This window comes from Chiloscyllium plagiosum, unplaced genomic scaffold (assembly GCF_037043375.1).
Source record: "Chiloscyllium plagiosum isolate Xiang-an unplaced genomic scaffold, Cpla_swu_hap1 HiC_scaffold_44, whole genome shotgun sequence".
In the NCBI taxonomy this organism is placed as follows: domain Eukaryota; kingdom Metazoa; phylum Chordata; class Chondrichthyes; order Orectolobiformes; family Hemiscylliidae; genus Chiloscyllium; species Chiloscyllium plagiosum.
Genome location: NW_028270182.1, coordinates 9751009 through 9823097, shown reverse-complemented (window position 1 = coordinate 9823097; position 72089 = coordinate 9751009). Strand labels below are relative to the sequence as shown.

General features: G+C 48.9%; 2 protein-coding genes and 1 long non-coding RNA gene across 8 annotated transcripts in view; 1 reads left to right on the top strand and 2 right to left on the bottom strand.

Annotated features, from left to right (window-relative positions):
* Window positions 1-26851: 26851 nt before the first annotated feature.
* LOC122546315 (uncharacterized) lies at window positions 26852-57161 on the top strand. Of its 3 annotated transcripts, XM_087982799.1 has the most exons (13): window positions 26852-26971; window positions 28330-28344; window positions 32206-32226; window positions 34642-34662; window positions 36742-36762; window positions 38883-38903; window positions 41152-41172; window positions 44204-44224; window positions 46451-46471; window positions 48682-48702; window positions 51294-51314; window positions 52830-52934; window positions 56550-57161. In XM_087982799.1, exons 1-12 carry the CDS (start codon window positions 26917-26919, stop codon window positions 52916-52918), a joined length of 348 nt encoding a protein of 115 aa, XP_087838925.1. In that variant the 5' UTR covers window positions 26852-26916; the 3' UTR covers window positions 52919-52934; window positions 56550-57161. The 3 variants fall into 3 exon arrangements, with proteins under 3 accessions (XP_087838925.1, XP_087838927.1, XP_087838928.1); XM_087982801.1 differs by lacking the exon at window positions 38883-38903; XM_087982802.1 differs by lacking the exon at window positions 46451-46471.
* Window positions 57162-65278: 8117 nt separating this feature from the next.
* On the bottom strand, window positions 65279-67388 carry LOC148136900 (uncharacterized). The gene is made up of 2 exons (XR_015754375.1): window positions 66480-67388; window positions 65279-66420 (listed from the first exon to the last, which is right to left on the bottom strand). It is a non-coding gene; the product is annotated as an uncharacterized LOC148136900 (long non-coding RNA).
* A 1615-nt stretch (window positions 67389-69003) lies between these two features.
* The window catches only part of LOC122544389 (arrestin red cell), a 131046-nt gene continuing 127960 nt past the window's right edge, over window positions 69004-72089 (bottom strand). For all 4 annotated transcript variants that reach the window (XM_087983025.1, XM_087983024.1, XM_087983023.1 and 1 more), the window contains 3 exons: window positions 71485-71561; window positions 70890-70944; window positions 69004-69145 (listed from right to left, as the gene is read on the bottom strand). In XM_087983025.1, coding sequence (XP_087839151.1) covers window positions 69049-69145; window positions 70890-70944; window positions 71485-71561 — 229 coding nt within the window. In that variant the 3' untranslated portion in view covers window positions 69004-69048. The remainder of the gene's footprint in view (window positions 69146-70889; window positions 70945-71484; window positions 71562-72089) is intronic.

Here is a 72089-nt window from a genome sequence, read left to right as displayed (position 1 = left end):
AGATATCTCCCTGAGAGAGAGGGACTGAGAGACACCAATCAGTGCACAGATATCTCCCTGAGGCAGAGGGGACTGAGAGACACCAGTCAGTGTACAGATATCTCCCTGAGAGAGAGGGACTGAGAAACACCAGTCAGTGTACAGATATCACCCTGAGAGAGAGAGGACTGAGAGACACCAGTCAGTGTACAGATATCTCCCTGAGAGAGAGAGACTGAGAGACACCAGTCAGTGTACAGATGTCACCCTGAGAGAGAGAGACTGAGAGACACCAGTCAGTGTACAGATGTCACCCTGAGAGAGAGAGACTGAGAGACACCAGTCAGTGTACAGATATCACCCTGAGAGAGAGGGACTGAGAGACACCAGTCAGTGTACAGATATCACCCTGAGAGAGAGGGACTGAGAGACACCAATCAGTGCACAGATATCTCCCTGAGAGAGAGGGACTGAGAGACACCAGTCAGTGTACAGATATCACCCTGAGAGAGAGGGACTGAGAGACACCAGTCAGTGTACAGATATCACCCTGAGAGAGAGGGACTGAGAGACACCAGTCAGAGTACAGATATCACCCTGAGAGAGGTGGACTGAGAGACACCAGTCAGTACACAGATATCTCCCTGAGAGAGAGGGGACTGAGAGACACCAGTCAGTGTACAGACATCACCCTGAGAGAGAGGGACTGAGAGACACCAGTCAGTGTACAGATATCACCCTGAGAGAGAGGGACTGAGAGACACCAGTCAGTGTACAGATATCACCCTGAGAGAGGGACTGAGAGACAGCAGTCAGTACACAGATATCTAGCTGAGAGAGAGGGACTGAGAGACACCAGTCAGTACACAGATATCTCCCTGAGAGAGAGGGACTGAGGGACACCAGTCAGTGTACAGATATCTCCCTGAGAGAGAGGGGACTGAGAGACACCAGTCAGTGTACAGATATCTCCCTGAGAGAGAGGGACTGAGAAACACGAGTCAGTGTACAGATATTATGCTGAGAGAGAGGGACTGAGAGACACCAGTCAGTGTACAGATATCACCCTGAGAGAGAGGGACTGAGAGACACCAGTCAGTGTACAGATATCTCCCTTAGAGAGAGGGACTGAGAGACACCAGTCAGTGTACAGATATCACCCTGAGAGAGGGACTGAGAGACACCAGTCAGTGCACAGATATTACGCTGAGAGAGAGGGGGTACAGAGAGACACCAGTCAGTGTACAGATATCACCCTGAAAGAGGGACTGAGAGACACCAATCAGTGCACAGATATCACCCTGATAGAGAGGGGACTGAGAGACACCAGTCAGTGTACAGATATCTCCCTGAGAGAGAGGGACTGAGAAACACTAGTCAGTGTACAGATATCACCCTGAGAGAGAGGGACTCAGAGACACCAGTCAGTGTACAGATATCACCCTGAGAGAGAGGGACTGAGAGACACCAGTCAGTGTACAGATGTCACCCTGAGAGAGAGGGACTGAGAGACACCAGTCAGTGTACAGATATCACCCTGAGAGAGAGGGACTGAGAGACACCAGTCAGTTTACAGATATCACCCTGAGAGAGAGGGGACTGAGAGACACCAGTCAGTGTACAGATATCTCCCTGAGAGAGAGGGACTGAGAGACACCAATCAGTGCACAGCTATCTCCCTGAGAGAGAGGGGACTGAGAGACACCAGTCAGTGTACAGATATCTCCCTGAGAGAGAGGGACTGAGAAACACCAGTCAGTGTACAGATATCTCCCTGAGAGAGAGGGACTGAGAGACACCAGTCAGTGTACAGATATCTCCCTGAGAGAGAGGGACTGAGAAACACTAGTCAGTGTACAGATATCACCCTGAGAGAGAGGGACTCAGAGACACCAGTCAGTGTACAGATATCACCCTGAGAGAGAGGGACTGAGAGACACCAGTCAGTGTACAGATGTCACCCTGAGAGAGAGGGACTGAGAGACACCAGTCAGTGTACAGATATCACCCTGAGAGAGAGGGACTGAGAGACACCAGTCAGTTTACAGATATCACCCTGAGAGAGAGGGGACTGAGAGACACCAGTCAGTGTACAGATATCTCCCTGAGAGACAGGGACTGAGAGACACCAATCAGTGCACAGCTATCTCCCTGAGAGAGAGGGGACTGAGAGACACCAGTCAGTGTACAGATATCTCCCTGAGAGAGAGGGACTGAGAAACACCAGTCAGTGTACAGATATCAGCCTGAGAGAGAGGGACTGAGAGACACCAGTCAGTGTACAGATATCACCTTGAGAGAGGGGGACTGAGAGACACCAGTCAGTACACAGATATCTCCCTGAGAGAGAGTGGATTGAGTGACACCAGTCAGTGTACAGATATCACCCTGAGAGAGAGGGAATGAGAGACACCAGTCAGTGCACAGATATCACCCTGAGAGAGAGGGAATGAGAGACACCAGTCAGTGTACAGATATCTCCCTGAGAGAGAGGGACTGAGAGACACCAGTCAGGACACAGATATCTCCCTGAGAGAGAGGGACTGAGAGACACCAGTCAGTGTACAGATATCACCCTGAGAGAGAGGGACTGAGAGACACCAGTCAGTACACAGATATCTACCTGAGAGAGAGGGACTGAGAGACACCAGTCAGTACACAGATATCACCCTGAGAGAGAGGGACTGAGAGACACCAGTCAGTACACAGATATCTCCCTGAGAGAGAGGGACTGAGAGACACCAGTCAGTGTACAGATATCACCCTGAGAGAGAGGGGACTGAGAGACACCAGTCAGTACACAGATATCTCCCTGAGAGAGAGGGACTGAGAGACACCAGTCAGTGTACAGATATCACCCTGAGAGAGAGGGACTGAGAGACACCAGTCAGTGTACAGATATCTCCCTGAGAGAGAGGGACTGAGAGACACCAGTCAGTGTACAGATATCACCCTGAGAGAGATGAACTGAGACACACCAGTCAGTGTACAGATATTATGCTGAGAGAGAGGGACTGAGAGACACCAGTCAGTGTACAGATATCACCCTGAGAGAGGGACTGAGTGACAGCAGTCAGTACACAGATATCTAGCTGAGAGAGAGGGACTGAGAGACACCAGTCAGTGTACAGATATCTCCCTGAGAGAGGGACTGAGAGAAAGCAGTCAGTACACAGATATCTAGCTGAGAGAGAGGGACTGAGAGACACCAGTCAGTGTACAGATATCTCCCTGAGAGAGAGGGACTGAGAGACACCAGTCAGTGTACAGATATCTCCCTGAGAGAGAGGGACTGAGAGACACCAGTCAGTGTACAGATATCACCCTGAGAGAGATGAACTGAGACACACCAGTCAGTGTACAGATATTATGCTGAGAGAGAGGGACTGAGAGACACCAGTCAGTGTACAGATATCACCCTGAGAGAGAGGGACTGAGAGACACCAGTCTGTGTACAGATATCACCCCAAGAGAGGGACTGAGAGACAGCAGTCAGTGTACAGATATCACCCTGAGAGTGATGAACTGACAGACACCTGTCAGTACACAGATATCTCCCTGAGAGAGAGGGACTGAGAGCCACCAGTCAGTGTACAGATATCTCCCTGAGAGAGAGGGACTGAGAGACACCAATCAGTGCACAGATATCTCCCTGAGGCAGAGGGGACTGAGAGACACCAGTCAGTGTACAGATATCTTCCTGAGAGAGAGGGACTGAGAAACACCAGTCAGTGTACAGATATCACCCTGAGAGAGAGAGGACTGAGAGACACCAGTCAGTGTACAGATATCTCCCTGAGAGAGAGAGACTGAGAGACACCAGTCAGTGTACAGATGTCACCCTGAGAGAGAGAGACTGAGAGACACCAGTCAGTGTACAGATGTCACCCTGAGAGAGAGAGACTGAGAGACACCAGTCAGTGTACAGATATCACCCTGAGAGAGAGGGACTGAGAGACACCAGTCAGTGTACAGATATCACCCTGAGAGAGAGGGACTGAGAGACACCAATCAGTGCACAGATATCTCCCTGAGAGAGAGGGACTGAGAGACACCAGTCAGTGTACAGATATCACCCTGAGAGAGAGGGACTGAGAGACACCAGTCAGTGTACAGATATCACCCTGAGAGAGAGGGACTGAGAGACACCAGTCAGAGTACAGATATCACCCTGAGAGAGGTGGACTGAGAGACACCAGTCAGTACACAGATATCTCCCTGAGAGAGAGGGGACTGAGAGACACCAGTCAGTGTACAGACATCACCCTGAGAGAGAGGGACTGAGAGACACCAGTCAGTGTACAGATATCACCCTGAGAGAGAGGGACTGAGAGACACCAGTCAGTGTACAGATATCACCCTGAGAGAGGGACTGAGAGACAGCAGTCAGTACACAGATATCTAGCTGAGAGAGAGGGACTGAGAGACACCAGTCAGTACACAGATATCTCCCTGAGAGAGAGGGACTGAGGGACACCAGTCAGTGTACAGATATCTCCCTGAGAGAGAGGGGACTGAGAGACACCAGTCAGTGTACAGATATCTCCCTGAGAGAGAGGGACTGAGAAACACGAGTCAGTGTACAGATATTATGCTGAGAGAGAGGGACTGAGAGACACCAGTCAGTGTACAGATATCACCCTGAGAGAGAGGGACTGAGAGACACCAGTCAGTGTACAGATATCTCCCTTAGAGAGAGGGACTGAGAGACACCAGTCAGTGTACAGATATCACCCTGAGAGAGGGACTGAGAGACACCAGTCAGTGCACAGATATTACGCTGAGAGAGAGGGGGTACAGAGAGACACCAGTCAGTGTACAGATATCACCCTGAAAGAGGGACTGAGAGACACCAATCAGTGCACAGATATCACCCTGATAGAGAGGGGACTGAGAGACACCAGTCAGTGTACAGATATCTCCCTGAGAGAGAGGGACTGAGAAACACTAGTCAGTGTACAGATATCACCCTGAGAGAGAGGGACTCAGAGACACCAGTCAGTGTACAGATATCACCCTGAGAGAGAGGGACTGAGAGACACCAGTCAGTGTACAGATGTCACCCTGAGAGAGAGGGACTGAGAGACACCAGTCAGTGTACAGATATCACCCTGAGAGAGAGGGACTGAGAGACACCAGTCAGTTTACAGATATCACCCTGAGAGAGAGGGGACTGAGAGACACCAGTCAGTGTACAGATATCTCCCTGAGAGAGAGGGACTGAGAGACACCAATCAGTGCACAGCTATCTCCCTGAGAGAGAGGGGACTGAGAGACACCAGTCAGTGTACAGATATCTCCCTGAGAGAGAGGGACTGAGAAACACCAGTCAGTGTACAGATATCAGCCTGAGAGAGAGGGACTGAGAGACACCAGTCAGTGTACAGATATCACCTTGAGAGAGGGGGACTGAGAGACACCAGTCAGTACACAGATATCTCCCTGAGAGAGAGTGGATTGAGTGACACCAGTCAGTGTACAGATATCACCCTGAGAGAGAGGGAATGAGAGACACCAGTCAGTGCACAGATATCACCCTGAGAGAGAGGGAATGAGAGACACCAGTCAGTGTACAGATATCTCCCTGAGAGAGAGGGACTGAGAGACACCAGTCAGTACACAGATATCTCCCTGAGAGAGAGGGACTGAGAGACACCAGTCAGTGTACAGATATCACCCTGAGAGAGAGGGACTGAGAGACACCAGTCAGCACACAGATATCTACCTGAGAGAGAGGGACTGAGAGACACCAGTCAGTACACAGATATCACCCTGAGAGAGAGGGACTGAGAGACACCAGTCAGTGTACAGATATCACCCTGAGAGAGAGGGGACTGAGAGACACCAGTCAGTACACAGATATCTCCCTGAGAGAGAGGGACTGAGAGACAGCAGTCAGTACACAGATATCTAGCTGAGAGAGAGTGACTGAGAGACACCAGTCAGTACACAGATATCTCCCTGAGAGAGAGGGACTGAGGGACACCAGTCAGTGTACAGATATCTCCCTGAGAGAGAGGGGACTGAGAGACACCAGTCAGTGTACAGATATCTCCCTGAGAGAGAGGGACTGAGAAACACGAGTCAGTGTACAGATATTATGCTGAGAGAGAGGGACTGAGAGACACCAGTCAGTGTACAGATATCACCCTGAGAGAGAGGGACTGAGAGACACCAGTCAGTGTACAGATATCTCCCTTAGAGAGAGGGACTGAGAGACACCAGTCAGTGCACAGATATTACGCTGAGAGAGAGGGGGTACAGAGAGACACCAGTCAGTGTACAGATATCACCCTGAAAGAGGGACTGAGAGACACCAATCAGTGCACAGATATCACCCTGATAGAGAGGGGACTGAGAGACACCAGTCAGTGTACAGATATCTCCCTGAGAGAGAGGGACTGAGAAACACTAGTCAGTGTACAGATATCACCCTGAGAGAGAGGGACTCAGAGACACCAGTCAGTGTACAGATATCACCCTGAGAGAGAGGGACTGAGAGACACCAGTCAGTGTACAGATGTCACCCTGAGAGAGAGGGACTGAGAGACACCAGTCAGTGTACAGATATCACCCTGAGAGAGAGGGACTGAGAGACACCAGTCAGTTTACAGATATCACCCTGAGAGAGAGGGGACTGAGAGACACCAGTCAGTGTACAGATATCTCCCTGAGAGACAGGGACTGAGAGACACCAATCAGTGCACAGCTATCTCCCTGAGAGAGAGGGGACTGAGAGACACCAGTCAGTGTACAGATATCTCCCTGAGAGAGAGGGACTGAGAAACACCAGTCAGTGTACAGATATCAGCCTGAGAGAGAGGGACTGAGAGACACCAGTCAGTGTACAGATATCACCTTGAGAGAGGGGGACTGAGAGACACCAGTCAGTACACAGATATCTCCCTGAGAGAGAGTGGATTGAGTGACACCAGTCAGTGTACAGATATCACCCTGAGAGAGAGGGAATGAGAGACACCAGTCAGTGCACAGATATCACCCTGAGAGAGAGGGAATGAGAGACACCAGTCAGTGTACAGATATCTCCCTGAGAGAGAGGGACTGAGAGACACCAGTCAGGACACAGATATCGCCCTGAGAGAGAGGGACTGAGAGACACCAGTCAGTGTACAGATATCACCCTGAGAGAGAGGGACTGAGAGACACCAGTCAGTACACAGATATCTACCTGAGAGAGAGGGACTGAGAGACACCAGTCAGTACACAGATATCACCCTGAGAGAGAGGGACTGAGAGACACCAGTCAGTACACAGATATCTCCCTGAGAGAGAGGGACTGAGAGACACCAGTCAGTGTACAGATATCACCCTGAGAGAGAGGGGACTGAGAGACACCAGTCAGTACACAGATATCTCCCTGAGAGAGAGGGACTGAGAGACACCAGTCAGTGTACAGATATCACCCTGAGAGAGAGGGACTGAGAGACACCAGTCAGTGTACAGATATCTCCCTGAGAGAGAGGGACTGAGAGACACCAGTCAGTGTACAGATATCACCCTGAGAGAGATGAACTGAGACACACCAGTCAGTGTACAGATATTATGCTGAGAGAGAGGGACTGAGAGACACCAGTCAGTGTACAGATATCACCCTGAGAGAGGGACTGAGTGACAGCAGTCAGTACACAGATATCTAGCTGAGAGAGAGGGACTGAGAGACACCAGTCAGTGTACAGATATCTCCCTGAGAGAGGGACTGAGAGAAAGCAGTCAGTACACAGATATCTAGCTGAGAGAGAGGGACTGAGAGACACCAGTCAGTGTACAGATATCTCCCTGAGAGAGAGGGACTGAGAGACACCAGTCAGTGTACAGATATCTCCCTGAGAGAGAGGGACTGAGAGACACCAGTCAGTGTACAGATATCTCCCTGAGAGAGAGGGACTGAGAGACACCAGTCAGTGTACAGATATCACCCTGAGAGAGATGAACTGAGACACACCAGTCAGTGTACAGATATTATGCTGAGAGAGAGGGACTGAGAGACACCAGTCAGTGTACAGATATCACCCTGAGAGAGAGGGACTGAGAGACACCAGTCTGTGTACAGATATCACCCCAAGAGAGGGACTGAGAGACAGCAGTCAGTGTACAGATATCACCCTGAGAGTGATGAACTGACAGACACCAGTCAGTACACAGATATCTCCCTGAGAGAGAGGGACTGAGAGCCACCAGTCAGTGTACAGATATCTCCCTGAGAGAGAGGGACTGAGAGACACCAATCAGTGCACAGATATCTCCCTGAGGCAGAGGGGACTGAGAGACACCAGTCAGTGTACAGATATCTCCCTGAGAGAGAGGGACTGAGAAACACCAGTCAGTGTACAGATATCACCCTGAGAGAGAGAGGACTGAGAGACACCAGTCAGTGTACAGATATCTCCCTGAGAGAGAGAGAGACTGAGAGACACCAGTCAGTGTACAGATGTCACCCTGAGAGAGAGAGACTGAGAGACACCAGTCAGTGTACAGATGTCACCCTGAGAGAGAGAGACTGAGAGACACCAGTCAGTGTACAGATATCACCCTGAGAGAGAGGGACTGAGAGACACCAGTCAGTGTACAGATATCACCCTGAGAGAGAGGGACTGAGAGACACCAATCAGTGCACAGATATCTCCCTGAGAGAGAGGGACTGAGAGACACCAGTCAGTGTACAGATATCACCCTGAGAGAGAGGGACTGAGAGACACCAGTCAGTGTACAGATATCACCCTGAGAGATAGGGACTGAGAGACACCAGTCAGAGTACAGATATCACCCTGAGAGAGGTGGACTGAGAGACACCAGTCAGTACACAGATATCTCCCTGAGAGAGAGGGGACTGAGAGACACCAGTCAGTGTACAGACATCACCCTGAGAGAGAGGGACTGAGAGACACCAGTCAGTGTACAGATATCACCCTGAGAGAGAGGGACTGAGAGACACCAGTCAGTGTACAGATATCACCCTGAGAGAGGGACTGAGAGACAGCAGTCAGTACACAGATATCTAGCTGAGAGAGAGGGACTGAGAGACACCAGTCAGTACACAGATATCTCCCTGAGAGAGAGGGACTGAGGGACACCAGTCAGTGTACAGATATCTCCCTGAGAGAGAGGGGACTGAGAGACACCAGTCAGTGTACAGATATCTCCCTGAGAGAGAGGGACTGAGAAACACGAGTCAGTGTACAGATATTATGCTGAGAGAGAGGGACTGAGAGACACCAGTCAGTGTACAGATATCACCCTGAGAGAGAGGGACTGAGAGACACCAGTCAGTGTACAGATATCTCCCTTAGAGAGAGGGACTGAGAGACACCAGTCAGTGTACAGATATCACCCTGAGAGAGGGACTGAGAGACACCAGTCAGTGCACAGATATTACGCTGAGAGAGAGGGGGTACAGAGAGACACCAGTCAGTGTACAGATATCACCCTGAAAGAGGGACTGAGAGACACCAATCAGTGCACAGATATCACCCTGATAGAGAGGGGACTGAGAGACACCAGTCAGTGTACAGATATCTCCCTGAGAGAGAGGGACTGAGAAACACTAGTCAGTGTACAGATATCACCCTGAGAGAGAGGGACTGAGAGACACCAGTCAGAGTACAGATATCACCCTGAGAGAGGTGGACTGAGAGACACCAGTCAGTACACAGATATCTCCCTGAGAGAGAGGGGACTGAGAGACACCAGTCAGTGTACAGACATCACCCTGAGAGAGAGGGACTGAGAGACACCAGTCAGTGTACAGATATCACCCTGAGAGAGAGGGACTGAGAGACACCAGTCAGTGTACAGATATCACCCTGAGAGAGGGACTGAGAGACAGCAGTCAGTACACAGATATCTAGCTGAGAGAGAGGGACTGAGAGACACCAGTCAGTACACAGATATCTCCCTGAGAGAGAGGGACTGAGGGACACCAGTCAGTGTACAGATATCTCCCTGAGAGAGAGGGGACTGAGAGACACCAGTCAGTGTACAGATATCTCCCTGAGAGAGAGGGACTGAGAAACACGAGTCAGTGTACAGATATTATGCTGAGAGAGAGGGACTGAGAGACACCAGTCAGTGTACAGATATCACCCTGAGAGAGAGGGACTGAGAGACACCAGTCAGTGTACAGATATCTCCCTTAGAGAGAGGGACTGAGAGACACCAGTCAGTGTACAGATATCACCCTGAGAGAGGGACTGAGAGACACCAGTCAGTGCACAGATATTACGCTGAGAGAGAGGGGGTACAGAGAGACACCAGTCAGTGTACAGATATCACCCTGAAAGAGGGACTGAGAGACACCAATCAGTGCACAGATATCACCCTGATAGAGAGGGGACTGAGAGACACCAGTCAGTGTACAGATATCTCCCTGAGAGAGAGGGACTGAGAAACACTAGTCAGTGTACAGATATCACCCTGAGAGAGAGGGACTCAGAGACACCAGTCAGTGTACAGATATCACCCTGAGAGAGAGGGACTGAGAGACACCAGTCAGTGTACAGATGTCACCCTGAGAGAGAGGGACTGAGAGACACCAGTCAGTGTACAGATATCACACTGAGAGAGAGGGACTGAGAGACACCAGTCAGTTTACAGATATCACCCTGAGAGAGAGGGGACTGAGAGACACCAGTCAGTGTACAGATATCTCCCTGAGAGACAGGGACTGAGAGACACCAATCAGTGCACAGCTATCTCCCTGAGAGAGAGGGGACTGAGAGACACCAGTCAGTGTACAGATATCTCCCTGAGAGAGAGGGACTGAGAAACACCAGTCAGTGTACAGATATCAGCCTGAGAGAGAGGGACTGAGAGACACCAGTCAGTGTACAGATATCACCTTGAGAGAGGGGGACTGAGAGACACCAGTCAGTACACAGATATCTCCCTGAGAGAGAGTGGATTGAGTGACACCAGTCAGTGTACAGATATCACCCTGAGAGAGAGGGAATGAGAGACACCAGTCAGTGCACAGATATCACCCTGAGAGAGAGGGAATGAGAGACACCAGTCAGTGTACAGATATCTCCCTGAGAGAGAGGGACTGAGAGACACCAGTCAGTACACAGATATCTCCCTGAGAGAGAGGGACTGAGAGACACCAGTCAGTGTACAGATATCACCCTGAGAGAGAGGGACTGAGAGACACCAGTCAGCACACAGATATCTACCTGAGAGAGAGGGACTGAGAGACACCAGTCAGTACACAGATATCACCCTGAGAGAGAGGGACTGAGAGACACCAGTCAGTACACAGATATCTCCCTGAGAGAGAGGGACTGAGAGACACCAGTCAGTGTACAGATATCACCCTGAGAGAGAGGGGACTGAGAGACACCAGTCAGTACACAGATATCTCCCTGAGAGAGAGGGACTGAGAGACACCAGTCAGTGTACAGATATCACCCTGAGAGAGAGGGACTGAGAGACACCAGTCAGTGTACAGATATCTCCCTGAGAGAGAGGGACTGAGAGACACCAGTCAGTGTACAGATATCACCCTGAGAGAGATGAACTGAGACACACCAGTCAGTGTACAGATATTATGCTGAGAGAGAAGGACTGAGAGACACCAGTCAGTGTACAGATATCACCCTGAGAGAGGGACTGAGTGACAGCAGTCAGTACACAGATATCTAGCTGAGAGAGAGGGACTGAGAGACACCAGTCAGTGTACAGATATCTCCCTGAGAGAGGGACTGAGAGAAAGCAGTCAGTACACAGATATCTAGCTGAGAGAGAGGGACTGAGAGACACCAGTCAGTGTACAGATATCTCCCTGAGAGAGAGGGACTGAGAGACACCAGTCAGTGTACAGATATCTCCCTGAGAGAGAGGGACTGAGAGACACCAGTCAGTGTACAGATATCTCCCTGAGAGAGAGGGACTGAGAGACACCAGTCAGTGTACAGATATCACCCTGAAAGAGATGAACTGAGACACACCAGTCAGTGTACAGATATTATGCTGAGAGAGAGGGACTGAGAGACACCAGTCAGTGTACAGATATCACCCTGAGAGAGAGGGACTGAGAGACACCAGTCTGTGTACAGATATCACCCCAAGAGAGGGACTGAGAGACAGCAGTCAGTGTACAGATATCACCCTGAGAGTGATGAACTGACAGACACCAGTCAGTACACAGATATCTCCCTGAGAGAGAGGGAGTGAGAGACACCAGTCAGTGTACAGATATCACCCTGAGAGAGAGGGACTGAGAGACACCAGTCTGTGTACAGATATCACCCTGAGACAGGGACTGAGAGACAGCAGTCAGTACACAGATATCTCCCTGAGAGAGAGGGGACTGAGAGACACCAGTCAGTGTACAGATATCTCCCTGAGAGAGAGGGACTGAGAGACACCAGTCAGTGTACAGATATCACCCTGAGAGAGGGGGACTGAGAGACACCAGTCAGTACACAGATATCTCCCTGAGAGAGAGGGGACTGAGAGACACCAGTCAGTGTACAGTTATCACCCTGAGAGAGAGGGACTGAGAGACACCAGTCAGTGTACAGATATCACCCTGAGAGAGAGGGGACTGGAGACACCAGTCAGTGTACAGATATCACCCTGAGAGAGAGGGACTGAGAGACACCAATCAGTGCACAGATATCTCCCTGACAGAGAGGGACTGAGAGACACCAGTCAGTGTACAGATATCTCCCTGAGAGAGAGGGACTGAGTGACACCAGTCAGTGTACAGATATCACCCTGAGCGAGATGAACTGAGAGACACCAGTCAGTACACAGATATCTCCCTGAGAGAGAGGGACTGAGAGACACCAGTCAGTGTACAGATATCACCCTGAGAGAGAGAGACTGAGAGACACCAGTCAGTGCACAGACAATACGCTGAGAGAGAGGGGGTACAGAGAGACACCAGTCAGTGTACAGATATCACCCTGAAAGAGTGATTGAGAGACACCAGTCAGTGCACAGATATCTCCCTTAGAGAGAGGGACTGAGAGACACCAGTCAGTGTACAGATATCACCCTGAGAGAGAGGGACTGAGAGACACCAGTCAGTGTACAGATATCTCCCTGAGAGAGAGGGGACTGAGAGACACCAGTCAGTGTACAGATATCACCCTGAGAGAGATGAACTGAGAGATACCAGTCAGTACGCCGATATCTCCCTGAGAGAGAGGGACTGAGAGACACCAGTCAGTGTACAGATATCACCCTGAGAGAGAGGGACTGGGAGACACCAGTCAGTGCACAGATATTACGCTGAGAGAGAGGGGGTACAGAGAGACACCAGTCAGTGTACAGATATCACCCTGAAAGAGGGACTGAGAGACACCAGTCAGTGCACAGATATCTCCCTTAGATAGAGGGACTGAGAGACACCAGTCAGTGTACAGATATAACCCTGAGAGAGAGGGACTGAGAGACACCAGTCAGTGTACAGATATCTCCCTGAGAGAGAGGGACTGAGAGACACCAGTCAGTGTACAGATATCACCCTGAGAGAGATGAACTGAGACACACCAGTCAGTGTACAGATATTATGCTGAGAGAGAGGGACTGAGAGACACCAGTCAGTGTACAGATATCACCCTGAGAGAGGGACTGAGTGACAGCAGTCAGTACACAGATATCTAGCTGAGAGAGAGGGACTGAGAGACACCAGTCAGTGTACAGATATCTCCCTGAGAGAGGGACTGAGAGAAAGCAGTCAGTACACAGATATCTAACTGAGAGAGAGGGACTGAGAGACACCAGTCAGTGTACAGATATCTCCCTGAGAGAGAGGGACTGAGAGACACCAGTCAGTGTACAGATATCTCCCTGAGAGAGAGGGACTGAGAGACACCAGTCAGTGTACAGATATCTCCCTGAGAGAGAGGGACTGAGAGACACCAGTCAGTGTACAGATATCACCCTGAGAGAGATGAAATGAGACACACCAGTCAGTGTACAGATATTATGCTGAGAGAGAGGGACTGAGAGACACCAGTCAGTGTACAGATATCACCCTGAGAGAGAGGGACTGAGAGACACCAGTCAGTGTACAGATATCACCCCAAGAGAGGGACTGAGAGACAGCAGTCAGTGTACAGATATCACCCTGAGAGTGATGAACTGACAGACACCAGTCAGTACACAGATATCTCCCTGAGAAAGAGGGAGTGAGAGACACCAGTCAGTGTACAGATATAACCCTGAGAGAGAGGGACTGAGAGACACCAGTCAGTGTACAGATATCTCCCTGAGAGAGAGGGACTGAGAGACACCAGTCAGTGTACAGATATCTCCCTGAGAGAGAGGGACTCAGAGACACCAGTCAGTGTACAGATATCACCCTGAGAGAGAGGGACTGAGAGACACCAGTCAGTGTACAGATGTCACCCTGAGAGAGAGGGACTGAGAGACACCAGTCAGTGTACAGATATCACCCTGAGAGAGAGGGACTGAGAGACACCAGTCAGTTTACAGATATCACCCTGAGAGAGAGGGGACTGAGAGACACCAGTCAGTGTACAGATATCTCCCTGAGAGACAGGGACTGAGAGACACCAATCAGTGCACAGCTATCTCCCTGAGAGAGAGGGGACTGAGAGACACCAGTCAGTGTACAGATATCTCCCTGAGAGAGAGGGACTGAGAAACACCAGTCAGTGTACAGATATCAGCCTGAGAGAGAGGGACTGAGAGACACCAGTCAGTGTACAGATATCACCTTGAGAGAGGGGGACTGAGAGACACCAGTCAGTACACAGATATCTCCCTGAGAGAGAGTGGATTGAGTGACACCAGTCAGTGTACAGATATCACCCTGAGAGAGAGGGAATGAGAGACACCAGTCAGTGCACAGATATCACCCTGAGAGAGAGGGAATGAGAGACACCAGTCAGTGTACAGATATCTCCCTGAGAGAGAGGGACTGAGAGACACCAGTCAGTACACAGATATCTCCCTGAGAGAGAGGGACTGAGAGACACCAGTCAGTGTACAGATATCACCCTGAGAGAGAGGGACTGAGAGACACCAGTCAGTACACAGATATCTACCTGAGAGAGAGGGACTGAGAGACACCAGTCAGTACACAGATATCACCCTGAGAGAGAGGGACTGAGAGACACCAGTCAGTACACAGATATCTCCCTGAGAGAGAGGGACTGAGAGACACCAGTCAGTGTACAGATATCACCCTGAGAGAGAGGGGACTGAGAGACACCAGTCAGTACACAGATATCTCCCTGAGAGAGAGGGACTGAGAGACACCAGTCAGTGTACAGATATCACCCTGAGAGAGAGGGACTGAGAGACACCAGTCAGTGTACAGATATCTCCCTGAGAGAGAGGGACTGAGAGACACCAGTCAGTGTACAGATATCACCCTGAGAGAGATGAACTGAGACACACCAGTCAGTGTACAGATATTATGCTGAGAGAGAGGGACTGAGAGACACCAGTCAGTGTACAGATATCACCCTGAGAGAGGGACTGAGTGACAGCAGTCAGTACACAGATATCTAGCTGAGAGAGAGGGACTGAGAGACACCAGTCAGTGTACAGATATCTCCCTGAGAGAGGGACTGAGAGAAAGCAGTCAGTACACAGATATCTAGCTGAGAGAGAGGGACTGAGAGACACCAGTCAGTGTACAGATATCTCCCTGAGAGAGAGGGACTGAGAGACACCAGTCAGTGTACAGATATCTCCCTGAGAGAGAGGGACTGAGAGACACCAGTCAGTGTACAGATATCTCCCTGAGAGAGAGGGACTGAGAGACACCAGTCAGTGTACAGATATCACCCTGAGAGAGATGAACTGAGACACACCAGTCAGTGTACAGATATTATGCTGAGAGAGAGGGACTGAGAGACACCAGTCTGTGTACAGATATCACCCCAAGAGAGGGACTGAGAGACAGCAGTCAGTGTACAGATATCACCCTGAGAGTGATGAACTGACAGACACCAGTCAGTACACAGATATCTCCCTGAGAGAGAGGGAGTGAGAGACACCAGTCAGTGTACAGATATCACCCTGAGAGAGAGGGACTGAGAGACACCAGTCAGTGTACAGATATCTCCCTGAGAGAGAGGGACTGAGAGACACCAGTCTGTGTACAGATATCACCCTGAGACAGGGACTGAGAGACAGCAGTCAGTACACAGATATCTCCCTGAGAGAGAGGGGACTGAGAGACACCAGTCAGTGTACAGATATCTCCCTGAGAGAGAGGGACTGAGAGACACCAGTCAGTGTACAGATATCACCCTGAGAGAGGGGGACTGAGAGACACCAGTCAGTACACAGATATCTCCCTGAGAGAGAGGGGACTGAGAGACACCAGTCAGTGTACAGTTATCACCCTGAGAGAGAGGGACTGAGAGACACCAGTCAGTGTACAGATATCACCCTGAGAGAGAGGGGACTGGAGACACCAGTCAGTGTACAGATATCACCCTGAGAGAGAGGGACTGAGAGACACCAATCAGTGCACAGATATCTCCCTGACAGAGAGGGACTGAGAGACACCAGTCAGTGTACAGATATCTCCCTGAGAGAGAGGGACTGAGAGACACCAGTCAGTGTACAGATATCACCCTGAGCGAGATGAACTGAGAGACACCAGTCAGTACACAGATATCTCCCTGAGAGAGAGGGACTGAGAGACACCAGTCAGTGTACAGATATCACCCTGAGAGAGAGAGACTGAGAGACACCAGTCAGTGCACAGACAATACGCTGAGAGAGAGGGGGTACAGAGAGACACCAGTCAGTGTACAGATATCACCCTGAAAGAGTGATTGAGAGACACCAGTCAGTGCACAGATATCTCCCTTAGAGAGAGGGACTGAGAGACACCAGTCAGTGTACAGATATCACCCTGAGAGAGAGGGACTGAGAGACACCAGTCAGTGTACAGATATCTCCCTGAGAGAGAGGGGACTGAGAGACACCAGTCAGTGTACAGATATCACCCTGAGAGAGATGAACTGAGAGATACCAGTCAGTACGCCGATATCTCCCTGAGAGAGAGGGACTGAGAGACACCAGTCAGTGTACAGATATCACCCTGAGAGAGAGGGACTGGGAGACACCAGTCAGTGCACAGATATTACGCTGAGAGAGAGGGGGTACAGAGAGACACCAGTCAGTGTACAGATATCTCCCTTAGATAGAGGGACTGAGAGACACCAGTCAGTGTACAGATATCACCCTGAGAGAGAGGGACTGAGAGACACCAGTCAGTGTACAGATATCACCCTGAGAGAGAGGGACTGAGAGACACCAGTCAGTGTTCAGATATCTCCCTGAGAGAGAGGGACTGAGAGACACCAATCAGTGCACAGATATCTCCCTGAGAGAGAGGGGACTGAGAGACACCAGTCAGTGTACAGATATCTCCCTGAGAGAGAGGGACTGAGAAACACCAGTCAGTGTACAGATATCACCCTGAGAGAGGGACTGAGAGACTCCAGTCAGTACACAGATATCTCCCTGAGAGAGAGGGACTGAGAGACACTAGTCAGTGTACAGATATCACCCTGAGAGAGAGGGACTGAGTGACACCAGTCAGTGTACAGATATCACCCTGAGAGAGAGGGACTGAGAGACACCAGTCAGTGTACAGATATCACCCTGAGAGAGAGGGACTGAGAGACACCAGTCAGTACACAAATATCTCCGTGAGAGAGAGGGACTGAAAGACACCAGTCAGTGTACAGATATCACCCTGAGAGAGAGGGACTCAGAGACACCAGTCAGTGTACAGATATCACCCTGAGAGAGGGACTGAGAGACTCCAGTCAGTACACAGATATCTCCCTGAGAGAGAGGGACTGAGAGACACCAGTCAGTGTACAGATATCACCCTGAGAGAGAGGGACTGAGAGACACCAGTCAGTGTACAGATATCACCCTGAGAGAGGGACTGAGAGACAGCAGTCAGTGCACAGATATCTAGCTGAGAGAGAGGGACTCAGAGACACCAGTCAGTACACAGATATCTCCCTGAGAGAGAGGGACTGAGAGACACCAGTCAGTGCACAGATATCTCCCTGAGAGAGAGGGGACTGAGAGACACCAGTCAGTGTACAGATATCTCCCTGAGAGAGAGGGACTAAGAAACACCAGTCAGTGTACAGATATTATGCTGAGAGAGAGGGACTGAGAGACACCAGTCAGTGTACAGATATCACCCTGAGAGTGAGGGACTGAGAGACACCAGTCAGTGTACAGATATCACCCTGAGAGAGAGGGACTGAGAGACACCAGTCAGTGTACAGATATCACCCTGAGAGAGGTGGACTGAGAGACACCAGTCAGTACACAGATATCTCCCTGAGAGAGAGGGGACTGAGAGACACCTGTCAGTGTACAGACATCAGCCTGAGAGAGATGGACTGAGAGACACCAGTCAGTGTACAGATATCACCCTGAGAGAGATGGACTGAGAGACACCAGTCAGTGTACAGATATCACCCTGAGAGAGGGACTGAGAGACAGCAGTCAGTACACAGATATCTAGCTGAGAGAGAGGGACCCAGAGACACCAGTCAGTACACAGATATCTCCCTGAGAGAGAGGGACTGAGAGCCACCAGTCTGTGTACAGATATCACCCTGAGAGAGAGAGACTGAGAGACACCAGTCAGTGTACAGATATCACCCTGAGAGAGAGGGACTGAGAAACACCAGTCAGTGTACAGATATCACCCTGAGAGAGAGAGGACTGAGAGACACCAGTCAGTGTACAGATATCTCCCTGAGAGAGAGAGACTGAGAGACACCAGTCAGTGTACAGATGTCACCCTGAGAGAGAGAGACTGAGAGACACCAGTCAGTGTACAGATGTCACCCTGAGAGAGAGAGACTGAGAGACACCAGTCAGTGTACAGATATCACCCTGAGAGAGAGGGACTGAGAGACACCAGTCAGTGTACAGATATCACCCTGAGAGAGAGGGGACTGAGAGACACCAGTCAGTGTACAGATATCTCCCTGAGAGAGAGGGACTGAGAGACACCAATCAGTGCACAGATATCTCCCTGAGAGAGAGGGACTGAGAGACACCAGTCAGTGTACAGATATCACCCTGAGAGAGAGGGACTGAGAGACACCAGTCAGTGTACAGATATCACCCTGAGAGAGAGGGACTGAGAGACACCAGTCAGAGTACAGATATCACCCTGAGAGAGGTGGACTGAGAGACACCAGTCAGTACACAGATATCTCCCTGAGAGAGAGGGGACTGAGAGACACCAGTCAGTGTACAGACATCACCCTGAGAGAGAGGGACTGAGAGACACCAGTCAGTGTACAGATATCACCCTGAGAGAGAGGGACTGAGAGACACCAGTCAGTGTACAGATATCACCCTGAGAGAGGGACTGAGAGACAGCAGTCAGTACACAGATATCTAGCTGAGAGAGAGGGACTGAGAGACACCAGTCAGTACACAGATATCTCCCTGAGAGAGAGGGACTGAGGGACACCAGTCAGTGTACAGATATCTCCCTGAGAGAGAGGGGACTGAGAGACACCAGTCAGTGTACAGATATCTCCCTGAGAGAGAGGGACTGAGAAACACGAGTCAGTGTACAGATATTATGCTGAGAGAGAGGGACTGAGAGACACCAGTCAGTGTACAGATTTCACCCTGAGAGAGAGGGACTGAGAGACACCAGTCAGTGTACAGATATCTCCCTTAGAGAGAGGGACTGAGAGACACCAGTCAGTGTACAGATATCACCCTGAGAGAGGGACTGAGAGACACCAGTCAGTGCACAGATATTACGCTGAGAGAGAGGGGGTACAGAGAGACACCAGTCAGTGTACAGATATCACCCTGAAAGAGGGACTGAGAGACACCAATCAGTGCACAGATATCACCCTGATAGAGAGGGGACTGAGAGACACCAGTCAGTGTACAGATATCTCCCTGAGAGAGAGGGACTGAGAAACACTAGTCAGTGTACAGATATCACCCTGAGAGAGAGGGACTCAGAGACACCAGTCAGTGTACAGATATCACCCTGAGAGAGAGGGACTGAGAGACACCAGTCAGTGTACAGATGTCACCCTGAGAGAGAGGGACTGAGAGACACCAGTCAGTGTACAGATATCACCCTGAGAGAGAGGGACTGAGAGACACCAGTCAGTTTACAGATATCACCCTGAGAGAGAGGGGACTGAGAGACACCAGTCAGTGTACAGATATCTCCCTGAGAGACAGGGACTGAGAGACACCAATCAGTGCACAGCTATCTCCCTGAGAGAGAGGGGACTGAGAGACACCAGTCAGTGTACAGATATCACCCTGAGAGAGAGGGACTGAGAAACACCAGTCAGTGTACAGATATCAGCCTGAGAGAGAGGGACTGAGAGACACCAGTCAGTGTACAGATATCACCTTGAGAGAGGGGGACTGAGAGACACCAGTCAGTACACAGATATCTCCCTGAGAGAGAGTGGATTGAGTGACACCAGTCAGTGTACAGATATCACCCTGAGAGAGAGGGAATGAGAGACACCAGTCAGTGCACAGATATCACCCTGAGAGAGAGGGAATGAGAGACACCAGTCAGTGTACAGATATCTCCCTGAGAGAGAGGGACTGAGAGACACCAGTCAGTACACAGATATCTCCCTGAGAGAGAGGGACTGAGAGACACCAGTCAGTGTACAGATATCACCCTGAGAGAGAGGGACTGAGAGACACCAGTCAGTACACAGATATCTACCTGAGAGAGAGGGACTGAGAGACACCAGTCAGTACACAGATATCACCCTGAGAGAGAGGGACTGAGAGACACCAGTCAGTACACAGATATCTCCCTGAGAGAGAGGGACTGAGAGACACCAGTCAGTGTACAGATATCACCCTGAGAGAGAGGGGACTGAGAGACACCAGTCAGTACACAGATATCTCCCTGAGAGAGAGGGACTGAGAGACACCAGTCAGTGTACAGATATCACCCTGAGAGAGAGGGACTGAGAGACACCAGTCAGTGTACAGATATCTCCCTGAGAGAGAGGGACTGAGAGACACCAGTCAGTGTACAGATATCACCCTGAGAGAGATGAACTGAGACTCACCAGTCAGTGTACAGATATTATGCTGAGAGAGGGACTGAGAGACACCAGTCAGTGTACAGATATCACCCTGAGAGAGGGACTGAGTGACAGCAGTCAGTACACAGATATCTAGCTGAGAGAGAGGGAATGAGAGACACCAGTCAGTGTACAGATATCTCCCTGAGAGAGAGGGACTGAGAGACACCAGTCAGTGTACAGATATCTCCCTGAGAGAGAGGGACTGAGAGACACCAGTCAGTGTACAGATATCTCCCTGAGAGAGAGGGACTGAGAGACACCAGTCAGTGTACAGATATCACCCTGAGAGAGATGAACTGAGACACACCAGTCAGTGTACAGATATTATGCTGAGAGAGAGGGACTGAGAGACACCAGTCAGTGTACAGATATCACCCTGAGAGAGAGGGACTGAGAGACACCAGTCTGTGTACAGATATCACCCCAAGAGAGGGACTGAGAGACAGCAGTCAGTGTACAGATATCACCCTGAGAGTGATGAACTGACAGACACCAGTCAGTACACAGATATCTCCCTGAGAGAGAGGGAGTGAGAGACACCAGTCAGTGTACAGATATCACCCTGAGAGAGAGGGACTGAGAGACACCAGTCAGTGTACAGATATCTCCCTGAGAGAGAGGGACTGAGAGACACCAGTCTGTGTACAGATATCTAGCTGAGACAGGGACTGAGAGACAGCAGTCAGTACACAGATATCTCCCTGAGAGAGAGGGACTGAGAGACACCAGTCAGTACACAGATATCTCCCTGAGAGAGAGGGGACTGAGAGACACCAGTCAGTGTACAGATATCACCCTGAGAGACACCAGTCAGTGTACAGATATCACCCTGAGAGAGAGGGACTGAGAGACACCAGTGTACAGATATCTCCCTGAGAGAGAGGGACTGAGAGACACCAGTCAGTGCACAGATATTATGCTGAGAGAGAGGGACTGAGAGACACCAGTCAGTGTACAGATATCACCTTGAGAGAGAGGGACTGAAAGACACCAGTCAGTGTACAGATATCACCCTGAGAGAGGGACTGAGAGACACCAGTCAGTGCACAGATATTACGCTGAGAGAGAGGGACTGTGAGATACCAGTCAGTGTACAGATATCACCCTGAGAGAGGGACTGAGATACACCAGTCAGTGTACAGATATCACGCTGAGAGAGAGGGACTGAGAGACACCAGTCAGTGTACAGATATCTCCCTGAGGGAGAGGGACTGAGAGACACCAGTCAGTGTACAGATATCTCCCTGAGAAAGAGAGGGGACTGAGACGAAGAGGGAGAAAGAGAGAGAGAGAGACAGAGGAAGGGGTGACTGAGAGACACCAGTCAGTATACAGATATCTCCTTGAGAGAGATAAGGGACTGAGAAAAATCAGTCAGTGTGCAGATATTTCCCTGAGATAGAGGAGGGACTGAGAGACAACAGTCATGTACAGATAACTCCATGCAAGACAGGGGACTGAGAGACAATAGTCAGTGTACAGATATCTCCCTGACACAGATAGAGAGAGAGAGTGTAGAGAGAGAGAGAGAGAGAGAGGGAACTGAGAGACACTAGTTAGTGAACAGATGTCTCCCTGAGAGATAGGAATATGGAAGGATATCAGTCAGTGTAAAGATCTCTCCCTGAGAGAGGGGGGATTGAGAGACACTGGTCAGTGCACAGATATCTCCCTGAGAGAGAGCGGATTGAGAAAAATCAATCATAGCCAGCTCTCGCCATTGATAAATCCCCCACTCAGCCAGACATGGGGTGGGGGAAACCCTCAGTGGTGGAGAGTGTTGGGAACCAGATCCTCAAACTTCCCTGTTCCTCTCCAACTCTCCACACATTCCCCCTCTGCCACGCTGCCAGTCGTCACTGCCAATAGGCCACGTTGCCGGATGTACCTTGGCATAAAGGAGCTGAGTGAATGCCATGAGCCGCGAACATTTCCCTCGTTATCCCGTAGATTATCAGAGAACATCTTATCCCTTTCCATCGTGTTCTCTGGGAGATTTATCTCGAATGTCACAATGATCCCTGTGAATATTTATTGGGCCAGGTGTGGGTGAGGTGGGGTGGGGGGGCAGATTCGCCAACATCTGACGTGGCATCCTTGAAGAGCGAGGTCAGGCAGGAACAGCGAGCATTCTGGGACATGAAGCCAATGACGAGACGTTTAACAAAGTCACATAGTGGGGTGAAGGGGAGTGATGTCTCCAAAAGTACTGATCAGAGCACTGACAAGAGGACATAGGATGGGGAAAAAGGGACTGGAGCATTGAACCTGTCTCACCCAAAGTTGCCTGCCCATCAGCGCACTCCCCCATGTCCCCTCCCACCCCAGACCCCGACCAGACTCACAATCTCCCGGGAGAGTAGGGACAAACAGTAAAGATGGGAATTCCACTGAGGAACACACTTTGTAAAATTTAGCCCTGAAACCAAACACACAAGCTCTGGGAGAGCGTGTCTGAGTAATGGGGCCAATGAGGTACCATTTCTCTCCATACCGACACGTCGGTCAATCTCAGGAAACTATCCAACTCCTTTCCAAATGAACCACCCCTGGACTCAGCTCTCCCACTGACGACAGAAGAGATGGAGAGTAAGATGGAGCTGAAAGTCTCTGTATGTGACTGATTACGCTCGTGAGAAACAGTGTCCACAGCGCTAGTTCAGAGAGGTGAGTGAATCAGTTCATAGATCCAAAGAGAGAGCATGAAAAAGAGACTGGCAGCAGCATAAAAGGGAGTCCAATGGCTTCCAAATTGTGAAAGGACACAGACAGTGTGAAGGACATTTGCAGATCTCATGATTTACAGAGCGAGTCACAGAGTCATAGAGATGGACAGCACGGAAACAGACCCTTCGGTCCAACCCATCCATTCCAACCAGATATCCGAAACTAGTCTAGTCCAATTTGCCAGCACTTGGCCCATATCCCTCCAAACCCTTCCTATTCATGGCTTGACTGAAGCACTGAGCGTGCAGTATGTATGTAAGCCAAGAGACAGTGCTGGGCCAGCTCAGATGGAAATGGGCTGTGGTTGGAAAAACGAGAGACAGTACGAATTGCTGAAAAGGATTTACCGAACAGGCCGAATGCACTGGAACTGATGTGTAGCTGAACGCGAGATGAGATTGGGAGGAGCAGTTTGTTGCTGTCTTGGAGAGTCTCTGGTTAAAGATGCAGGCAGAGGGCAAGTCAAGGTGGATAAGGACAAGGAGAGTCAGGAACAGGGTTTACTTTCATGCAAAGTCAGACACGGTGGAAGGCTTCCTTCTGAGATACCGCGATTCTGATTCCAGGCTGAATGTGGCGATGGACTGACACCACTATCAATGGGCAATCAGCCTGCGGTATCATGGGAACTGACATTCAGTCCATGGTCAGAAAACGATTCCATCCTCATAACACCCTGGCAATGCTGGAAATCCGTGTAGAGGCAGATTTACTCTGTATCTAACCCTGTACTGTCCCTGTCCTGGGAGTGTTTGATGGTGGACAGTGTAGGGGAGCTTTACTCTGTATCTAACCCCGTGCTGTCCCTGTCCTGGGAGTGTTTGATGGTGGACAGTGTAGAGGAAGCTTTACTCTGTATGTAATCCCTTGCTGTCCCTGTCCTGGGAGTGTTTGATGGGGGGCAGTGTAGAGGGAGCTTTACTCTGTATCTAACCCCGTGCTGTCCCTGTCCTGGGAGTGTTTGATGGGGGGCAGTGTAGAGGGAGCTTTACTCTGTATCTAATCCCGTGCTGTCCCTGTCCTGGGAGTGTTTGATGGGGGGCAGTGTAGAGTGGGCGTTACTCTGTCTCTAATCCCATGCTGTCCCTGTCCTGGGAGTGTTTGATGTTGGACAGTGTAGGGGGAGCTTTACTCTGTATCTAATCATGTGCTGTCCCTCTCCTGGGAGTGTTTGATGGAGGCTAGTGTAGAGGAAGCTTTACTCTATATTGAACGCCGTGCTGTCCCTGTCCTGAGCATGCATGGTGAGGGACAATGTAGAGGGAGCTTTACTCTGTATCTAACCATGTGCTGTTCCTGTCCTGGGAGCGTTTGATGGGGACAGTGTAGAGAGAGTTTCACTCTGTACCTAATCCCGTGCTATCCCTGTCCTGGGAGTGTTTAATGAGGGGACAGTGTAGAGGGAGCTTTACTTGCAGTTTGAAGCAGTATGCCTACATTGAATATTGAGATAGTCCTACAGTCCTACAGCATGGAAATAGACTCTTCGGCCCAACCAGTCCGTGCTGAACATGATCCCAAACCAAATGAGTCCTGCCTGCCCACTCCTGGCTCTCATCGCTCCCAATATTTCCTATTCATGTGCTTATCCAAAGATCGTTTTAAATTGTGCCCATATCCACCACCTCCTCAGGAAGATCGTTCCACACACAAACCAGTCTCTGTGTAAAATAATTGCTCCTCAAGTCCTTTTTAAATCTTTCTCCCCTCACATTAAAAATGCACCCCTTAATCTTGAAATCCCCCATCTTTGGACTAAGCCACGCTGCCATTCACCCTCTCTGTCCCCCTCATGATTTTATAAAACTCAACCTCCTCTGCTCCAGTGAAAGAGGTCCCAGCCTACCCCTATAACTCAAACCCTCCATTCCTGGCAACATCTTGGTAAATTTGTCCTGACCTCCCTCCCTCCAGCTGAATAATATCCTTCCTTTCACAGAACTGGACACAGTACTGCAGAAGAGGCCTCGCCATTATCCTGTACTACCTCAGCATGACGTCCCAACTCCTATATTCAAAGGGCAGAACAATGAAGGCAAGTGTGCTAAATACCTTCTAACTGCCCTGTGTTCCTGTGACACAAACATCAAAGAATGATGTACTTGAACCCTGAGGTGTCCCTGTTCTCCAACAATACCCAGGGCGCTACCATTAATTGTACATGGCCTGCCCTTACTTGTTTTACCTAAATGCAACATCTCACACTTATCCAAATTAAACTCCATCTGCCACTCGTCAGCCCATTGACCCAATTGATCCCTTTGTACTCCAGGTAACCTTCTTCACTGTCCACTATGCCACCAACCTTGGTGTCATCCGCAAACTCACCAACCTATATTTTCATCCAAATCATTGGTATAAATGACACACAACAATGGACCCAGCATCCATCCATGTGGAACACCACCAGTCGCTGGCCTCCAGTCTGAAAAACAACCCTCCATCACCACCCTCTGTCTCCTACCATAAAGCGAATTTTGTATCCAGTTGGAAATCTCTCCCTAGATCTCATGTGACATTACCTGTCACTTGTATGACATGATCACTTCTTTTTAACTCTGATACTGAGTGTCATCATAAAGAGAAACAGTGAGTGCTTAATGTTACATATTGGGTGGTGTGTTTTTCTGTCCCAGAAAATATTGCACCCCCCTCCCCCCTCCATTTAAACAAGGTTCTCCCAAAGCTCTGACCAACTCCCTGACTATGCAGATCCATCGTCCTGTCCCAGTCAACCACAGATACAGACCCACTGCTGTTCCTCACCTTCCACAGGAGCCTGGTTTCAGGGGTTAGCTCCAGGTATTGTGAGGGGTGGACAGCCTGGGATTGCTGGCTGGGAAAAGGTTCCCAGGATCCTCTGCTCTGCAGCCAATGCCTTATCTTTTGGCTGACATTTCATCGCCTGTTGATTGACCTGTAACCAATCTGCCAGAGAAGCTGATTCATGGGCAGGGCAGAGTGGCAGCTGCTCTGACAGGAGCCAAGTGTTGCTTGGCTGGGTGTCAGGAGGCTGGTCTGACAGTGTACATAAACCCAGGGTGCACCGTGTACAAATCACCTCAGCTAGAGGCAAACAGACAACTCACCGTGAGACTTCCGACTCACTACAACCATGAAGTATCTGTGTCTGTTCCTCCTGGTCAGCCTGATGGCAGTGGTCATGGCAGGTACGAGGAAGTGTGCTGTCCCACTCACCCCCTGGTAGTGGTCAGCTTTTTAATGTCAGTCCTGCTCTCGTGACCTCTAGATGGACCACCGAATGTCCAGTGTAGACCATGGACAGAGCTCGCAGCCTCTGGACGGAGCTCCGAGTGTCCAGTGTAGACCATGGACAGAGCTCGCAGCCTCTGGATGGAGCTCCGAGTGTCCAGTGTAGACCATGGACAGAGCTCGCAGCCTCTGGATGGAGCTCCGAATGTCCAGTGTAGACCATGGACAGAGCTCACAGCCTCTGGATGGAGCTCCGAGTGTCCAGTGTAGACCATGGACAGAGCTCGGAGCCTCTGGACGGAGCCCCGAGTGTCCAGTGTAGACCATGGACAGAGCTCGGAGCCTCTGGACGGAGCTCCGAGTGTCCAGTGTAGACCATGGACAGAGCTCGCAGCCTCTGGACGGAGCTCAGAGTGTCCAGTGTAGACCATGGACAGAGCTCACAGCCTCTGGACGGAGCTCCGAGTGTCCAGTGTAGACCATTGACAGAGCTCGCAGCCTCTGGACGGCACTCCGAGTGTCCAGTTTAGACCATAGACAGAGCTCCTAGCCTCTGGATGGAGCTCCGAGTGTTCAGTGTAGACCATGGACAGAGCTCGCAGCCTCTGGACGGAGCCCCGAGTGTCCAGTGTAGACCATGGACAGAGCTCACAGCCTCTGGACGGAGCTCCGAGTGTCCAGTGTAGACCATAGACAGAGCTCGCAGCCTCTGGACGGAGCTCCGAGTGTCCAGTGTAGACCATGGACAGAGCTCGCAGCCTCTGGACGGAGCTCCGAGTGTCCAGTGTAGACCATGGACAGAGCTCACAGCCTCTGGATGGAGCCCCGAGTGTCCAGTGTAGACCATGGACAGAGCTCTGTCACCTCAGAAAGGTAACCAAACCTTGGAGACAGAGTAAAGGAAGTTTACTCGAACAGTTCCAGGAGGGAATGGTAAACCTGGGGCTGTTCTCACAGCACAGAGGGTCAAGGGGAGATTTAATTGAGGCGTTTAAAATTCCCAGGGTGGTGTCAATGGGGGGAAAGTGTTCCCACTGGTAGGAAAGCTGGGGACTGAAGAAGGCAGAGTTGGCCAATTCGCAAAGGGAGGATGTGGAGAATGTCGATCCCACAGTGGATTACTGGGATCCAGGGATCACGCTCAGAGTGGGTGATGGAGGCAGACCCGTGTTGTTTCGGAGAGGTTCCCACTGAGTTTTTACAGTGATCTCTGAACAGGAGATATTTGAATTCCTGAACCAATTGCGTTGAGAATGTGAATCGTCACTCGTTTTTCTGCAGCCGATGTTAACACAGATATCTGTTTCTTCCACAGTCCCTGAACCATTTGGTAAGTATTTTAACATTGGAACTATCTGTTCAATATTGGTATGTTTCAATCTCTCCGAACAGTCCGGTGGGTTCTCTGTATGTGGGGAGTCTACTCTGTTATGTAACACTGCTGTAAAACCACGGCAGTGGGTATCCTTGGGGGCACAAGCAGACAGGGTACCTTTTGCCTTGGCTATCCAAGTTTGTCACCTGGTCTAGCTATTGCCCAAGCATGTTAATCACTCAACTGAACATGGGTAATCTTCAAAACTGCCAACTGCTTTGTGTGTTCAGCCAATCAGTACCAGTCCAGATGGCTGTACATTTCTAACTTGGGCCGACATAGCTGAAAGGTAATCATATCCCAACTGGGTCCATAGACTCCCTGCATTGTGGGAGCAGGCCATTCAGCCCATCACGTCCACGCTGACCCTCCACAGGGCATCCCATTCTCTACCCCATCCCTGTCTTCCCATAGCCAATCCATCCAAACTTGCACATCTCTAGACTGCGGGAGGAAACCAGAGCAGACATGAGGGGACAATGTGCAAACACAGATGGTCGCCCGAGGGAGGAATCGAAGCTGGGTGCCTGGCTCCATGAGACAGCAGTGCTAACCACTGAGCCACCGTGCCAACTGCCATGTAGTCCCATTAAATACATGAACCACGAACTGGACAATCAAATCAGTATCCTCTCTCAAGTGAGGAGACAGTAAGTGTACAGGTAGATACACTAGTGAAGTGGACATTAGCAATTGGCCTAGGGATGGTGATATACTCCAAGCAATGGTCGCAGTAGGCAAGACAGCTCAGTATTAAGAGCACTGATTCTAGTCAATGACCTTTCCGTTCCTTAATGCCAATTTCTACCTCTCCCTCCTTTTGCAACATCCTCACCTCTCCTGAGGAGGTAACAAAGGGAGATGGATGAGGGCTATCCAGTGGAGTTTTGGAAGACATCACAAGACAGACCTGGCCAACTATGTCAAAGCCCATGGGTTCCCAAGGATTTTTTTGGCTGCTGAATATAACATTGGGTGGAAGGTTTGGTCGTTGATGTGTGGTTGGGTGAGTGGGACGTAGACCCCCTTGAGGTTCTGTTATATACTGTGGTAAGCATTAATGGTTTAAAAGCGGTGTCCAGGTTTAAGGAAATTCAGTCAGGAATGGCTTAGTGCTATTATGTTAATCCAGAGAGTCTGGGGACTCGGGTTCGAAACCTGCCACGGCCAGATGGTGGAATTTGAATTCAACAAAAATCTGGAATTAAGGGTCTAGTGATGGTCATGAACCTATTGCTGGGTGAAAAAAAAAATCCCATCTGGATCGCTCATGCCCTTTCAAGATGGAAACTACCATCATTGCTTGTTCTGGCCTCCACGTGACTCCCGACCCACAGCCCAATGTGTTTGACTCTTTCCTTCCCCTCTGGGCAATTAAGGATGGGTGATAAATACTGGTCTGGCCAGTGATGCCCACATCCAGTGAACAAAGTAAGTTTCTTTAAGCCAATCGAACGTGCCCTACCAATAAAGAAAAGGACTCCATTTGCTTTCTTCATGATGTGTAGTCCATCCAGCCAGCTTCCGGGATCTGTACACACTCGCTGGAAGATCCCCCGGCCCTCTGCTTTGCTCTACGTTCTCCGACTCACCGTTTTGTTTGGCCCCTCCCACTACAGTGTTCCAGATTTCTCCAGGTTTTATACAATCCCTACAGTGTGGAAACAGGCCATTTAGCCCAATGCGTCCACACCAATCAGCATCTCACCCTGAACCATCTCCTGACATTTCCCACGGCCAATCCACCCTAACCTGGACATCCCCTAACTCTATGGGACAATTTAGCATGGCCAATCCACCCTCACCTACACATCCCTGGACACTATGGAACAATTTAGCACGGCCAATCCACCCTAACCTGCACATCCCTGGACACTATGGGACAATTTAGCACGGCCAATCCACCCTGACCTGCACATCCCTGGGCATTATGGGACAATTTAGCACGGCCAATCCACCCTAACCTGCACATACCCGGACACTATGGGACAATTTAGCACAGCCAATCCACCCTCACCTACACATCCCTGGACACTATGGGACAATTTAGCATGGCCAATCCACCCTAACCTGCACATCCCTGGGCACTATGGGACAATTTAGCACGGCCAATCCACCCTAACCTGCACATCCCTGGGCACTATGGGACAATTTAGCATGGCAAATCCACCCTAACCTGCACATCCCCAGACACTATGGGACAATTTAGCACGGCCAATCCACCCTCACCTACACATCCCTGGACACTATGGGACAATTTAGCACGGCCAATCCACCCTAACCTGCACATCCCTGGACACTATGGGACAATTTAGCACGGCCAATCCACCCTAACCTGCACATACCCGGACACTATGGGACAATTTAGCACAGCCAATCCACCCTCACCTACACATCCCTGGACACTATGGGACAATTTAGCATGGCCAATCCACCCTAACCTGCACATCCCTGGGCACTATGGGACAATTTAGCACGGCCAATCCACCCTAACCTGCACATCCCTGGGCACTATGGGACAATTTAGCATGGCAAATCCACCCTAACCTGCACATCCCTGGGCATTATGGGACAATTTCGCATGGCCAATCCACCCTAACCTGCACATCCCTGGGCACTATGGGACAATTTAGCACGGACAATCCACCCTAACCTGCACATACCCGGATCCTATGGGACAATTTAGCATGGCCAATCCACCCTAACCTGCACATACCCGGACACTATGGGACAATTTAGCTCTGCCCTGTCCCGTGATGTGAGCATTAACTAGATGATGCACAAAATTGAACAACTTTGCTTTCTCAAAGTGGATATAAAATCTGACAATATCTCGGACCAAACTAATGTTCTACACTCGGTAACTTAACAACTGCATTAAGTTGTTAAACTGACGGATGGATGGATGGACGGACGGACGGACGGACGGACGGATGGACGGACGGACAGACGGATGGATGGATGGATGGATGGATGGAGGATGGACGGACGGATGGTGGATGGACGGACGGATGGATGGATGGAGGATGGACGGACGGATGGATGGACGGACGGACGGATGGATGGAGGATGGACGGACGGATGGATGGATGGAGGATTGACGGATGGATGGATGGAGGATGGACAGACGGAAGGATGGATGGAGGATGGATGGACGGATGGATGGACGGATGGACGGACAGACGGATGGACGGACAGATGGATGGACGGACGGACGGATGATGGATGGACATTTCACTGATGTCTTGAGAATATCCTCAGCAAATTGAGTTTGAACTGTGATGTTCATTTCCTTTTGAGTGAACATCCCCAATCCACGATCTGTGAAATTCCCAATGGAATAGTAATTGTCGTGTGAAAGGCTGGATAGGCTGAGACTTTTTTCACTGCAGTGCAGGAGGTTGAGAGGCGACCTTATAGAGGTTTATAAAATGATAGAGTTAATGCCATGTGTATTTTCCCTGGGAAGGGGAGGGGGAGCTGGTTGCAAGACTAGCGGCATGTTTCCTTGAGGTAAGAGGAGAAAGATTTTAAAAAGGTAGGAGGGGCAATTTTTCTTTTACGCAGGGAGTGGTTGGAGTGTTCAATGAATCTCCTGAGGAAGTGGTGGGTATGGGTAAAGAAACAATGTTTAAATGACACTTAGATCAGTGCCGGAATGGGAAAGGTTGGGAGGGATATGCGCCAGGAGTAGGCAGCTGGGACTAGTTTAATGTGGGATTATGGTCAGCATAGAGTGGGTGGGCCGAAGGGTCTGTTCCGTGCTGTATGACTCTATGTAGGTTTTGAATTGACACCAATCTGTTTGTTCCACAGGTCACCATGGCGGATATGGAGGTAATATCTTTAATCTAAGAGTTCTCATTCTCTATCAGCAATAAGAGAGACTGAGCATGTGGGTGAGAGATAGACACATATCTATATCCTGCACCCTGACTGTCTCCATGGGGACACAACTCCCCAGATACAGTGCCCAGGGCATCAATGTTCTGTTCTTGGTACCAGTGGCTGAGAATTGACTATAATATGACAACAATCTGCCTTTTCCTAACCTAAAGCAGTCAATGGCCCTGGGGGCAAACGTTGCTGCTGGTTGAGACATTCAGCTGTCAATAGGGATAGTGGCATCAACTCCCCATTTCAGCTCCTTCCTGAGAGATCTCAGACTCTTACCTCCTGATCTGTGTCTCTGAAAACACAACAGGGACACTGAGCACATTATTCTGATGGTGACAGCGGAAAACCCATAGAAAGGAAGTTCTAGCTGTGTGCAAAGTACAATAAAGACAGCAAACAAAATGGGCGAGAGTTATTAATATTGTTATCCAAGATTGTTCCAATATCGAGTGGGGTGGGTGTATTCCTTAAACCAAGATACTTCAAGCGACCTGCTGTACGTGTCCATACCCAGGGGGAAATTGATCAGATTTTTTAACTCGAGCAAAGGAGGTTCTGAGCTACTCCAACCAGTCCTGCCTGAGATGTGAGCATTAACCAGGTTGTGTTTGCAATGTCTCTCTGTTACTCAGCTCTGTCCTGCCTGAGATGTGAGCATTAACCAGGTTGTGTTTGCAATGTCTCTCTGTTACTCAGCTCTGTCCTGCCTGAGATGTGAGCATTAACCAGGTTGTGTTTGCAATGTCTCTCTGTTACTCAGCTCTGTCCTGCCTGAGATGTGAGCATTAACCAGGCTGTGTTTGCAATGTCTCTCTGTTACTCAGCTCTGTCCTGCCGTGAGATGTGAGCATTAACCAGGCTGTGTTTGTAATGTCTCTCTGTTACACAGCTCTGTCCTGCCCTGAGATGTGAGCATTAACCAGGCTGTATTTGCAATGTCTCTCTGTTACTCAGCTCTGTCCTGCCTTGAGATGTGAGCATTAACCAGGCTGTGTTTGTAATGTCTCTCTGTTACACAGCTCTGTTCTGCCCTGAGATGTGAGCATTAACCAGGCTGTGTTTGTAATGTTTCTCTGTTACTCAGTAGTGTCCTGTCCTGAGATGTGAGCATTAACCAGGCTGTGTTTGCAATGTTTCTCTGTTACTCAGCTCTGTCCTGCCTGAGATGTGAGCATTAACCAGGCTGTGTTTGTAATGTCTCTCTGTTACTCAGCTCTGTCCTGCCGTGAGATGTGAGCATTAACCAGATGATATTCAAAATTGAACTATTATGTTTTTTTCAAAGAGATATAAATTCTCAGGATATCTCAAACCAAGCTAATGTTTTACAATCAGTCACTTAACATCTGCATTAAATCTTTTCTGAAACAATCTCAACATCCATTCTTCATTCTTCTGTGTTTCATAAAAATGTTGATAAATGTGATCCATTGGGATATTAAAGGTGAAATGGTGTCAGTCTGAAGTGGAAGCATAAATCATTTTCCTAAAAACAATTGCAATCAGACATATTTCACAAGGGAATAGATAGATAGATACATACATACATACATACATACATACATTCTTGCACATATACATATATGCGCACACAGATAGACAGAGAGATGGATAGGTTGTTGGATGGATAGATAGGTAGATAGGTAGAGAGACATTCAGAGAGATATATAGAGAGATAGATAGATAGATAGATAGATAGACAGATAGATAGATAGATAGATAGACAGATAGACAGGTGATTGTGAGACAGATATTTCACTGACGTTTTGAGAATGCCCTTAGCAAAGGAGAAATGTATAAATTGAGTTTGAACTGTGATGTTCATTTCCTTTTGTGTGAACATCCCCATCCCACAATCTGTCAAATTCCAAATGGAAGAGTAATTGTCGTGTGAAAAGCTGGATAGGCTGGAAATTCAATCACTGCCATGCAGGAGGGTGAGAGGCGACCTTATAAAGGTTTATAAACTGAGTGAGGGCCAGAGATAGAATTAATGGTTGGTATCTTTTCCCTGGGATGGGGAGTTTCAAGACAAGTGGACACAGTTTTAAGGAGAAAGAGGAAACTAATTTAACGAAGACTTGAGGGGCAAATGTTTTTACACAGAGTTTGGTTTGAGTGTGGAATGAACTTCCTGAGGAAGTGGTAGGTATGGGTACAGCAATTATGTTTAAATGACACTTAGATCAGTGCAGGAATAGGAAAGGTTTGGAGGGATATGAGCCAGGAGCAGGCAGGTGGGACTGGTTCAGTTTGGGATTATGGTCGGCATGGACTGGTTGGGCCGAAGGGTCTGTTCTGTGCTGTATGACTCTATGTAGGTTTTGAATTAACACCAATCTGTTTGTTCCACAGGTTATGGTCCTGGACATGGAGGTAATATCTTTAATCTAAGAGTTCTCATTCTCTATCAGCATTAAGGATAGAGAGACTGAGCATGTGGGTGAGAGATAGACACATATCCATATCCTGCACCCTTACTGTCCCCATGGGAACACAACTCCCCAGATACAGTACCCAGGGCATCAATGTTCTGTTCTTGGTACCAGTGGCTGAGAATTGACTATAATATGACAACAATCTGCCTTTTCCTAACCGAAAGCAGTCAATGGGCCTGGGGCCAAACGTTGCTGCTGGTTGAGACATTCAGCTGTCAATAGGAATCATGGCATCAACTTCCCATTTCAGCTCCTTCCTGAGAGATCTCAGACTCTTACCTCCTGATCTGTGTCTCTGAAAACACAACAGGGACATTGAGCACATTATTCTGATGGTGACAGCGGAAATCCCATAGAAAGGTCGTTCTTGCTGTGTGCAATGTACAATAAAGACAGCAGACAAAATGGGCGAGAGTCATTAATACTGTTATCCAAGACTGTTCCAATATCGAGTGGGGTGGGTGTAATCCTTAAACCAAGATATTTGAAGCAACCTGTTATACGTGTCCACACCCAGGGGGAAATTGATCAGATTATTAAACTTGAGCAAAGCAGCTTCTGAGCTACTCCAGCCTGTCCTGTCCTGAGATGTGAGCATTAACCAGGCTGTGTTTGCAATGTCTCTCTGTTACTCAGTAGTGTCCTGTCCTGAGATGTGAGCATTAACCAGGCTGTGTTTGCAATGTTTCTCTGTTACTCAGCTCTGTCCTGCCTGAGATGTGAGCATTAACCAGGCTGTGTTTGCAATGTCTCTCTGTTACTCAGCTCTGTCCTGCCTGAGATGTGAGAATTAACCAGGCTGTGTTTGTAATGTCTCTCTGTTACTCAGCTCTGTCCTGCCCTGAGATGTGAGCATTAACCAGATGATATTCAAAATTGAACTATCATGTTTTTTTCAAAGAGATATAAATTCTCAGGATATCTCAGACCAAGCTAATGTTTTACAAGCAGTCACTTAACATCTGCATTAAATCTTTTCTGAAACAATCTCAACATCCATTCTTCATTCTTCTGTGTTTCATAAAAATGTTGATAAATGTGATCCGTTGGGATATTATAAAGGTGAAATGGTGTCAGACTGAAGTGGAAGCATAAATCATTTTCCTAAAAACAATTGCAATCAGACATATTTCACAAGGGAATAGATAGATAGATAGATAGATAGATAGATAGATAGATAGATAGATAGATAGATAGATAGATAGATAGATAGATAGATAGATAGATAGATAGATAGATAGATAGATAGATAGATACATTCTTACACATATACATATATGCGCACACAGATAGACAGAGAGATGGATAGGTTGTTGGATGGATAGATAGGTAGATAGGTAGAGAGACATTCAGAGAGATATATAGAGAGATAGATAGATAGATAGACAGATAGACAGGTGATAGTGAGACAGATATTTCACTGACGTTTTGAGAATGCCCTTAGCAAAGGAGAAATGTATAAATTGAGTTTGAACTGTGATGCTCATTTCCTTTTGTGTGAACATCCCCATCCCACAATCTGTCAAATTCCAAATGGAAGAGTAATTGTCGTGTGAAAAGCTGGATAGGCTGGAAATTCAATCACTGCCATGCAGGAGGGTGAGAGGCGACCTTATAGAGGTTTATAAACTGAGTGAGGGCCAGAGATAGAATTAATGGTTGGTATCTTTTCCCTGAGATGGGGAGTTTCAAGACAAGTGGACACAGTTTTAAGGAGAAAGAGGAAACTAATTTAACGAAGACTTGAGGGGCAAATGTTTTTACACAGAGTTTGGTTTGAGTGTGGAATGAACTTCCTGAGGAAGTGGTAGGTATGGGTACAGCAATTATGTTTAAATGACACTTAGATCAGTGCAGGAATAGGAAAGGTGTGGAGGGATATGAGCCAGGAGCAGGCAGGTGGGACTGGTTCAGTTTGGGATTATGGTCGGCATGGACTGGTTGGGTCGAAGGGTCTGTTCTGTGCTGTATGACTCTATGTAGGTTTTGAATTAACACCAATCTGTTTGTTCCACAGGTTATGGTCCCGGACATGGAGGTAATATCTTTAATCTAAGAGTTCTCATTCTCTATCAGCAATAAGGATAGAGAGACTGAGCATGTGGGTGAGAGATAGACACATATCCATATCCTGCACCCTGACTGTCCCCATGGGGACACAACTCCCCAAATACAGTGCCCAGGGCATCAATGTTCTGTTCTTGGTACCAGTGGCTGAGAATTGACTATAATATGACAACAATTTGCCTTTTCCTAACCGAAAGCAGTCAATGGCCCTGGGGGCAAACGTTGCTGCTGGTTGAGACATTCAGCTGTCAATAGGAATCATGGCATCAACTTCCCATTTCAGCTCCTTCCTGAGAGATCTCAGACTCTTACCTCCTGATCTGTGTCTCTGAAAACACAACAGGGACACTGAGCACATTATTCTGATGGTGACAGCGGAAATCCCATAGAAAGGTCGTTCTTGCTGTGTGCAATGTACAATAAAGACAGCAGACAAAATGGGCGAGAGTCATTAATACTGTTATCCAAGATTGTTCCAATATCGAGTGGGGTGGGTGTAATCCTTAAACCAAGATATTTGAAGCAACCTGTTATACGTGTCCACACCCAGGGGGAAATTGATCAGATTATTAAACTTGAGCAAAGCAGCTTCTGAGCTACTCCAGCCTGTCCTGTCCTGAGATGTGAGCATTAACCAGGCTGTGTTTGCAATGTTTCTCTGTTACTCAGCAGTGTCCTGTCTGAGATATGAGCATTAACCAGGCTGTGTTTGTAATGTTTCTCTGTTACTCAGCTCTGTCCTGCCTGAGATGTGAGCATTAACCAGGCTGTGTTTGCAATGTCTCTCTGTTACTCAGCTCTGTCCTGTCTGAGATGTGAGCATTAACCAGGCTGTGTTTGTAATGTCTCTCTGTTACTCAGCTCTGTCCTGCCCTGAGATGTGAGCATTAACCAGATGATATTCAAAATTGAACTATCATGTTTTTTTCAAAGAGATATAAATTCTCAGGATATCTCAGACCAAGCTAATGTTTTACAATCAGTCACTTAACATCTGCATTAAATCTTTTCTGAAACAATCTCAACATCCATTCTTCATTCTTCTGTGTTTCATAAAAATGTTGATAAATGTGATCCATTGGGATATTAAAGGTGAAATGGTGTCAGACTGAAGTGGAAGCATAAATCATTTTCCTAAAAACAATTGCAATCAGACATATTTCACAAGGGAATAGATAGATAGATAGATAGATAGATAGATAGATAGATAGATAGATAGATAGATAGATAGATAGATAGATAGATAGATAGATAGATAGATAGATAGATAGATAGATAGATAGATAGATAGATAGATAGATAGATAGATAGATACATTCTTACACATATACATATATGCGCACACAGATAGACAGAGAGATGGATAGGTTGTTGGATGGATAGATAGGTAGATAGGTAGAGAGACATTCAGAGAGATATATAGAGAGATAGATAGATAGATAGACAGATAGATAGATAGACAGATAGACAGGTGATAGTGAGACAGATATTTCACTGACGTTTTGAGAATGCCCTTAGCAAAGGAGAAATGTATAAATTGAGTTTGAACTGTGATGCTCATTTCCTTTTGTGTGAACATCCCCATCCCACAATCTGTCAAATTCCAAATGGAAGAGTAATTGTCGTGTGAAAAGCTGGATAGGCTGGAAATTCAATCACTGCCATGCAGGAGGGTGAGAGGCGACCTTATAGAGGTTTATAAACTGAGTGAGGGCCAGAGATAGAATTAATGGTTGGTATCTTTTCCCTGAGATGGGGAGTTTCAAGACAAGTGGACACAGTTTTAAGGAGAAAGAGGAAACTAATTTAACGAAGACTTGAGGGGCAAATGTTTTTACACAGAGTTTGGTTTGAGTGTGGAATGAACTTCCTGAGGAAGTGGTAGGTATGGGTACAGCAATTATGTTTAAATGACACTTAGATCAGTGCAGGAATAGGAAAGGTGTGGAGGGATATGAGCCAGGAGCAGGCAGGTGGGACTGGTTCAGTTTGGGATTATGGTCGGCATGGACTGGTTGGGTCGAAGGGTCTGTTCTGTGCTGTATGACTCTATGTAGGTTTTGAATTAACACCAATCTGTTTGTTCCACAGGTTATGGTCCCGGACATGGAGGTAATATCTTTAATCTAAGAGTTCTCATTCTCTATCAGCAATAAGGATAGAGAGACTGAGCATGTGGGTGAGAGATAGACACATATCCATATCCTGCACCCTGACTGTCCCCATGGGGACACAACTCCCCAAATACAGTGCCCAGGGCATCAATGTTCTGTTCTTGGTACCAGTGTCTGAGAATTGACTATAATATGACAACAATTTGCCTTTTCCTAACCGAAAGCAGTCAATGGCCCTGGGGGCAAACGTTGCTGCTAGTTGAGACATTCAGCTGTCAATAGGGATCATGGCATCAACTTCCCATTTCAGCTCCTTCCTGAGAGATCTCAGACTCTTACCTCCTGATCTGTGTCTCTGAAAACACAACAGAGACACTGAGCACATTATTCTGATGGTGACAGCGGAAATCCCACAGAAAGGTCGTTCTTGCTGTGTGCAATGTACAATAAAGACAGCAGACAAAATGGGCGAGAGTCATTAATACTGTTATCCAAGATTGTTCCAATATCGAGTGGGGTGGGTGTAATCCTTAAACCAAGATATTTGAAGCAACCTGTTATACGTGTCCACACCCAGGGGGAAATTGATCAGATTATTAAACTTGAGCAAAGCAGCTTCTGAGCTACTCCAGCCTGTCCTGCCCTGAGATGTGAGCATTAACCAGGCTGTGTTTGCAAGGTCTCTCTGTTACTCAGCTCTGTCCTGCCCTGAGATGTGAGCATTAACCAGGCTGTGTTTGCAAGGTCTCTCTGTTACTCAGCTCTGTCCTGTCTGAGATGTGAGCATTAACCAGGCTGTGTTTGCAATGTTTCTCTGTTACTCAGCAGTGTCCTGTCTGAGATATGAGCATTAACCAGGCTGTGTTTGCAATGTCTCTCTGTTACTCAGCTCTGTCCTGTCTGAGATGTGAGCATTAACCGGGCTGTGTTTGTAATGTTTCTCTGTTACTCAGCTCTGTCCTGCCTGAGATGTGAGCATTAACCAGGCTGTGTTTGCAATGTCTCTCTGTTACTCAGCTCTGTCCTGTCTGAGATGTGAGCATTAACCAGGCTGTGTTTGTAATGTCTCTCTGTTACTCAGCTCTGTCCTGCCTGAGATGTGAGCATTAACCAGATGATATTCAAAATTGAACTATCATGTTTTTTTCAAAGAGATATAAATTCTCAGGATATCTCAGACCAAGCTAATGTTTTACAATCAGTCACTTAACATCTGCATTAAATCTTTTCTGAAACAATCTCAACATCCATTCTTCATTCTTCTGTGTTTCATAAAAATGTTGATAAATGTGATCCATTGGGATATTAAAGGTGAAATGGTGTCAGTCTGAAGTGGAAGCATAAATCATTTTCCTAAAAACAATTGCAATCAGACATATTTCACAAGGGAATAGATAGATAGATAGATAGATAGATAGATAGATAGATAGATAGATAGATAGATAGATAGATAGATAGATAGATAGATACATTCTTACACATATACATATATGCGCACACAGATAGACAGAGAGATGGATAGGTTGTTGGATGGATAGATAGGTAGATAGGTAGAGAGACATTCAGAGAGATATATAGAGAGATAGATAGATAGATAGACAGATAGATAGATAGACAGATAGACAGGTGATAGTGAGACAGATATTTCACTGACGTTTTGAGAATGCCCTTAGCAAAGGAGAAATGTATAAATTGAGTTTGAACTGTGATGCTCATTTCCTTTTGTGTGAACATCCCCATCCCACAATCTGTCAAATTCCAAATGGAAGAGTAATTGTCGTGTGAAAAGCTGGATAGGCTGGAAATTCAATCACTGCCATGCAGGAGGGTGAGAGGCGACCTTATAGAGGTTTATAAACTGAGTGAGGGCCAGAGATAGAATTAATGGTTGGTATCTTTTCCCTGGGATGGGGAGTTTCAAGACAAGGGGACACAGTTTTAAGGAGAAAGAGGAAACTAATTTAACGAAGACTTGAGGGGCAAATGTTTTTACACAGAGTTTGGTTTGAGTGTGGAATGAACTTCCTGAGGAAGTGGTAGGTATGGGTACAGCAATTATGTTTAAATGACACTTAGATCAGTGCAGGAATAGGAAAGGTTTGGAGGGATATGAGCCAGGAGCAGGCAGGTGGGACTGGTTCAGTTTGGGATTATGGTCGGCATGGACTGGTTGGGCCGAAGGGTCTGTTCTGTGCTGTATGGCTCTATGTAGGTTTTGAATTAACACCAATCTGTTTGTTCCACAGGTTATGGTCCCGCACATGGAGGTAATATCTTTAATCTAAGAGTTCTCATTCTCTATCAGCAATAAGGATAGAGAGACTGAGCATGTGGGTGAGAGATAGACACATATCCATATCCTGCACCCTGACTGTCCCCATGGGGACACAACTCCCCAGATACAGTGCCCAGGGCATCAATGTTCTGTTCTTGGTACCAGTGGCTGAGAATTGACTATAATATGACAACAATTTGCCTTTTCCTTACCTAAAGCAGTCAATGGCCCTGGGGGCAAACGTTGCTGCTGGTTGAGATATTCAGCTGTCAATAGGAATCATGGCATCAACTTCCCATTTCAGCTTCTTCCTGAGAGATCTCAGACTCTAACCTCCTGATCTGTGTCTCTGAAAACACAACAGGGACATTGAGCACATTATTCTGATGGTGACAGCAGAAATCCCATAGAAAGGTCGTTCTTGCTGTGTGCAAAGTACAATAAAGACAGCAGACAAAATGGGCGAGAGTCATTAATACTGTTATCCAAGATTGTTCCAATATCGAGTGGGGTGGGTGTAATCCTTAAACCAAGATATTTGAAGCGACCTGTTATACGTGTCCACACCCAGGGGGAAATTGATCAGATTATTAAACTTGAGCAAAGCAGCTTCTGAGCTACTCCAGCCTGTCCTGTCCTGAGATGTGAGCATTAACCAGGCTGTGTTTGCAATGTTTCTCTGTTACTCAGCTCTGTCCTGTCTGAGATATGAGCATTAACCAGGCTGTGTTTGCAATGTCTCTCTGTTTCTCAGCTCTGTCCTGTCCTGAGATGTGAGCATTAACCAGGCTGTGTTTATAATATCTCTCTGTTACTCAGCTCTGACCTGCCTGAGATGTGAGCATTAACCAGGTTGTGTATCTAATGTCTCTATTACTCAGCTCTGTCCAGCCCTGAGATGTGAGCATTAACCAGGCTGTGTTTGCAATGTTTCTCTGTTACTCAGCTGTATCCTGCCCTGAGATGTGAGCAATAACCAGGCTGTGTTTGCAATGTCTCTCTGTTACTCAGCTCTGTCCTGCCTGAGATGTGAGCATTAACCAGGCTGTGTTTGTAATGTTTCTCTTACTCAGCTCTGTCCTGCCTGAGATGTGAACATTAACCAGGCTGTGTTTGTAATGTCTCTCTGTTCCTTAGCTCTGTCCTGCCCTGAGATGTGAGCATTAACCAGGCTGTGTTTGCAATGTCTCTCTGTTACTCAGCTCTGTCCTGTCCTGAGATGTGAGCATTAACCAGGCTGTGTTTGCAAGGTCTCTCTGTTACTCAGCTCTGTCCTGCCCTGAGATATGAGCATTAACCAGGCTGTGTTTGCAAAGTCTCTCTGTTACTCAGCTCTGTCCTGCCTGAGATGTGAGCATTAACCAGGCTTTGTTTGTAATGTCTCTCTGTTACTCAGCTCTGTCCTGCCGTGAGATGTGAGCATTAACCAGGTTGTGTTTGCAATGTTTCTCTCTTACTCTGCTCTGTTCTGCCCTGAGATGTGAGCATTAACCAGGCTGTGTTTGCAATGTCTCTCTGTTACTCAGCTCTGTCCTGCCTGAGATGTCAGCATTAACCAGGCTGTGTTTGTATTGTCTCTCTGTTACTCAGCTCTGTCCTGCCCTGAGATGTGAGCATTAACCAGGCTGTGTTTGTAATGTCTCTCTGTTACTCAGCTCTGTCCTGCCCTGAGATGTGAGCATTAACCAGATGATATTCAAAATTGAACTATCATGTTTTTTTCAAAGAGATATAAATTCTCAGGATATCTCAGACCAAGCTCATGTTTTACAATCAGTCACTTAACATCTGCATTAAATCTTTTCTGAAACAATCTCAACATCTATTCTTCATTCTTCTGTGTTTCATAAAAATGTTGATAAATGTGATCCATTGGGATATTATAAAGGTGAAATGGTGTCAGACTGAAGTGGAAAGCATAAATCATTTTTCTAAAAACAATTGCAATCAGAGATATTTCACAAGGGAATAGACAGATAGATAGATAGATAGATAGATAGATAGATAGATAGATAGATAGATAGATAGATAGATAGATAGATAGATAGATAGATAGATAGATAGATAGATAGATAGATAGATAGATAGATAGATAGATAGATAGATCGATAGATAGATAGATACATACATACATACATTCTTACACATATACATATATGCGCACACAGATAGACAGAGAGATGGATAGGTTGTTGGATGGATAGATAGGTAGATAGCTAGAGAGACAGTCAGAGAGATATATAGATAGATCTATAGAGATATAGATAGAGAGATAGATAGAGAGATAGATAGAGACATAGAGACATAGAGAGATAGAGAGATAGAGAGATAGAGAGATAGAGAGATAGAGAGATAGAGAGATAGATAGATAGATAGATAGATAGATAGATAGATAGATAGACAGATGATAGTGAGATAGATATTTCACTGACGTTTTGAGAATGCCCTTAGCAAAGGAGAAATGTATAAATTAAGTTTGAACTGTGATGCTCATTTCCTTTTGTGTGAACATCCCCATCCCACAATCTGTCAAATTCCAATGGAAGAGTAATTGTCGTGTGAAAAGCTGGATAGGCTGGAAATTCAATCACTGCCATGCAGGAGGGTGAGAGGTGACCTTATAGAGGTTTATAAACTGAGTGAGGGCCAGAGATAGAATTAATGGTTGGTATCTTTTCCCTGGGATGGGGTGTTTCAAGACAAGTGGACACAGTTTTAAGGAGAAAGAGGAAACTAATTTAACGAAGACTTGAGGGGCAAATGGTTTTACACAGAGTTTGGTTTGAGTGTGGAATGAACTTCCTGAGGAAGTGGTAGGTATGGGTACAGCAATTATGTTTAAATGACACTTAGATCAGTGCAGGAATAGGAAAGGTGTGGAGGGATATGAGCCAGGAGCAGGCAGGTGGGACTGGTTCAGTTTGGGATTATGGTCGGCATGGACTGGTTGGGCAGAAGGATCTGTTCTGTTCTGTATGACTCTATGTAGGTTTTGAATTAACACCAATCTGTTTGTTCCACAGGTTATGGTCCCGGACATGGAGGTAATATCTTTAATCAAAGAGATCTCATTGTCTATCAGCAATAAGGATAGAGAGACTGAGCATGTGGGTGAGAGATAGACACATATCCATATCCTGCACCCTGACTGTCCCCATGGGGACACAACTCCCCAGATACAGTGCCCAGGGCATCACTGTTCTGTTCTTGGTACCAGTGGCTGAGAATTGACTATAATATGACAACAATCTGCCTTTTCCTAACCTAAAGCAGTCAATGGGCCTGGGGGCAAGCGTTGCTGCTGGTTGAGATATTCAGCTGTCAATAGGGATCATGGCATCAACTCCCCATTTCAGCTCCTTCCTGAGAGATCTCAGACACTGACCTCCTGATCTGTGTCTCTGAAAACACAACAAGTACACTGAGTGCATTATTCTGATGGTGACAGTGGAAATCCCATAGAAAGGTCGTTCTTGCTGTGTGCAATGTACAATAAAGACAGCAGACAATATGGGCGAGAGTCATTAATACTGTTATCCAAGATTGTTCCAATATCGAGTGGGGTGGGTGTAATCCTTAAACCAAGATATTTCAAGTGGACTGCTGTACGTGTCCATACCCAGGGGGAAATTTATCAGATTATTAAATTCGAGCAAAGGAGGTTCTGAGCTACACCAGCCTGTCCTTCCCTGCGATGAGAGCATTAACCAGGCTGTGTTTGTATTGTTTCTCTGTTACGCAGCTGTGTCCTGCCCTGAGATGTGAGCATTAACCGGGCTGTGTTTGTAATGTTTCTCTGTTTCTCAGCTCTGTCCTGCTCTGAGATGTGAGCATTAACCAGGCTGTGTTTGTAATGTTTCTCTGTTACGCAGCTGTGTCCTGCCCTGAGATGTGAGCATTAACCAGGCTGTGTTTGTAATGTCTCTCTGTTACTCAGCTCTCTCCTGCCCTGAGATGTGAGCATTACCCAGGCTGTGTTTCCAATGTTTCTCTGTTACTCAGCTCTGTCCTGCCCTGAGATGTCAGCATTAACCAGGCTGTGTTTGCAATGTCTCTCGTTTACTCAGCTCTCTCCTGCCCTGAGATGTGAGCATTAACCAGGCTGTGATTGTAATGTTTCTCTGTTACTCAGCTCTGTCCTGCCCTGAGATGTGAGCATTAACCAGGCTGTGATTGCAATGTTTCTCTGTTACTCAGCTCTCTCCTGCCCTGAGATGTCAGCATTAACCAGGCTGTGTTTGCAATATTTCTCTGTTATACAGCTCTGTCCTGCCCTAAGATGTGAGCATTAACCAGAACATACTGAAAATTGTCCTACCTTGCTGTCCTAAAGTGGATATAAAATCTCAGGACATCTCGGACCAAGCTCCTGTTTTACAATCAGTCACTTAACATCAGCATTAAATCTTTTCTGAAGCAATCTCAACATCCATTCTTCAATCTTATGTGTTTCATAAAAATGTTGATAAATGTGATCCATTGGGATATTATAAAGGTGAAATGGAGTCAGACTGAAGAGGAAAGCATAAATCATTTTCCGAAAAACTATATATACATTCATATATAGACAGACAGATAGTTGGATATATAGGTAGACAGGCAGACAGGCAGATTGATAGGCAGACAGTTAAATAGATAGATAGATACATAGACCGACAGACAGGCATATAGTTAGATAGGTATTTCACTCACGTGCTGATTATCTGCTTAACAATGGAGAAATGTATAAATTGAGTTTGAACTGTGATGTTCATTTCCTTTTAAGTGAACATCCCCAAACCACGATCTGTGAAATTCCCAATGGAACAGTAAGTGTCGTGTGAAAGGCTGGATAGGCTGGGCCTTTCTCCACTGGAGCAGAGGAGATTAAGAGGTGCCCTTGCAGAGATCTATAAAGTGAGTGAGGGCTATAGACAGAGTTAATGATATGTGTATTTTCCAAAGGATGGGGGGTGTCAAGACTAGGCGGCACATTTTTAAGAGCTTTAAAACAGATACGAGGGGTAACCTTTTTTGCACAGAGTGTGGATCATGTGTGGAATGGACTTCCTGAGGAAGTGGTGGATGCTGGAACAGTTGCAACAGTGAAGTGACACTGAGATAAATCCATGAATAGGAAAGGTTTGGAGAGAAACGGGCCAGGAGCAGGCAGGTGGGACTGGTTCAGTTTGGGATTATGGTTGGCATGGACTGGTTGGGCTGAAGGGTCTGTTCTGTGCTGTATGACTCTATGTAGGTTTTGAATTAACAACAATCTGTTTGTTCCACAGGTTCCGGTCGCGGATATGGAGGTAATATCTTTAATCTAAGAGATCTCATTCTCTATCAGCAATAAGGATAGAGAGACTGAGCATGTGGGTGAGAGATAGACACATATCCATATACTGCAGCCTGACTGTCCCCATGGTGACACAACTCCCCAGATACAGTGCCCAGGGCATCAATGTTCTGTTCTTGGTACCAGTGGCTGAGAATTGACTATAATATGACAACAATCTGCCTTTTCCTTACCTAAAGCAGTCAATGGGCCTGGGGACAAACGTTGTTGCTGGTTGAGACATTCAGCTGTCAATAGGGATCGTGGCATCAACTCCCCATTTCAGCTCCTTCCTGAGAGATCTCAGACTCTAACCTCCTGATCTGTGTCTCTGAAAACACAACAGGGACACTGAGCACATTATTCTGATGGTGACAGCGGAAATCCCATAGAAAGGTCGTTCTTGCTGTGTGCAAAGTACAATAAAGACAGCAGACAAAATGGGCGAGAGTCATTAATACTTTTATCCAAGACTGTTCCAATATCGAGTGGGGTGGGTGTAATCCTTAAACCAAGATATTTCAAGGGACCTGCTGTACGTGTCCATACCCAGGGGGAAATTAATCAGATTATTAAACTCGAGCAAAGGAGCTTCTGATCTACTCCAGCCTGTCCTGTCCTGAGATGTGAGCATTAACCAGGCTGTGTTTGCAATGTCTCTCAGTTACTCAGCTCTCTCCTGCCCTGAGATATGAGCATTAACCAGGCTGTGTTTGTAATGTTTCTCTGTTACTCAGCTCTGTCCTGCCCTGAGATGTCAGCATTAACCAGGCTGTGTTTGCAATGTCTCTCAGTTACTCAGCTCTCTCCTGCCCTGAGATATGAGCATTAACCAGGCTGTGTTTGTAATGTTTCTCTGTTACTCAGCTCTGTCCTGCCCTGAGATGTGAGCATTAACCAGACCATACTGAAAATTGTCCTACCTTGCTGTCCTAAAGTGGATATAAAATCTCAGGACATCTCGGACCAAGCTCCAGTTTTACAATCAGTCACTTAACATCAGCATTAAATCTTTTCTGGAGCAATCTCAACATCTATTTTTCATTCTTCAGTGTTTCATAAGAATGTTGATAAATGTGATCCATTGGGATATTATAAAGGTGAAATGGAGACAGTCTGAAGAGGAAAGTATAAATCATTATCCGAAAAACTATACATACATACATATATAGACAGACAGATAGTTGGACATATAGGTAGACAGGCAGATAGATAGATAGGCAGACAGTTAAATAGATAGATAGATACACCGACAGACAGGCATATAGTTAGATAGGTATTTCACTCACATGCTGATTATCTGCTTAACAATGGAGAAATGTATAAATTGAGTTTGAACTGTGATGTTCATTTCCTTTTAAGTGAACATCCCCAACCCACAATCCGTGAAATTCCCAATGAAACAGTAATTGTCATGTGAAAGGCTGGATAGGCTGGGTCTTTCTTCACTGGAGCAGAGGAGATTGAGAGGTGCCCTTGCAGAGGTTAAATTAGATTACATTACAGTGTGGAAACAGGTCCTTCGGCCCAACAAGTCCACATCGACCCGCCGAAGCACAACCCACCCATACCCCTATATTTACCCCTTGCCTAACACTATGGGCAATTTAGCATGGCCAATTCACTTTACCTGCACATCTTCGGACTGTGGGAGGAAACTGGAGCACCCGGACGAAACCCACGCAGACACGGGGAGAACGTGCAAACTCCACACAGTCAGTCGCCTGAAGCGGGAATTGAACCTGGGTCTCTGGCGCTGTGAGGCAGCAGTGCTAACTGCTGTGCCACCGTGCCGCCCAAGGTCTATAAAGTGAGTGAGGGCTATAGACAGAGTTAATGATATGTGTATTTTCCCTCGGATGGCGGGTGTCAAGACTAGGCAGCACATTTTTAAGAGCTTTAAAACAGATACGAGGGGTAACATTTTTTGCACAGAGGGTGGATCATGTGTGGAATGAACTTCCTGAGGAAGTGGTGGATGCTGGAACAGTTGCAACATTGAAATGACACTGAGATAAATGCATGAATAGTAAAAGTTTGGAGAGAAACGGGCCAGGAGCAGGCAGGTGGGACTGGCTTAGTTTGGGATTACGGTCGGCATGGACTGGTTGGGCTGAAGGGTCTGTTCTGTGCTGTATGACTCTATGTAGGTTTTGAATTAACACTAATCTGTTTGTTCCATAGGTTCCGGTCGCGGATATGGAGGTAATACCTTTAATCTAAGAGATCTCATTCTCTATCAGCAATAAGGAGAGAGAGAGGCTGAGCATGTGGGCGAGAGATAGACACATATCCATATCGTGCACACTGACTGTCTCCATGGTGACACAACTCCCCAGATACAGTGCCCAGGGCATCAATGTTCTGTTCTTAGTACCAGTGGCTGAGAATGGATTATAACATGACAACAATCTGCCTTTTCCTAACCTAAAGCAGTCAATGGGCCTGGGGCCAAACGTTGCTGCTGGTTGAGACATTCAGCTGTCAATAGGGATCATGGCATCAACTCCCCATATCAGCTCCTTCCTGAGAGATCTCAGACTCTAACCTCCTGATCTGTGTCTCTGAAAACACAACAGGGACACTGAGCACATTATTCTGATGGTGACAGCGGAAATCCCATAGAAAGGAAGTTCTTGCTGTGTGCAAAGTACAATAAAGACAGCAGACAATATGGGCAAGAGTCATTAATACTGTTATCCAAGACTGTTCCAATATCGAGTGGGGTGGGTGTAATCCTTAAACCAAGATATTTCAAGCGACCTGCTGTACGTGTCCATACCCAGGGGGAAATTAATCAGATTATTAAACTCGAGCAAAGGAGGTTCTGAGCTACTCCAGCCTGTCCTTCCCTGCGATGAGAGCATTAACCAGGCTGTGTTTGCAATGTTTCTCTGTTACTCAACTCTGTCCTGCCCTGAGATGTCAGCATTAACCAGGCTGTGTTTGTAATGTCTCTCTGTTACTCAACTCTGTCCTGCCCTCAGATGTCAGCATTAACCAGGCTGTGTTTGCAAAGTCTCTCTGTTACTCAGCTCTGTCCTGCCTGAGATGTGAGCATTAACCAGGCTGTGTTTGCAATATCTCTCTGTTACTCAACTCTGTCCTGCCCTGAGATGTCAGCATTAACCAGTCTGTGTTTGCAAAGTCTCTCTGTTACACAGCTCTGTCCTGCCCTGAGATGTGAGCATTAACCAAGCCGTGTTTGTAATGTTTCTCTGTTACTCAGCTCTGTCCTGCCCTGAGATGTCAGCATTAACCAGGCTGTGTTTGTAATATTTCTCTGTTTCTCAGCTCTGTCCTGCCTGAGATGTGAGCATTAAACCCGACTGTGTTTGCAATGTTTCTCTGTTACTCAGCTCTGTCCTGCCCTGAGATGTCAGCATTAACCAGTCTGTGTTTGCAATGTTTCTCTGTTACTCGGCTCTGTCCTGCCCTCAGATGTGAGCATTAACCAGGCCGTGTTTGTAATGTTTCTCTGTTACTCAGCTCAGTCCTGGCCTGAGATGTGAGCATTAACCGGGCTGTGTTTGCAATGTCTCACTGTTACTCAGCTCTGTCCTGCCCTGAGATGTGAGCATTAACCAGGCTGTTTGTAATGTTTCTCTGTTAATCAGCTCTGTCCTGCCCTGAGGTGTCAGCATTAACCAAATCATACTCAAAATTGAACAACCTTGCTTTCTTTAAGTGGATTTAAAATCTGACAACATCTCGGACCAAGCTCATGTCTTACAATCAGTAATTTAACACCTACATTAAGTCTTTTCTAAAGCAATCTCAACATCCGTACCTGATCCTTCACTGTTTAATAAAAATGTTGATAAATGTGGTCCACTGGAATATTATAAAGGTGAAATGGAGTGAGTCTGGATCGAAAAAAGTTTTCCATTTTTGAGAAAACAATCACAGCGACAGATATGTTGGAACGGATTAGATAGATAAATGGATACATATGTAGACAGACAGATAAACAGACAGACAGACAGATGGATACATAGACACACAGAGAAATGGATAGATAGATGGACGGACTGACAGATATACAGACAGACAGATAGATAGATAAATAGACATACAGTCAGATAGGTAGACAGACAGATGGATAGATAATACATAGATAGATTAACAGACAGACAGACAGATAGAATCATAGACAAATAGAGAGATAGACAGACAGATCCTCAGATAGATATCTCACTTTGGTTTTAATAAGATATTTAACAAAGGTGAAATGTATAAATTGAGTTTGAACTATGATGTTCACTTCCTTTTGAGTGAACATCCCCAACCCACAATCTGTCAAATTCCAAATGGAATAATAATTGTTGCGATGAAACGCTGTATAGGCTGGAACTTCTATCACTGCAGTGCAGGAGGGTGAGAGGTGCCCTTTTCGAAGTTTTTAAAATGCGTGAGGGCTATAGATAGAGTTAATGGCAGGTTTGATTTCCCTTGGATGGGAGTTTCAAGACTAGGGGGTATATTTTTTAAGGTGAAAGAGGAGAGGGATTTAAAAAAGACATGAGGAGCAAATTCTTTTACACAGAGAGTGGATTGTGTGTGGAATAAAATTCCTGAGAAAGTGGTGGATGCCTGGACAGTTACAATGTTTAAATGACATTTAGTTAAGTGCAGGAATAGGAAAAGTTTGGAGGGATATGAGCCAGGAGCAAGCAGCTTAGACTGGTTCAGTTTGGGATTATGATTGGCACAGAGTGGTTGGGCCGAAGGGTCTGTTCTCGTGCTGTATGACTCTGTGTAGGTTTTGAATTAACACCAGTCTGTTTGTTCCACAGGTTATGGTTACGGATATGGAGGTAATATCTTTAATCTCAGAGTTCTCATTCTCTATCAGCGCTGTGAGGTAGCAGTGCTAACCACTGAGCCATGGTGCCACCCCATTGAAGAGCTTATACCCGAAATGTTGATTCTCCCGTTCCTCAAACCTTCTCTGCCATTCAATAGCATCATCTAACTCAGTCCCCTGTTCCCCGCTTCCACCTCTCCCCCAAACCTTTGATCCCTTTAGCCTTAAGAGCTATATCCACTTCCTTTTTGAAAACATTGTGTTTCGACCTCAACCACGTTCTGTGGCAGAGAATTCCACAGGCTGAAGACATTTCTCCTCATCTCCGTCCTACCCCATCTCCCTCAGAGTGTGACCCCCTGGACATTGGGAACATCCTTCCTGCCTTAGAATTTTTGAACTTGAGCACCATCGAGACAAGGTACATCACCAATATATCCAATCAGGAATTCAGGATAAACACGAGTGAAGGGGGAAGCTGATAGGTTGAAGGGGGAGGCCAGATACACTCAGGAGGGAGACAAAATTAAAAATGAGATCTCCATCATTCTTCTCAACTCCAGTGAAGACAATCCTGACTCTCTTCACACATCAGCCCTGTATTCCCAGGATTCAGTGTGGTATACCCTTCACTGCACTCCCTCTATCACCCGAGCATCCTTCCTCAGATAAGGAGAGCAATACTCCAGGTGTGGTCTCACCGAGGCCCTGCACCATTGCAGCAAGCCATCCCCGCTCCTGTACCCTGAATCCTCTCGCTATAAAAGCCAGCACCCCATTTGCTTGCTGCACCTGCACAGTTACTTTCAGTGAGGACACCCAGGTATCCCCCTTTTCCGATCTATCCCTGTTCGGGTAACAATCTGCCTTCCTGTTTTTTTTTTGCTCCTCCCCAAAGTGGATAATCTCTTGGTGATCCACATGGTATTGCGTCTGCCATGCACTTTGCCCACTGCGACACAGCAGTAATGCATTGGCACCTAACTCCAATCCCTTCAGTCCAACCAGACCACGCTGAACATAATCCCAAAGTAAACTAGTCCCAGCTGCCTGCTCCTGGCCCATATCCTTCCAAATTCTTCCTTGGCAAATGGGGCCAGAGTCATTTTGGATATATCTGGATGAGTTGGACTGAAGGGTCTGTTTCTATGCTGTACAATTCTATGATACAATTCGTGTACTTATCCAAATGTTGTAACGCTGCCCACATCCACCACTCCCTCAGGAAGTTCATTCCATACACGAAACATCCTCTGTGTAAAAGATTTGCCCCTCATGTGTTTTTTTAAATCAGTCTCCTTTTACCTTTATCCTTGAAATCTCCCACCCAAGGGAAAAGACACCTGCCATTATCCTTATTTGCACCCGTCACAGTTTTGTAATGGTCACCTCTCAACCTCCGACGCTGCAGTGAACAGGAGTGAGGAAGGGGGCTGCGAGTTAAATTCAGGTCCTTTCACACACGTGCGAGACAGAGAGAGCTTTTCATAAATGCAAGCAAATTGATCCGCCCTTGTCTTTACAGAATTCTGCACATGCGATTCAGACTGCCCACCTAAGCATGAATGTTACAATGGATGCTGCTATTTAAAATATTCCCACGGTAAATTCTGACCGGCCGCTTTTCCAGGTAAGTTGATCCTTATGTTCCAGGATAATTCATATATTCAGTCAAAGGCTGGAAGACCGTCTCCCCCTTCCCCAGCTGTGGTACTGTGCTGCCCATCACTGGCTGAGAGCTCAGTGCAGCAGAGCCATTGCAGTAATGATGTCGGTCGTGGGCAAGTTGTTGGAGGGGGTCCTGAGGGGCAGGATTTACATGTAATTGGAAAGGCAAGGACTGATTAGGGATAGGACTTGGGTCCTTCGGGACAGAAATGGATGTTGTGGTAGCAACTGTGGGGGTGGATTCCTTTGGGACTGATTAGGGATAGTCAACATGGCTTTGTACGTGGGAAATCATGTCTCACAAATGTTTTTTTGAAGAAATAACAAAGAGGATTAATGAGGACAGAGCGGTAGATGTGATCTACATGGACTTCAGTAAGGCGTTCGACAAGGTTCCCCACTGGTTAGCAAGGTTAAAATCTCATAGAATACAGGGAGAACTAACCATTTGGATACAGAACTGGCTCGAAGGTAGAAGACAGAGGGTGGTGGTGGAAGGCTGCTTTTCAATGTACCACCAGGATCAGTGCTGGGTCCACTATTTTTCATCATTTATGTAAATGGTTTGAATGTGAACAGAGGTATGGTTAGTAAGTTTGCAGATAACACCAGAATTGGAGGTGTAGTGGACAGTGAAGAAGCTTACCTCAGATTACAACAGGATCTAGATCAAATGGACCAATGGGCTGAGGAGTGGCAGATGGAGTTTAATTTAGATAAATGTGAGGTGCTGCATTTTGGAAAGACATATCAGGGCAGGACTTATACACTTAATGGTAAGGTCCTGGGGAGTGTTGCTGAACAAAGGGACCTTGGAGTGCAGGTTCATAGCTCCTTGAAAGTGGAGTCGCAGGTAGATAGGATAGTGAAGGAGGCGTTTGGTATGCTTTCCTTTGTTGGTCAGAGTATTGTGTACAGGAGTTGGGAGGTCATGTTGCCGCTGTACAGGACATTGGTTAGGCCACTGTTGGAATATCGTGTGCAATTCTGGTCTCCTTCCTTTCGGAAAGATGTTGTGAAACTTGAAAGGGTTCAGAAAAGATTTACAAGGATGTTGCCAAGGTTAGAGGGTTTGAGCTATAGGGAGAGGCTGAACAGGCTGGGGTTGTTTTCCCTGGAGCGTCGGAGGCTGGTGGTGGGGGAGGGGGGGGGGGGGGGGGGTGACCTTACAGAGGTTTACAAAATTATGAGGGGCATGGATAGAATAAAGTCTTTTCCCTCGGGTTGGTGAGTCCAGAACTAGAGGGCATAGGTTTAGGGTGAGAGGGGAAAGATATAAAAGAGACCTAAAGGGCAACTTTTTCACACAGAGGGTGGTACGTGTATGGAATGAGCTGCCAGAGGAAGTGGTGGAGGCTGGTTCAATTGCAACATTTAAAAGGCATTTGGATGGATATATGAATAGGAAGGGTTTGGAGGGTTATGGGCCGGGTGCTGGCAAATGGGACTAGATTGGGTTGGGATATCTGGTCGGCATGGACGGGTTGGACCGAAGGGTCTGTTTCCATGCTGTACATCTCAATGACTCTATGTAGGAAACACAGAAACCAATCTGCTCGCAGAAAGATTCCACAAACACTGAAATGATAACCACCCCCCTCCCCACCCCCACCCAAGAGATGTGCTAAGATCTGCAGTAGGCCATTCGGCCCACTCACCTCACCGTCCAGTGAGACCATGGCTCATTTTGCGGTGCCCTGAATTCAGTCAACTGTTCCCCCCACCGCCCCGAGTCCCCGGCCAAGCGAGACTCTATCAGTCGGATCTTTTCGCGGCCTGATGTCGATACGCTGGGCACTGTGGGGGGCAGGGGGGTGCTGCCTTTCTGTCTTCCTCTGGGCATTGGGGCCTTCAATGCCCCTCTCTGAGCTGGTGGGGGCTCTTTTTAATGTCACACCTTGAAAAGGTACCCCCTCCCCTCCTCAGACAGCGCGGTACCACACCCTGGACTGGGGTGGAGTGGTGAGGAGGGGGTGGGGTTCGCGAGTTAAGTGGGTCGGCTATGCTAAAGCCAGGCAACTAACAACGGCCTACATTGACATAGCGCCTCTGATGTCCTGGGAGCATCCTGGGATATGGCAAAATCATGGGCCAATCAGAACGTGAGAAATAGGAACAGGAAGAGGCCATTCGTCCCATCAACCCCAACATTTATTGGATGGAAGGATTTCTACTTGCCCTTTAAAGAGGGGCTTGGTTATGCTGCTAATACGGTCTCATTTGAACTGTTTCCCACCTCCCCCCGTCCCATTCTGGAATCATTCGTCTGTTACTAATTACAAATCTATCTCCTCCATAAATTTATTCAGCAGCTAACGCACTCTGGTGGGGAAGGGGGGTGGTGTTGTGAATTCTCCCTTTGAGAGATGCAATTTCTCTCCGTTGCTGTTTTAAGTCTGTCATCCATTCTCCTCTCATTCTAAATTGCCCCACAAGGGGAAACATCCTCTCTAAGGGGTGGCTCAGTGGTTAGCACTGCTGCCTCACAGCACCAGGGACCCAGGTTCGATCCCACCCTCGGGTGACTGTCAGTGTGGAGTTTGCACATTCTCCCCGTGGTCTGCGTGGGTGTGTTCCGGTTTCTCCCACAGTTAAGTGAGTGGGCCATGCTAAATTGCCCGTAGTGTTCAGGGGTATTAGGCAGGGATAAATGTAGGATGGAGAATGGGTTACTCTTCAGAGGGTCGGTGTGGACTTGTTGGGCTGTCTACACTGGAGGAATTTTAATCTTACGTCTAAAAACAAAATTGCGACCGATGGAATTCAGAAAGTAAAACAGAAATTGCTGGAGAAACTCAGCAGGGTTTGGAGAGAAATCAGAGTTAACGTTTTGCGTCCAGTGATCTTTCCTCAGAACTGATGGCAGCTAGGAAATAATTGGTTTCTATGTCCTCTCTGTGTCTGTTTTTTTTAACACATAGAATACTGAATGGCCTGAACAGTGTGGATGTTGGGAAGATGTTTCCATTATTAGGAGAGACTAGGACCCAAGGGCATAGCCTTCGAGTAAAGGGAAGAGCTTTTAGTACAGAAGTAAGGAGAATCTTCTTCAGCCAGAGTGGGGGGAATCTATGGAATTCACTGGCACTGGAGGCTGTGGAGGGCAGGACATTGAGTATATTTTAAGACTGAGATAGATAAGTGCTTGAGTATCAAGGGAATCAAGAGTTACAGGGTGAAAGTGGGAGAATGGGGTTGAGAAACGTATCAGTCATGATTGAATGGCGGGGCAGACTCAATGGGCTGAATGGCCTAATTTCTGCTCCAGTGTCTTATGGTCTAACGTCTTCTACAGATCATGCTCCCAAACTCCAGAGCACTGAAGTGCTCAATCTCTCTTCGTAAAACAAAGGAGCAACGCTCCGAAAGCTGGAGACTTCAAGTCAGCCTATGGGACTCTAACCTGGTGCCTTCTGACCTGGTCCACCCCAGTCCAACAGCAACATCTCCACAACACAAGCCTTTCCTTTCCAGGATTGATTTATTTCACGTTCCCGCTTCGTTTTGAACCACAGAATGCCATGTGCCTCAGCCCCGTGGGTGAATGTCACACTAATGCTTCCTTCTCAACTTTCAGGAAACCCTTTTGGGATCAGACTCCTGACAGACGTAATTGTCGCTTCTGCCCCTAAAACCTTCTTCATTGTGAAATCAGCAGCTCCTTAGAAAGGGACACCCCTTCACCATTGGCTCAGTATCACAGAGGGACAACACTGGAACCCAGCGCCACAGACCACCCTGCTCAATGGAGAAAGTTCACCTACAAGTTCACTATCGCACAGAGGAAAACCCTTCCAAAATCTCAGACTGGAGATCCTCGGGAATAATTCTGTTCCAATTGCTTGGTATCCTCATCCAGAAACATACCTTCCTTTATCGGTGAATCAGCTAAAACGTATTGAGATAAAAATGTAGTTGCGTTTTCCCAATTGTAATGAGCTGAGACATAATTAGAGTGAGGATACAAACCGGCCGCTCAGGACATTGATGAAGAGTTGGTCAGGACCTCAGTCCAGCCCTTCTCTGAGCGAGGTTCGAACGAGGAAGGCAGCTGGGGATTTGGGGTCTTCACCGTTCCCTTCATCTGTAAATGTCAATGAGATTGGGCTGAGGTTTATCGCCAACGGGTTGGGTTGAGGTCAGTTGGGTATTGGGCCTTAATTGACTTAAAATCATTTGCGTTTCTGGGGGATAGGTGAAGCTGAACTCCAGAAGGGGAGGGGAGTTAGTTGGGTTGGGTTGAGTCAAGTTGGCCTTCAATTGGTTTCTGTATCGATGGTGGATGATGTAATTGTATCTTGCTTATTTAATAAACTAATCCTGCATCTCAAGGGACTTGGTATTTAGAATCTCTCTGATCTGCACCACAAGTTCATGTTATACTGTCTTTATCAAACCAGCAGACACACAGGGATAAACGCATCCTTCAGACAGAGAGAGACACAAAACCTTCACCTCTCTCCCCTCCCATTGAAAATTAAATGCCAATAACACATTAAATGCAATCAGGTAACAATGTGCACGTGAAAGAGACCAAAAATCACAGTAACTTGTCAAGATTTGGAGATCCCAGTTTTGTTCCTGACTTGGAACAGGCAGAAAGGTTCAACAAGGAGTAATCCCACCGAGCCCTCGCTTTGGAGTGAATGTTATTCCGAGTGAACTTGCTCCAGCTCAGATTGTTTTGAGTGACTCACTCACATCACTCGACATTTTACACCTCCCTCTGGACCAAGGGGTAGTGTCGTGCTGACCTACCACCCCGTCTCACCCAGAGGGGCAGGGGTGAATATCTCCAACAGGAAAATCAGACACCGTCCAATCCACCATCACTCAGGAACACAATGAGGCCATTCAATGCGGTCTCACCGGGGTCTTTCTCCCTCACACATTCCCAAAATAAATGGATCACAATCCACAGGCAGCAGGATCTGTCTGATTGGGGGAGGGGGAGTGGAAGGTGCACTGTGAGTGTGAGAGCGAGTGAGTGTGAGAGAGTGGGACAGAGTAAGTGAATGAGCGAGTGCGAGTGTGTGCGAGAGTGAGAAGAGTGAGTTAGTAAGAGAGTGTGTTTCATTCATATCCCAGCATTTATTGCCCATCCCTAATTGCCCCAGAGGGAAGTTAGAGTCAACCACATGGCTGTGGGTCTGGACTCACATGTAGGCCAGACCAGGTAAGGATGGCAGTGTCCTCCCTTAAAGGACATTCGTGAACTCAATGGGTTTTTCCAACAATCAATAATAGATTCATGGTCATCATTAGATCCTTAATTCCAGATGGTTATTGAATCCAATTCAAATGCCCACCAACTTCCCTAGCAGTATTCAAACCCCAGGTCCAAGACCTGGATTGCTGGGTTTGTAGGACCAACAATAATACCATTGCTTCCCCATCAGCCTTTCCACACGGGAGGCGGATGAATGATTCCGGATCACTCAAACCAAAATCAGGCAGATGCTGAAAAATCACAATCAAATGCAGAGAAACATTGGAGAAACTGAGTCGTCGGGGTGAGAGAAAAACAGAGGGAAGATTTGGAGTCTGGGATGGCGCCACCTCGTGCTCCCGAGAGGAGGTTCAGCAATTCATCAACTTCACCAACACATTCCACCCTGACATTAAATTTACCTGGACCATCTCTGACACCTCCCTCCCCTTCCTGGACCTCTCCATTAGTGACGACCGACTTGACACTGACATTTTTTTACAAACCCACCGACTCCCACAGCTACCTGGATTACACCTCTTCCCACCCTATCTCTTGCAAAAATGCCATCCCATATTCCCAATTCCTCCACCTCCGCCATATCTGCTCCCAGGAGGACCAGTTCCACCACAGAACACACCAGATGGCCTCCTTCTTTAGAGACCGCAATTTCCCTTCCCACGTGGTTAAAGATGCCCTCCAACGCATCTCGTCCACATCCCGCACCTCCGCCCCCAGACACCACACCCCTCCAACCGTAACAAGGACAGAACCCTCCGGTGCTCACCTTCCACCCTACAAACCTCCGCATAAACCGAATCATCCGCCGACATTTCCGCCACCTCCAAACAGACCCCACCACCAGGGATATATTTCCCTCCCCACCCCTTTCCGCCTTCTGCAAAGACCGTTCCCTCCGTGACTACCTGGTCAGGTCCACGCCCCCCTACGACTCACCCTCACATCCTGGCACTTTCTCCTGCCACCGCAGGAACTGTAAAACCTGCGCCCACACCTCCTCCCTCACCTCCATCCAAGGCCCTAAAGGAGCCTTCCATATCCATCAAAGTTTTACCTGCACATCCACTAATATCATCTATTGTATCCGTTGCTCCCGATACGATCTCCTCTACATTGGGGAGACTGGGCACCTCCTAGCAGAGCGCTTTAGGAACATCTCCGAGACACCCGCACCAATCAACCAAACCGCCCCGTGGCCCAACATTTCAACTCCCCCTCCCACTCTGCTGAGCACATGGAGGTCCTGGGCCTCCTTCACCGCCACTCCCTCACCACCAGACGCATGGAGGAAGAACGCCTCATCTTCCGCCTCGGAACACTTCAACCTCAGGGCATCAATGTGGACTTCAACAGCTTCCTCATTTCCCCTTCCTCCACCTCATCCTAGTTTCAAACTTCCAGTCCCCTTGACTTGTCCGACCTGCCTAGCTCCTTTTCCACCTATCCACTCCACCCTCTCCTCCCTGACCTATCACCTTCATCACCTCCCCCACTCACCCATTGTACTCTATGCTACTCTCTCCCCACCCCCACCCTCCTCTAGCTTATTTCTCCACGCTTCAGGCTCTCTGCCTTTATTCCTGATGAAGGGCTTTTGCCCGAAAGGTTGATTTTGCTGAAGCTCCTCGATGCTGCCTGAATTGCTGTGCTCTTCCAGCACCATTGATCCAGAATCTGGTTTCCAGCATCTGCAGTCATTGTTTTTACCTCCTTCAGAAGGTTGTCTCGTATCCAGTTCTCTGTCTCCTGATTGGCTGCCTGGACCCAGAGATTTCCCCCTCCCCTGCCCAGTCCAGGAATTAATCCCTGGGCCTCTCTCTCTCTCTCTTCCTTCTAACCCTATGCTCCTCAGCTGATCGTCTGCTCGCCACTCTGAATACCTTCCTGATGCGTCTCTGTTATACTCTGTCTGATAACACTCAGTAAAGTGCCTTTTTCTCCCAAGCCAACCTGTTGCTGAATTACTCAGGCTCATAGAACATGGAGACAAGCCCTTTGAGCCAACTCATCCATGCTGACCAGAAACAAATGCCAATCATGAGTTTTTGGTTTTAAGCTTCAGTAAACACATCCACTGTTAATTGGAGGTCATTTGTAACGAGAGGCATGGCATAACAGACCCTTTGGCCCAACACGTCTGTGCCAGCCAGATATCCTCGATTAATCTAGTCTCATTTGCCAGCATTTGGCCCATATCCCTTTAAACCCTTATGTACCCATCCAGATACCTTTGAAATGTTGTAATTTCCACCACTTCCCCTGGTAGCCGATTCCATCCACACACCAACCGTGTGTGTGAAAAGGTTGCCCCTCGGGTCCCTTTTAAATCTTTCCCCCCCCCTCACCATAACGCTACACTCTCTAGTTTTGGGCTCCCCTACCCCGGGGGCAAAAGATTTTTGCGCTTCACCTTATTTATGCCCCTCATGTTTGGAGGTCACCCCTCAGCCTGCGACGCTCCAGGGAAAAAAGTCCCAGCGTATCCTTAGAACGCCAGTCTGCTCCTTTGGGTCTTTATTCAAGATATCATTTCACTGGCGAAGGTTGACTGGGATGTTCCCTGGGATGGAGGGATTGCCTAACGCTAATCAGCGTGGGGCTCTCCTCCCTGGAGTTTAGGAGAATGACAGGGCAATCTCAGTGGGCCATATTAAGGGGCTGGACAGGGTTAATGCTGAGAGGATGTTTCCCCTCATGGGAGAGTTTTTAAAAATTCGCTCATGGGATGAGGGTGTTGCTGGCTGGGCCCAGCATTTATTGTCCATCCCTAATTGGCCAGAGGGCAGTTAAGAGTCAACCGCATTGCAGTGGGTCTGGAGTCACATGTAGGCCAGACCAGGTAAGGATGGCAGCTTCCTTCCCGAAACAACATGAGTGAACCAGATGGGATTTTCCAACAATTGCCAACAGAGTCAACGTCATTGTTAGACTTTTAATTGCAGATTTTTCTACTGAATTCAAACTCCAGCACCTGCCTTGGTCGGATTCTCACCCAGGTCTCTGGAGCTGGCATCAGACCATCACCTCCCTTTAAGTCTAGGGCCAGAGGGCAGAGTCTCAGAATGAAGGGGTTCAATTTCAGACTCAGATGCGGAGGAATTCCTTATCTCAGGGGGTTGAGTGTCTTTGGAACTCCTTGCCACAGACAGCTGTGGGGGCAGAGTCAGACCCTTCGGTCCAACTCGTCCATGCTGACCAGATTTCCGAAATTAATCTAGTCCCATTTGCCAGCATTTGGCCGATATCCCTCTAACCCCTCCTTAGCCACGAACCCTTGTGTGTATTGAAAGCCAAGACAGATTCTTGACCAGTCGGGGAATCGAGGGTTAAGGTAGGAAAGTGGAAGTGAGGAATGTCAGCTCAGTCACCACCCTCCTGAGTGGCAGAGCAGCCTTGAGGGGCCGAATGGCCTCCTCCTGTCCCTATTCCCTTCTGATCTACAAGCAGCAAAGCAAATAACTCTCAATTCAACTTCAAAGATCCATAAACCGCGTCTCACCTACTTCCAGCGAGCCTCATTGTAGGAGGGAATCCACCTCCCTCTTCCCAAACACCTCTTTTCCAACCCGGGAGAGAATGAAGGTAAATGACTCCACTGGCTTGTAGTAAATACATCCGTTTAATAATAAATGCATTGAATTTGGAACATCTTTGATCAGACATATTAAACATTGATAGGAATGCAACAGATCTTGCCCTGACTGAAATACCCACAATCCACCTGAAAACACAATATTGACATCGGCAAAAGATAAAAGACACACATTTTCATCCATATTAAGCTCAAATTATACACATAAGTACATTTCTGCCGTTTCAGCTCCTCTGGGAAAGTCTGTCACCGGGCTGGCGCTGTTTTTTTAAAAAAAAGTCGGGGAAAATAATTTGACAATGTGGTTGTGTCCTTGCTGTTCGACCCTGTGTGGGTCACACTACATGGGACTGCAGCGGTTCAAGAAGGCAGTTCAACCCCCACCCCTCCCCCCCTCCTCCAGGGGCAATTAGGGAAGGGGCCGCTGGTTCTGTAGCCCCTTCCTTCCCAGGGGCAGATCCTCGATGCCTATGCCCCCCTCGCCCACCCGCCCTGGAACTCAGGTTAACATCAGCAGGCAAGTATATACCCCATCTCCCGGAAACCTGCACTCCGCATCCCCCCCCCACCCCCCCAGTCTCCCCTGCCACACACCGTCCCATGATACAGACCCTCTCTACCCTCCATCTGCTTTGACACTACCACCTCGGTCCTCGCTCCCAATTCGGAATTTCTACCACCAGCAACACCCCTTCCCCCCTCAAGGTCTGAAGATCTGAACATCTCTCCAGACTCCTCCCTGCCAGTCTTACCCCTTTGAATATTTCTCCCTCTCGTTTCTTTCAAGAAGTCGGGATGGGAAATTTGTGGCTGCGGGAGCTGGGGCTCCAGCAGAGATCCAAACCCACACGTTGCAGGCAGGGGAATGTTACATCCCCCTCTCAATTCTCTTGGGATAGGAGTGTGGGTTGTGACGGACGGAGGCGGGTGGGGGAATTACTCATTTCCTTTTTGGGGTGGGGGAGGTAAGAAGGCGGCGGTGCTGATTCTCGTCGGGGGTGGGGGGGCCAAAAGACACTGGCCTGCCTCCCCAAGTCGGGGAGACGCTGGGAATCCTGCAGCAGGTAACTCATCTCCCGACTCCCTAAAGCCTGTCCCACCATCGACAAGGCCCAAGGCAGGAGGGTGAGGTAATACTCCCCAGTTGCCCCTGGATGGGGGCAGCTCCAACGTTTATGAAGCACAACACCATCCAGGGACAAAGTGCCCCACACCCACAAACACCCCCTCCCTCCCTGAGTAGCAGCAGTGTGTACCATCTACAAGATGCACTGCAGCAACTCAGCAAGACTCCTTAGACAGCACCTTCTAAACCCATGACCACTTCCCATCTGGAAGGACAAGGGGCAGCAGATACATGGGAACACCAACCCCCAGCCCCCCAGCAAGTTCCCCTCCGAGACACACAGGTCATTCGATTTGGATATGTACGGGCTGTACCTTCAGTGTCGCTGGGTCAGATGCTGGAATTACCTCTGGAATGGCGCTGTGTCTGCTGTGTGGGGTTTTGTGACTTGACCAATATACCCAGCAGCCCTTGCTACTTGGCCCTGTGCGGGTGTCCCAACACCAGATGGGACTGCGGCGGTTCAATGGGATAGCTCACCACCCCCCCCCCCCCCCGCCCCCCAGGGGGCAACTAGGGATAAATGCTGGGCCCCACATTCTCGTCAACGGACAGAAGAAAATCCAAGAATTTCACCTCCCGTGATAACAGGAGGTTGGAGGTACAGCATTGAAAAGGACGAGAGCTGACCGTACAAGCAGTGTGACCTATCTGCTTGTAGTTGTGGTGGACCAGGCTGACCCCCCTGCAGTGGGTGGGAGAAATGTGGAAAGGGGCAGAATTTTAACTGGGGTAAGCACAGCTGGGGCTGGGGCTGGGGCTTTGCCCCAAAATGTGGGTGGCACTCCAAAGGGTCAGAAGTTTCCTCTGCCCGCCCCCCCCAGCCATCAGACACAGGGTCCACTGTCCATTCCACAGCCACTCGTCCCCCAGCTCCCTTTACCATGAGCCGGCTGTGGGGTTCACCAGCGCGACACCCCCCAAATGGGGTTTTCAATGTTGCCCACGTCCTGAGTTCACTTGCTCACGGAACGGGCTCCCTGTGCCCTGTTCTGTCCAAAATCAGATGGCGCATCTCACAAGGGCTCGGGTGGAAAAGGACAAAAACATTTGCAGGCCGTATTTACAAACAGATGTTAGTTACAAATAATTACACCCCAGATTACAGTTTCAGAGAGAAAGCGAGAGCGAGATATAGCGAGCGAGGGAGGGAACGTGAGAGATGGGGGGGGGGGGGGGGGGTCGGGGGGTGGGGTGACCAGACTGACAGAGGGAAGATGAGAGAGCAATAGCTAGGGCAGAATACCAGGAACATTCCCCAGCCCCTCCCCGCACCCTGCACCAATCTCCAGATCCATCTCTCCCCATCCCTGGTCACTCCGACAGGACAGCTTAGTCATGGTGCAGGGGAACCTCTCTATAGGGAACGTGAGCTGGGTTTAGACCCGTCGTGAGACAGGTTAGTTTTACCCTACTGGTGTTGTGTTGTTGCAATAGTAATCCTGCTCAGTACGAGAGGAACCGCAGATTCAGACATTTGGTGTATGTGCTTGACTAAGGAGCCAATGGTGCGAAGCTACCATCTGTGGGATTATGACTGAACGCCTCTAAGTCAGAATCCTGCCTAAACTCCTCACCTCTCACCCCCCCCCACCCCATTCACTCACTCCACCCTGAACTGCCACCTCCTTCCCCCCTACAGCCCACCCCCACCGACATCCGGCACACCTCCCAGATGCCAACCCCGTCAAGGGTTCGCACAGAGATCATGCCACTTGGCCGGGGTCAGGGCAGTAACTTCTCTCGGAGTAAGGTGGAAAGGGGAAATTGGGCAAAACGTCCGTCAGCTGCTCCTTCACCTCCCCCCCCCCCCCCCCCCCACTCCCCGATCGATGTATCTCAAACCAATCCTGCTCCACTCTATCCTCCACACCACACGAACCGCGCGGTCAAATCCCAACCAGCCTCAGCTGCTGGTCATTTTCAATCCTCTTCCCAGTACAGTATATATCCACAAACTGTACCGTCCAGCTCACTCCAAAGTTAGAACTACTTCGGACCTTCCTTTCTGTTCGGAAATTAAGCTTTCCAAGTGCGGAATTATTTTCTTTTTGACAGACATCCGAGAGGTTACAGAGAAGTTACAGTTTCGCTGACCATGTAACCCGAGTTTCACGTTAGCTTCTCTCGCTAGCACCATCCTCACCACCCTGACTCGGAAATATATCGGCTGCTCCTTCTGTGGGGTTGGGTCAGAAACCTGGATCTCCCCCATCGGCCCTACCCTCTAACAGCACAGTGTCCCCACACCACACAGACCTGCAGCGGGTCAAGGATTGCCCTCACCTCCCCACCCCCCACCTTCTCAAGGGGGCAATAAATGCTGAGGGCCCACATCCGATAAAAGAAATGATCTCAATCGGATGCTCACTCCCAACTCAGCCAAGACCCACCAGCAGCTGGAGACTGGCTCCCTAAGCATGTCCCATCAGCAAGGGCTTAGCATCCCACCAGACCTGGGCTGGGGGCAGTGGGGAGGGAGCCGGGGAGATGGAGGGGACAGGAATCTCTGAGGAGGTCCTGTTCAAGGGGCGGAGAGGGAGAGAGAGAGAGCGAGGACAGAAACTGAACAGTTTGAAAATTTTAAGAATTCTACATAGCATTGTCAGTTCCTTGAGCAAGGAAGGGGGGAAGAGAGGGAGAGCGAGAGAGACAGACAGAGCAGGTGCAAGGGGGTGAAAGTGAGGGAGAGAGTGTGTGAGCGAGAAAGGGGTGAAGTAAGAAAGAAAGAAGGAAAGAAAGGAAGGCAGAGCACATGGGGACAAACGAGAAAGAGTGCCCGCGGGAGCGTGAGAGAGAGAGAGTGTGAGAGAATGTGTGTATGTAAGGCAGCGTGAATGAGTGTGTGAGAGAGAGAGCAAGGATGTGAGAACAAGTGAGCATTTGGGAGCACCAGAGACTGCGTGAAAGTGTGAAAGTGAGAACGTGAGAGAATGAGAGAGAGTGAGAGAGAGTGCGAGTGAGTGTGCGAGTGAGTGTGCGAGCATGTGAGAATTGAGAGAGCACTCGGAAGTGCAGAGAGTCAGTAAGAGGGTGAGCGAGTGTGAGAAAGTGTGTAAGAGGGCAGGGAGTGTGTGTGCGCGAGTATGTGAGAGCACTAGGAAGTGCAGAGAGTAAGACTGTGAGTGGGGGGGTGAGTGAGTGTGAGAAAGTGTGTAAGAGGGCAGGGAGTGTGAGAGGCTGAGTGAGAATGGGAGACCAAATGTGAAAGGGTGAACAAGGACAAATGAGACTCCAGTCTGTGGACCTGCACGCCACTGACAGTGACTGGTTACTGCCTGCAGGGTACCAGCAGGGAGGGTTTGGCCTGGGGCAGGGTTTGAGGGGATGGGGATGGGGTGGGGGTTTACAGCAACATCGTAGGGCCTGAGGAGGAGAGAGAGGCAGGTGGGAGTCCCAACACAGTCACACTGCCTGGTTGGAGATGGTGACAGGGTTACACCTGGGGGAACGTGGGTGAGGGGGTTACACCAGGAGGAACATGGGTGGGAGGGTTACACCTGGGGGAATGTGGGTGAGAGGGTTACACCCTGGGGGAATGTGGGTGAGGGGGTTACACCCTGGGGAAATGTGGGTGAGAGGGTTACACCCTGGGGGAACGTGGGTGAGGGGGTTACACCCTGGGGGAACGTGGGTGAGGGGGTTACACCCTGGGGGAACGTGGGTGAGGGGGCTACACCTGGGGGAACGTGGGTGAGAGGGTTACACCTGGGGGAACGTGGGTGAGGAGGGTACACCGGGGGGAACGTGGGTGTGGGGGTTACACCTGGGGGAACGTGGGTGAGGGGGTTTCACCTGGGGGAACGTGGGTGAGGAGGGCACACCTGGGGGAACGTGGGTGAGGAGGGCACACCTGGGGGAACGTGGGTGAGGAGGGCACACCGGGGGGAACGTGGGTGAGGAGGGTACACCGGGGGGAACGTGGGTGAGGGGGTTACACAGTGAGGGAATGTGGGTGAGAGGGTTACACCTGGGGGAACGTGGGTGAGAAGGTCACACCTGGGGGAACGTGGGTGAGGGGGTTACACCTGGGGGAACATGGGTGAGGGGGTTACACTTGGGGGAACGTGGGTGAGGGGGTTACACCCTGCGGGTGCATGGGTGTAAGAGATGACGAGACCGGGCACCCCATTTTGAGGGGGAGTAATAACAGTCAGAGGGAGGCACCTCTCCCTGAGACGCTGAACTTTGGACTGGAGAGGGAGTGTGCAGAGAGTGGACAGACCCTTAACCCAGGCCCGAGGCCAGAAATATTCCAAACCGAGACATCGCCCACAAAGACAAAGAAAGGATCACTTCCTCTGGATTGAGGTTCCAAGTGATCAGTAACCACCCCGCTCCCCAAAACCCCCTCACTCCCTGTGACACGTGGCTCACACTGAGGTGCCCCTGGATGGGGAGGGGGCGACTTTCTTTTCTCTCTCGGTTTCTTTTCCTCCGTCTTTCCTGTGTCTCCCTCACACCATCACCCCCCACACTCTCTCTCTCCCACCATCACCCCCCCCACTCACTCTCTCTCCCACCATCACCCTCCCCCACACTCTCTCTCCCACCATCACCCTCCCCCACACTCTCTCTCCCACCATCACCCTCCCCCACACTCTCTCTCCCACCATCACCCTCCCCCACTCTCTCTCTCCCACCATCACCCTCCCCCACTCTCTCTCTCCCACCATCACCCTCCCCCACTCTCTCTCTCCCACCATCACCCTCCCCCACTCTCTCTCTCCCACCATCACCCTCCCCCACTCTCTCTCTCCCACCATCACCCTCCCCCACTCTCTCTCTCCCACCATCACCCTCCCCCACTCTCTCTCTCCCACCATCACCCTCCCCCACTCTCTCTCTCCCACCATCACCCTCCCCCACTCTCTCTCTCCCACCATCACCCTCCCCCACTCTCTCTCTCCCACCATCACCCTCCCCCACTCTCTCTCTCCCACCATCACCCTCCCCCACTCTCTCTCTCCCACCATCACCCTCCCCCACTCTCTCTCTCCCACCATCACCCTCCCCCACACTCTCTCTCCCACCATCACCCTCCCCCACACTCTCTCTCCCACCATCACCCTCCCCCACACTCTCTCTCCCACCATCACCCTCCCCCACACTCTCTCTCCCACCATCACCCTCCCCCACTCTCTCTCTCCCACCCATCACCCTCCCCCACTCTCTCTCTCCCACCATCACCCTCCCCCACTCTCTCTCTCCCACCATCACCCTCCCCCCACTCTCTCTCTCCCACCATCACCCCCCCCACACTCTCTCTCCCACCATCACCCCCCCCACACTCTCTCTCCCCTCACCCCCCCCCACACTCTCTCTCCCCCTCACCCCCCCCACTCTCTCTCTCTCTCCCTCACCCCCCCACTCTCTCTCTCTCTCTCTCTCCCTCACCCCCCCACTCTCTCTCTCTCTCTCTCTCACACCCCCACTCTCTCTCTCCCTCACCCCACCACTCTCTCTCTCTCTCTCCCTCACCCCCCCACTCTCTCTCTCTCTCTCTCTCTCTCACCCCACCACTCTCTCTCTCTCCCCCCCTCACCCCCCCACTCTCTCTCTCTCTCTCCCCCCCTCACCCCCCCACTCTCTCTCTCTCCCTCTCTCCCTCACCCCCCCACTCTCTCTCTCTCCCTCACCCCCCCACTCTCTCTCTCTCTCTCTCTCCCTCACCCCCCCACTCTCTCTCTCTCCCTCACCCCCCCACTCTCTCTCTCTCCCTCACCCCCCCACTCTCTCTCTCTCTCTCTCTCTCCCTCACCCCCCACTCTCTCTCTCTCCCTCTCTCCCTCACCCCCCCACTCTCTCTCTCTCTCTCTCTCCCTCACCCCCCACTCTCTCTCTCTCTCTCTCTCTCCCTCACCCCCCCACTCTCTCTCTCTCTCTCTCTCTCCCTCACCCCCCCACTCTCTCTCTCTCTCTCTCTCTCCCTCACCCCCCCACTCTCTCTCTCTCTCTCTCCCTCACCCCCCCACTCTCTCTCTCTCTCTCTCACCCCCCCACTCTCTCTCTCTCTCTCTCTCTCACCCCCCACTCTCTCTCTCTCTCTCACCCCCCCACTCTCTCTCCCCCTCACACAGCACCCCCTACCCTCTTTCACACCACCACCCCGCCCCCACGGTGCTGCGCTAACAGAAATGGTCGTCCTCGTCCTTCTCATCTTTCTGCCCCTTCAGCCGCAGTCGGGCAAAGTCCTCAAACACAATGTCGTCATCATGGGAGAAACTGCAGGAACAAACAGACAGCAAGCTTAGGTCCCAGCAATAATCTCTGACTCTCCCAGTGACTCCCTGCCACCCTCTCCGACCCCCCAACCTTTGACTCTTTCCCACCCCCGTGACCCCTGACCCTCTCTGACCCCCCGACTCTCTCCAACCCACTCAAACCTGACCCTCTCCAACGCCCTTATTCCTGACCGTCTCTGACCCCCTGACTCTTTCCAACCCCAGTGAGCCCTGACCCTGTCCGACACCCATGACCCCTGACCCTCTCTGACCCCCCGTAACCCTCTCCAACCCGTGACCCCGACCCTTTCCAACCCCAGTGACCCCTGACCCCCCCCGATGCCCCCCCCCCCGATCCCCAAACCTCTCTGGCCCCCCCACTCTCTCCAACCCCGTGACCCCCAACTCTCTCCAACACCTCCCCAAACCCCTGACCCTCTCCGACCCCCATGACCCCTGACTCTGATCCCCTGACCTCTGACCCTCTTCAACTTCGACCCCCCGCCTCTCTCCAACCCTCGTGACCCCTAACTCTCTCCAACACCTTGCCCTTTGCCCGACTCTTTCTGATCTCCTGACCCTCTCCAACCACCACGACCCCCAACCTCCATATCCCGATCTTCTCAGACCCCCCTGACCCTCTCCTACCCCCGTAATCCTGTCCATGACACTGTACGACCGCCACCCCCGCCACCTCCCCTCCCCATGACCGTCTTTTCTTTTAGGGGGAAGAGATTCAGAAAGGGTCCAGAGGGTCAATGTGTTTCACACAGAGGGTGGTGAGTGTCTGGAACAGGCAGCCAGAGGTAGTGGTGGAAGGGAATACAATTTTATCATTTAAGAAACACTTGGCCAGGTACATGGATGGGATTAGTATGGAGGGATACAGACCAAGCATTGGCTAAAGGGTCTAGATTAAATTGTGAAAACTGTGCAGCATGGACAAGTTGGGCCGAAGGGCCTGTTTCCATGCTGGAGACCTCTATGGCCCTTTGATCCACACAACACTCTCTGACCCCTGCCATACCCTTAGACACGGCAACAAATCAGACACAAATCAGAAGTGCAGTACTTCCAAGGGATCCTCAGGCAGTCTCAGTTTCCAGGAACCAGGCACGACAGAACACTGAGGAAATCTGACACAAACACAAAATCGCTGCACACACTCAGCAGGGTCTGGGAAAACAAGAGCCAACCTCTCACATCCAGGATGACTCTCCTTCAGAACCGAAAGGGCTTGATAGACAGCGTTAGGAGAGGGAGGGAGGGAGGGGAACAGATAGCGCAGAGGCCCAGTGTAAAACTCAGAAGGGGTTGTGAAACGGGGTGAGAAAGACTAAAGGATTTCAAAAGAAGGGTCGCTGGACTCCAAAACGCAGACTGCTTTCTCTCTCGGTCTCTGCACAGAGGCTGCCAAACCTTGCTGAGTTTCTCCAGCGATTCTGGGTCTGCAGTGGCTCAAGGTGACAGCTCAGACCCCAACCCGCCACCTTTTCCAGGGGGGCAATTAGGGATGGGCAGTAAATACTGGGCCCAGCCAGTGACTCCCGCACCCCGTGAAAGCCACGAGTAAAAAGCTGAGGGCACGGGCACAATGTACATCACGAGGAAGGTGCAGGACTCCGTATTGGAGAAAACACAGACATTTCAGAGGGCCGTGATGGGGGAGGACCGTGAAGGGGTTTAGTTATTTATTTTTGTTTTAAACATCCCGCTCCACTGGGCAGAAAGGTCACCCGACTTACTTGGCTTCGAATTCAATCAGGTTCATGTCGACTGGTACCTCAGACTCTGGGAGAACTGGAGGATGGAAACAGAGAGAGAGGTGAGACCCCCTTCAGGCCTTCAGCAGATGGAAGGTCCACCGCAAGGTGCTGCCACCCAGTGCCTACGACGCGGCCTTGTGCTCAGAACGAGAGACAGAGGCAGCCGTAGGCCATTCGGCCCGCCAAACCGGCCTCGGTCAGCCCCGTTCTTCTCTGACCTCCCTGGTTCCGTCAGGCACAGCACTCTCAACAACCCAATGTCCACAGCCCTCCGGGGCAGAGAGTTCGGAAGGTCCATGTGCCCAGACTGAGCCCTCACCCCCATCCCGAGGTGAGAAACGATCGTCCTCGTTTGAGGCCTCTTGAAGAACCTTCGACCATCCCAAGAGATCGGGACCAAAACCCAGCCCCAGCCCCCAAACAATGTCTCTCAATAACTCCAGGGGACTGTTGGCATGATTTCCCAACCGCAACCACCACCACCTTTCTCCCCCCCCTCTCAAACCCAACTTCACCTCCCCAGGATCGACGGGTGATTCGGCAGTAAATTGGCCAAAGTCGGGGCTGATCTCACCTGACTGAGGTCTGGACATGGGCTGCTCAACTGGCTTTGGGTGCATCAGGACGAAAGGCAACTCCACTGACACATCCCTGAAAAGACAGCGGAGAGAGAGAGAACATCAAACAACAGTGGAGCCAGCACATCCAAGGCAGCCGGGGTGGATTGGCCGTGCTGTATTGTCCCATAGTGCCCAGGGATGTGCAGGTTAGGGTGGATTGGCCGTGCTGTATTGTCCCACAGTGCCCAGGGACGTGCAGGTTAGGTGGATTGGCCTTGGGAAATTGCCCTATACTGTCCAGGGATGAGCAGGTTAGGGGGGATTGGCCCTGCTCAATTGTCCCATAGTGCCTAGGGATGTGCAGGTTAGGGGTGGATTGGCCGTGCTGTATTGTCCCGTAGTACCCAGGGATGTGCAGGTTAGGGTGGATTGGCCTTGGGAAATTGTCCCATAGTGCCCAGGGATGTGCAGGTTCGGGTGGATTGGCCTTGGGAAATTGTCCCATAGTGCCCAGGGATGTGCAGGTTAGGGGTGGATTGGCCGTGCTGTATTGTCCCATAGTGCCCAGGGATGTGCAGGTTAGGGTAGATTGGCCGTGCTCAATTGTCCCATATTGCCT

What these genes read in the sequence shown, in the direction of transcription:
- LOC122546315 (XM_087982799.1), top strand. Translation starts at nt 26,917, where the DNA reads ATGAAGTATCTGTGTCTGTTCCTCCTGGTCAGCCTGATGGCAGTGGTC. An exon ending in TCACCATGGCGGATATGGAG is followed by an intron (nt 32,227 to 34,641) that starts GTAATATCTTTA and finishes TTTGTTCCACAG; the next exon opens with GTTATGGTCCTGGACATGGA. An exon ending in TTATGGTCCTGGACATGGAG is followed by an intron (nt 34,663 to 36,741) that starts GTAATATCTTTA and finishes TTTGTTCCACAG; the next exon opens with GTTATGGTCCCGGACATGGA.